Source organism: Falco rusticolus, chromosome 9 (assembly GCF_015220075.1).
Source record: "Falco rusticolus isolate bFalRus1 chromosome 9, bFalRus1.pri, whole genome shotgun sequence".
NCBI lineage: Eukaryota > Metazoa > Chordata > Aves > Falconiformes > Falconidae > Falco > Falco rusticolus.
This window is the reverse complement of record NC_051195.1, coordinates 10,436,760-10,508,848: the sequence shown is the minus strand read 5'-3', so window position 1 is coordinate 10,508,848 and position 72,089 is coordinate 10,436,760. Positions and strand designations below refer to the sequence as shown.

At 39.9% G+C, this 72,089-nt stretch overlaps 1 protein-coding gene across 1 annotated transcript; it reads right to left on the bottom strand.

The window, feature by feature from the left end:
- Nucleotides 1–47,658: 47,658 nt before the first annotated feature.
- Nucleotides 47,659–70,551, bottom strand: BMS1 (BMS1 ribosome biogenesis factor). The gene is made up of 23 exons (XM_037400021.1): nt 70,505–70,551; nt 69,927–70,168; nt 68,762–68,952; nt 68,137–68,216; nt 66,435–66,623; nt 65,686–65,828; nt 64,265–64,386; nt 63,361–63,554; nt 62,521–62,657; nt 61,133–61,962; nt 60,199–60,300; nt 58,921–59,078; nt 58,291–58,372; nt 57,267–57,343; nt 56,061–56,243; nt 54,186–54,374; nt 53,388–53,568; nt 52,794–52,852; nt 51,629–51,751; nt 50,472–50,619; nt 49,371–49,546; nt 48,883–49,044; nt 47,659–48,181 (listed from the first exon to the last, which is right to left on the bottom strand). The coding sequence occupies exons 2-23, from the start codon at nt 70,100–70,102 to the stop codon at nt 47,945–47,947; spliced, it is 3,939 nt and encodes a 1,312-aa protein (XP_037255918.1). The 5' UTR covers nt 70,103–70,168; nt 70,505–70,551; the 3' UTR covers nt 47,659–47,944.
- Between the last annotated feature and the right edge of the window lie 1,538 nt (nt 70,552–72,089).

Below are 72,089 nucleotides of genomic sequence, written 5' to 3'. Positions count from 1 at the left end.
GCAAATCCCTTCAGTGATGTATTTTAAAAATATTTAAAAATTTATTTCTGAGCCACAATGTTTATCTTCCTAAGTAATAACCAGTGACCCAACTGATACTTTTGCTTGGCCATACCCCTAATGAAAAAAAAAAGGCCACAAAGTCATTTGAATAATAATATTCCTCTCCCCTTTCCTTAGATTGTTATTTTCCTCTCCTGGAAAAATCCAGATAGCCTGCCACACAACACTGGCCTTGAGAAAACGGCACAAGTTCAGCCACTTGCGCAACTAATTTCCAACCGGTAAAAAAAGAAACTGTATTAGCACTTTTCAAAGTCCTGCTGAATCTTACCACCATTCAGTCTTATTCAGGAATTTATCCAACAGAATATGTCCCAGCATCTAACAGAAGAGACATTTCACAGATGTTAGTCAATTGATTAACTTACCCAGTTGCAATGTAATAGCTCCATACATGCGATCAGGGAATTGTAACTTGCAGCTCTTCAGCTGTTTGACACTGTTTATTGATTAGAAAACCAGATTGCCATTCTCAGAATTGTAACCTAATATTTTAATTACTGCCATATACAGCATCTGACCTTCAGTGCATTAGGATAAAATTATTCACGTAGTGTCCAAGTCCTCCTCTAGCCCCCAGTTCCTAAAAGCTGTTTTATCAGTGATGCCTAATCAACCATGATTCTGCAAGCCTTTCCCTCCTCCTGAGTAAGTTTCATTTGCTTTTATCTCATTTTGCCATGTGAATACTCAACTGGATGTGTTTATAAGCAGCAGGGTAGTTAACTGCTTTTTATTTCACAGAATTATACAGAATGTTATAGAAAACGGAGCAAAAGACCTATAACAAATACTTTAAAGCCAGTAACCCCTACATCTCTAGATTATCTCTCTTTTGTGTTATCTACAAGCACCTACATGGAATCTGGCAACGCTGTTTATCCCACAGTATCTGATCCCCTTTGCTACAAAAACTAGAAATTATTAATCTGCCAGTAGATTTCAACAGTTACTATCAATTCAGCCCACTAAAGACTCCGCGGAAAGCAGGGTTTGGACTTTGCTTGTTTTCATGTTTTATTGACTCTTTCTCTCGCCCCAGGACTGCCTCTGAACAATCCTTTTCCAGGATTGTTTAACAATGTGTGGGGAGAACTGATAAGAGAAATTTTAACATGGAACACAATGGACCTAATACCTTTGTAAGGAAGTTCTCCATGCCTTAAAAGTGACATTTGTACAGAACCAAATAACCCAGAACAGTCCCAGCCACAGGATTAGTCACTGGATTGTGTTACAAAGGTAGCATTTTAGACACCCTTATACATTATCCATATGTTTCTATAGGAAATGCACATAGAAAAGGACTAGATATAATTCAGACTCACATTTATTTATAATGTTATTATAATGCATTTATTTCTTGCACTTACGTTTCTTTACTGTGACTAATCCTTCTGTTTGAGAAACCAAAGACATCAAATACATATATATATAAAATAGCTCTTTTTCTTCTCTGCATTGCAAAAGCACATGGCAAGTTGAGCTATCAGAAAATAAGTTTTTCTAGAAACAAATACTTAAATGAACCAGCTTATATCACTCAGAAGCAGGAAAGGCTGAGGGAGTAGGGGAAGAAGGCATCAGCACGTGGCAATGGTTTCCAGTGATATAGCCAGTTTCAGCATGTGCGTAATGCCATGTGAAAAACAGAAGTATGCATAGTAACTGTGACAATTCACATCACAAAGGACTTTTAAAATAACTAGGTCTTAACCGAAAACATTTTCCACTGCTGTATTGTACAGTAGTCAAGCAGGAACCAATCTAAAATGTAGTATCTAAACTAAAGGGTGGACAATGACCATTTAATGTCTTAAACTTTGAAAAGAAGATGCTAGCATAAGGACAACCTGTCTGAGGTTTCAAGGCATCACATCTGTACAAGTGCTACAATTGAATATGCTGTGTATGAATAACACATTTAACCCTAAAGCAAATTTAAGCAAAAGAATCTGAAGAGAGTCTCATCTGGATACATTTATTCCAAAATTCTCTCACCCAATCTGCAAAGTCCATCCTTCTACTAGAGAAGTACCATTTAGACTGATACTGCTCTGAGAAATAATCTCATGCGGCACATTCTCTGAATGTGCTCTGTCACCCATCCACCCGTTTGTCCTTTAGATAATCTGCCCAATGCACCGATTGCCCCAGGCTTGGGTGGATATTCTATGGTTTGTTAACTGAGCAGCCAGTCAGTCTACTTTAAGGCAGCATAAAAAGACCGCAGCCTGTATCGCTAACCAGTAATGCTCTGCTGTACACTTGTATTCCCCCCTTCTCATCTCACTACTTGTATCCTTCTGCCTATGTAATCTGTTCTTCAGGACAACACTTGTTGCTCCTACTTTTTCTAATATAATTAAGCTTTGGCCCAAAACTAGGATTTTTCAGTGACGTGTGTAGTTGAAAGGCAATTGTATTATTAAAATAAACAGTATATTCCTCCTGCAACATAATAAGTAAATATCACATATCTACAAACTGCATTCCCACAGCAACCATAATCAGAAAAGATGGGAATCTGGGAACTGAAGTCAAGCAAACCAAGAAATACCTGGTTTGCATTCTGCATAGTGAGGGACATGAGCACAGAACTTTTAAATCCAGGTACCAGACAGGAGGCTTTGCCAATTCCATCTCCCTCAATAACAAAAAAAAAAGAACAAAACCCCAAACTTAACAAAAGCATATTACAACATTTTTACTAACCTCAGTTTCCTACTACATTTCTGCATCAAAAAGGTATTTTATTTTTCCTTTATAATAAACTCCAAAATTGCCTCCCTGCACACTCCTATATGCATAACGCAATTTGTCCTTTTATGAACTCATTAAACCCTTTTACTATAGTACAGGTGTTTGTAGTCTGCGACTCAGAAAGAAAGCCCTCAAAACGAGAATTATCTTTGATGCCACTCCCCATCACCCCAAAAAATAAAACACCAACCAAAAAAAGAGGAGTTGGAGGGTGCTGTTTTGTTTTGTTTCTTTAAGAGTATCAGAAACTTTACCAGTAAAGGATTCTCTGTTAAAAGCTCTTGGATGGAAGCGTACATCCCATGGGTGCACAGAAATCAGAAAGTGGACAATGCTCAATCACCATGGATGAGAACAGCATTTAAGAAGCATGCAAAGGTTATTATATAACCTATTACTTCAATGGCTTTACAGCATTTTCTGCTCTGCTGGGTACAAATGAAAGGAAAAATTACCTAATCCAAACCTATAAAACTTGAAACCCCTAAAAAGGGCTGGCAGAATCTATTCTGGGAGATATTGTTCATGTAAGTAAGAGGGACAGTTACTTTTCTGCTGAAAATTCCAGCTCGAACTGAAACTGAGGAATAACTCTTTTCTTTCTGGAACCAAATTCTGCTCCGCAATGATGAATTTTCAGCCACTCTCTTTGTAAATCTTGCTCACTAGAAAATGAAACCCACCAACAGAAACTCTGCTTTTGTCACTGAGATTGATTTCAGGCTGGACTCTGCTTTAGCAAAGGCAACTGATTCCAATTCTTTGGAGTTCAGGTCTGTCTTCATAGAAGGCAGATGAGAAGTAATGTCAGTGGCAGTTTTATTTCAAGTAAAGGGAAGAAGTTTCTAAATAACTTGATAAATACAGAGCAGAACAAAACTACATATTCTGACCTCAAATGCTGTAATTGGTTGATCACTGAATCTTTCCTCATTAGCACAAGGAAAACCACAGTTTTCACCCATTAGCCAAAAGTTTGGGCTGCAGACTCTAAGTGAAAAAAATATATAGCAGCTAGTAGCAGGGACAACTGCAGAATGGGGGAGAAGCAGATAGAACGGGATATACCAAATATTGCATCACGTTTGTGCAAACCTAAGTAGATTCTGGAAAAAAATATGATACTAGTAGTAAACTGCATTTAGAAGTAGTATATAAAAAGATTTCATTGATACTGTACTAAAGAGAAAGTCTACATAATAGAAAAAATATTTAAAGATTCTTTGTATTGCCAGGCTTGTTCTCTGTTCCATTAATTATAGCATCTGTAGAGAAGAATGCATTTAATTATATATAAACTTTCTTTTGCAAGTATACCTGTAAAGCATCTACTGATGGAAGTTGTAGAACATAAAGTTAACCAGGTATAAATATTTCAACACTGACTAAAGTCCAGGTGATCATGAAAACAAAGCACAAAGTTCACAATAAAATTGTTACTGAATAAACAAATGCAACTCAGAAAAGGCCACTGTCAAATGGCTTCATCAGAGATCATGTGTATAAAGAACAAAACATGGTTTCAACTAGAGGCTATAACTAGCCAATGAGCTCGGGAAGGAGGGGGGGAATGTATACATACGTAAAAATGAATGCCCCCTTGAAAACACATCGATATTATTAGGTGGCATATTTTGCACTTGTTCAGAACAAAACTATTGCAGAATCTCCAGTCTCATACACGAGAATAAGTGCATTAAAAACTTAAGTACTTCAATGAAAATATTCCATAGCTCCCCATGTGTGAGAAGTTTAAATCATTAGGAGGTCCTTCCTATAAAACGCTAATTAACTAAGCAACAGAAATTTCATCACTGGATAACTTTACTTGAAGAAAAGGTGTCTTAAAAAGACATATTAGCATTAGTGATTTGTTAAAACGCACAGCTTTTTAAATAATTACAAACAACAATGAATTGTTGCATTCCGTACTATTTTAACAAAATAATGATATTAATTTGTTTCAGTATTGAGAGCAAAACTTCCTACTTGATTAACTAATGCGTCTAACGATTAATTTAATGCATTTTGTAATCAAAAGGAAATTACTATGCCCTTTTAACATAGACAACAATCTCTGTGCCCTAGCAAGTGTGAGATCACAGCCAATTTATTTATTTATTAATAAGACAACAGCAAAAAAGCCTGATTTATCAACATGTTGATCCCTGTAACATGCTGCATATACAGACACTTTTTCTAGGAGGGCAGGCAAGGTGATGGCTGTCACTCCTGTATTACACAAGGGGAGTTTCGCCATGACTTCAGTATGATTTAAATAACTCCTTTAAAGTTTACAGTAGCACAGAAGCAACAGTCTGCCACTTTCACCAGCTTACATATATTTGCACCTGCTAAGCTAATAAAACACTTCTTGCTTCCCAAACAGGAGTTCACAGATCACATCATGTGAACAGAGATCTCCCCTAGGTGACTGAGTGTACCAGGTACGACAGGAATCATTCCTGCAACAAGCTCCACAGCAGCCCTCAAACAAAAATTGTTACAAAGCATTGTCTAAAGTTACCTTGAAGCCTTCTCAACACTCAGAAAGAACATTACACTATATATACCTACACACATCATCAGGTTAAACATTCTCAGGATCAAGAAAGAGAATTGCAAACCACTGGAAATAAAAACAAAACCAAAACAAAACCAGCAACTGGGGTCCCAGAAGTCTCACATTTTATATATGTGTTACTCTGTTACTGACAACTTGATTCCTGCAATCAGGACGCGCAGAGAGATACAACAGTAGCTGGAAATTCAGAGAAATGTGCCTTTCAAATGCTTTTTCAAGTACGACACATGTTAATACTTGGGGAATTTAATGGCATAGCTAAAATAACAATAAAAGATAATTTTATTTGCTTTCACTTCAACTTTCACTGTGTATTTGTCTGCTCAGGTACCATGTGGGCACACTGGTTAAAAAGAGCATAATTCTTCTTTTCAAGAAGAAATTGCCAACAAGTTCCCCCACTCCATCAGCTAAAGCTCTTCTTTTTTCCAGGCACAATCCCTGCAGTGAAATGGCACACAGATGACAGCATTCAATTAAGTTTAGAATTAATGTAGCATGAAAGCACAGTCTTACCGAGAAGGCTGCGTGAAATTGAACAGGAGAATTGCAGGTATTTTCACCATATTTTACTGCAAACGATCACTCATTTTTCCTGCCATGGAACAGGTCAGTAGGGCAATAGTCAATACAGAGTACCCTTGGAAAACAAGTGGTTACCCCAAACTCTAAGATATTAAATTCAGCTCTAATTCTGAATATTCACCAATAACAGAGTTTATCTATATGTCTGTGTTGTTGTCAAATAAGTTTTTCCTGAGAGGTGCTTTCATTTTTCATCCAACACTGTGGGTTACTGAATAATATTTCAACTTTCTATTTGTGAATAGTTCCCATAAATTTAGTTATTGGAATTAATCTCCTTCATTTCAACTTAGTTGTGTGTATATATATCATAAATATGCTCATCAGTATGAATACGTATGCAGTAAATTACTACTTTTTTGTGGACCAGCTATCTAGAAATGGCTTCAGACACAAATTTTATCAAAGAACTAGTAAATTGGGTTGGCTGAAAATTACTATTTCTATCTCATGAAAACTGAAGAGGGCAGGTGGGGTGGGGCTATGCCTATGATCAAATCAGAAGAGTTAAATTCTGAGAAACTACAAACAAAAATATAAGAACAAAATTAGGTTTTTTCTGGATCATTTAGGTTCAATCTGTTTAAGCCTACCTAGAAGTAATTTATGGTTTGAAACAATTTAATATAAGCCACTAAATATATTTTGTGAATATACAACCAGACACACTTAAAAGTAATTGAATATGGGAAAAAAAATTCAACTATTTAGAAGGGTTTTGAAAAATTTGATGTTCAAACCAATCTTTTTGTTGTGAGAAGTTTCAGGTCTAACTATTCCCTTTCCCAAAACAAAGGCTTCATTCTTTTATTTTCAGTCAGAAAATGAGTGTCTAACAATCATCTGGCAAACCTGCAGGCACACCAGACTTGATAGTCATTATCCCCCTACACACAGTTAAGTAATAAATAGAATAACTACAATTTCAATACAAATTACACCCAATTCTTGTTTCAAATGTACATAAGAAAGTTACAGAATTTGTTAATTAGTACAGCAGCATCTCCAAAAGCCATGAAAAATCCCTCCTCTCACCCTGCAGCATGCTCTGCACAGTCAGTGCACCACTCGTGATTCAAAAGCACAGATCTTCCTCAGGTTCCTCAGCTTCATAAGGAAAAGGCTAAAATCTTCTCAGGGCCCTCTTAAAGTACAGTCTTCACTTTGTTTTCCCTACCACACTCTCTTTTTCCTAAACCGTGGGGTTCTTTGGCATCTGGTATCAGCTCTGTCATCTTCCAGAGGGCATTTCTAGTAGCTTTGAATTTCAAGTGGGACTGGGAACCACTCTTGCTGAAACCATTGCACCATTGTTTGCTTTTGTCCCCAGGGGTAAAAGGAGAGTCAGTGGCACCAAAAGGGAATACAAAAGTTTAAGAGCTCTATTAATATTTTTCAGACAGGAGCTTGTTTATTTCCACTAAAATTTCAGAGGGGAAAGGTAACTCAAAGTTCGATGTGGTGAATCAGAGACTGACAGGTTAAAATAATTGAAAAGGAGCGTGAGTTTTCTTGTTAATTGCACGCTGCAGAAATCCCGTGCTGCAGACTCGCATCAGATCAGCAAACAGAGACCAAATATTTACTATCAATCAACATTACAAGCATTTAATAAAAAGTTTTCATAATGGAAAGGTTGATGGAGTGGAGACGGATCTTTTCCATTAACCAACTCCTCTCCACAAACTACAACTCCATTACCAGAAGCAGCACTCTCCCATTCTTTTACAGCTGTTTCCTTCTAGGGGAAAAAAAACCAACAACAAAACCAGCTTCTGCAGCACATAAGGAAAACACAAAAAGCAATACTTCCCTGCATCTTCACTATGGTACAAGAAGTGAATTTGGGACAAAAGGGTTTCTTTGTTTCAGCAGGGGAGCCTTGGAGAAAAACTGAGAGGGGTACAAGGAAAAGGGTGGGATAAAGCACTTGACTCAGTCAAGCCAGCTGTGAATAAAACAATACATTTTAAAGGAATTTAAGAAAAACTGGTGAACACAGCCCCTACATTCATGTAAAAAGCATATACTTGGCAGAAGAATTTGGCTCTGGATTGTGTGTCTGGCCAAGGAAGTAATAATAGGACTCCTCGTTGTTATATACCTGCTTGTTTTCGGAGTTAGGACTATGTTAAGTTTGCAAATGAAAAGTGAAAGTGAATCATACAACTAAATTTACCCCTTAGTAGAAGCCCTTTAAACTCAGTGGAGGACAAGCAGGAAAACCAGGAAGTCTTCAAAGCAATCTAATGGACAACACAGTCTGAAAATATTAAGTAACTAATAACTTCAGCATTCAAAGCAGACTGCTAATGTCAGGCTCTCAAGTCTGCACTATGCCATGCTCAGTTAGCAGGATATGGAAGTTACCCATGCCCACGTGCTATGGATAACCTGCCCCCATAGTACATAGGTACACATTCATGATACAGAGCTCCTCTCCAGAAATTCACATTTCCTTACTCACATTCACCACTTATTCACAGACATATTAAATACGAAAACAATCAGTAAGTATAAAACAAGTGAAGACTGCTGGAAGGCAAGAACATAATCCAGAGTAAAGAGGAAGAAGGAAGTAAGTGCTTGCAGAAAGCCAAAACACAAGCAACAGCTTACATCCGCAAACAAGATTAACTGTGCATCAGCTGGCCTGTCTGCATTACAAATTAAGTGCTTGTCTAAGCTATCTAGATGACAGAAGTTTTTGAATTATTGTCATCATATATTTTCCACACGTTCTGGCAAGAGAAAAGAAACCTTTGAAGGACTCTGAGAGACTTTAGTCAAAAGGCTGATACTGTCTGTTCTTGGCTAAAGTTTAAACAATGACATTAGAAAGGATTTTTAGAAACATGTCTGGCATTAAGATGAATAATCAAGCAGTTAAATAGACACATATTAAATGGTAGTCTAGTATACAATTTCATTAACACAGATATTTAAAAAAAAGACTAATACAGGTTTATAGAAAATATATTAGCTGAAATTCCATAACCTAACTTCCACATAAGTTTCTAAGGACATCATCACCCCTGAAGTAACATCAATGAGGTGAGCGAGCTACCAATAGATGAAATCGGGCCAGTCTTTATCAAATATTTGTATTTCTTCATTTATTACAGAAGGAAACAGAAGGAGTTCACTCATCTTTTTGAGAAGAAAATAAACAGGGAGAATGATTTTTCAAAATATAAAGGCTTAGGCTATACCGTCTTTTCCATTAGATGTGTCTTTAGGGGAATGAAAAGCAAGACAAATAAGCCTTGTACCAGTCCAGGAGAATCAAAGTGAAATAGACTATCAACATGAAGGAAAATGACAATTCCAGTCACCAGTCCAGCAAGTCTGAATGTACAGCAAATTAATTAGCATTGCTTTTTATTAATTATAAAAACTTATTAATTATACAATAGTCTTTAGCTCTCCTTCTGTGTTAAATTTACTGGTATGTTTACCTTCAGTGTAAACAAATATTGGATATTTGTATAAAATATCCCAAAACCTATAATGAATCAGAGGAAGTGATTGCTTTTGGTAGTTGTATCAAATACCTAATGAAAATTAACATGCTGAAAGAAGGAGGGAGGGGGAGAAGACAAACAAATCATACTAGACACCTGCAAGTGGCTGGGTACTTGTTTACAACTCTTCAGCAATCAGTTTTTCTTATTTCACAGCCATCCGGTGGGGAGCCTGGCCTGGGCATGCTGATGCAGCATGTCACCTGACTGTCAAGCCTTCATTTTACTTGTCAGTAAAATTATTCAGATTAAAATACCATTATTTCCCATACGTGTTATAAGTCAAATTTAAGGAACAATCTAAAGCTTGCACTGATGCAGCATCATCTTTAGAAACAGAACTACATCTACAACTCAAAGACACTAAGAATGAAACAAAAATCAAACACCGGGTATTCACTTGCATTGCTCTTTTCTGTCCTTTGAGGCCAAGAAGACCAAGCAGAAGATCTGGCATAACCCTTCTGGATGGGGGGTTGCCCTCTTATAGACTCTACAGTACATTTTCTAGAGCAGTTTAATGAGTGCAGGAAATTAACTCTGTTCTCAGGACATTTACCCACTTTTTCTGTAACAAGGGTATTTTCAAAGTTAGCAGGCTGCTGCTGGGACAAAGTAAGTCTGAAGCTGCTTCTAGCTCTTTTAATGACAGATGTGAAATATTGTAATTCCTCTCTGTTATTCAGGTTATTATTTTTTTATTGAACTAATAGCTGTGTCCCAAGAAAAACAGGGCTCATCCTAAACCAGGTAAAGGAAATACCCATCTCTAGGAATCCCTGGGCATTAATCTTGACATTAATCAAGGTTTCATACTGCACTGATATTTCTCCTTTAAGCAAAGCAACGCTACGCTTTTGCACACAGGAGCTGTGACTTGTCAAAGGAGACAGTTCATGTTGAAAGATGAAGGGGAGTGGCAGGTGCAAAATAACTGAAGATAGATATTCCAAAATGGTGGTCTCTCTAAAATATTTTTCTTTTAAATACTTACATGTGCATGGGGAGGGTGGGGGTGGCTTTATCATGATTCTCCCTGGACTGCTTCCAGCCCTGGTGTTATTAAGTGCAGCCAGTTACAGCATCTCTTAGAAACAAAACAAAACCAAAGGTTTCTACAATTTCCTCAGCTTTGCTTTGTTACAGAGCACATCTATTCCAGGTCAGGCATAGGCCACTGTGTTCTCAAATACTGTGTGTCCTCAGCTTTAAAATGTGGTACTTTCTTAGGTTTCTAATCAAAAAAGGTCTTTGGCAGCCAAGAATCCCTAAAGATTGTTAAAAAAAAAAAAAAGTGTACTTTTCTACATCAGTCGAGAAAGTTTCACAATTTATTCATCTTTATCACCATATGGTCAACTTTTCCAATGCATTCTAATTAAGACTACATCCTAATTAGATCTGTATCTTTAGCAGTGACTATTGTTCCACGGGTCTGTTCACCAAGACAGTCCTCCCTAGTTTATTTCCAGAGGATCCTCAAAGTGCTGAAGCTGAAAGACAGGTGCTCCATCATTTGAAAGTTTTCAGCATTTTTCTGTTCAATAGCTTGATGAGAAGCCAGATGCAAATCAGGGTAACATGGTACTTGGCTTTCTGAGGGCTTAACACATTACAGGGTGTGATTACAAGTAGTGCAGTAGGATACAAGTTGTGTCTGGAGGTTTCCTCATCTGAAGGCACTGTCCTCCTTTCCTACACACATGAAGATGTGAATTTTCACAGAAAACTAAAAACAAGCCCAGACCTGCCTCTAAGGAAGCATACCCCTCCTGCTGGCTCATTGCCCCAGGTTTTGAATTTATCTGTTAGGCTGGTGGCTAGAAAAAGACAGAAACCAGATGCAAAGAGAAAGAGCAAGAAAGAATAGATGCACAGGAGAATTACAGCACTTTTCACTGTTGCCTAGCTCTGTCTATAACGCTAGTGTGACTGGAGTTCACAAATTCAAGTAGAAAGACAACTTCGTAGCTGCTGAAGCAAGGATGCTTGCACGATAATTGCTAGGGAATGTGTTTGGCTAGTCATTCCAGGTTTTCTAGGATGAATGCAGCACTCCTGCAACAACCCAGCATTTTTTACCTAGTTCTGGAGCATCACCAATACATGACAGAGCATGCCAGCAAAGCCACAGTGCAGACATGCCCCTCAGCTTTCCCCAGGGGCTTCCTTTCTGTAGTAAGCCCACAGTTGTCTCACCATACACCATGCCTGCACTGCTTAAATGAAAACAATGGGTATGGACAGAGGTAAGAGAGAGAGGCTAGTGCTGCCTTTACAGAGCACCCTGGACTGCAGCCCAGCAGACTTTGTGAGCAACATTAGCCTGCAAAGCAAAAGATTTCCCTTGCCGGTCAGTGCCTGGTTTTCTCATGACAGAGATATCATCTACATAATATGTAAAAACATGCATGTATTTTTTGGCAGAACACTGCATAGCACAGTATTTGTAACTCTACTAAACTTATTAGCATTATTAATTACCAATATCATTACTGTTAGATTTTATTGGCAAACACACTTAATTAAAACTGTGTTATAAATGACAGGATGCAGCACAATGTCTCATGGAACAGGCATACAAGTTTGTTTCCTGGGGCTTTTCATTTTATGCAAGTTTTCCAAACAATCTTGAAATATTCATATTTTCGGGGGGGGGGGGGGGGGGCACAGGGGGTGCAGGTGAAGCTTTTAGTTCAGTTTTGGTGGTTGGGGTTTTTTTCAAAATTTATAACATTTCTTTCATTTCCTGCCCCCCAGATCTTTGTCTGAAGTTCATAAGTGCTGTAAAGAGTATATACATGCCTTTAAATGAACTACACATTTCACACTGCAATATTTAATTTTCCATGATATCAAGAAGATGCACTCTTTTCTTTGAAAGTAGCAGTACATATTACATGTTATTACTAGAAAAGGTCATGAAAAGATCAATATATGCCTTATGCTTACATTATCTTACTATAGGAAATTGTCCTTTAGAAGCAATATAAAAAAAAACTCCCTTAGAAGGAAGCAGAATCATAAGGAATAGAAGTGGTGGTAATTAATAGAAGGCAGATGGAATGCTTTGAACTTTCCAGGTTTGATCCTGTGCAGCCTAAGAGAAGATAACATCCACAATCGACTCTTAATAACACCGAGCACAGATACAAGAGGATCTGAGTAACTAGGAAGAGCAAGGCCGGGGGGGAGGGGGGGCGTGTAAGCTGCATGTTTACTTACTAAGAAGTGGATGAGAATATAATCAGTAGACTAAGCAAAATTGCTTCCTCCCAATGACCCACCCACACTTTTTTTTTTTTTTTTTTAAAACAGTGGTGTAATTCCCTGCTCCTTCTGAGCACTGACACTGACTGTATCTGAGAGCCAGTGAAGTTTTTACTTAGTAACTAATTCAAAGGAACCAGATTACAAATATAAAGTCATGGTGCAAGTCACCAGTTAGCCCAAAGCCTGTATTAATGATATGTTGTTACTACTGTTGCTCTATGACTTCATTTTTGGTGTGAGGTGGGTGGGCATAACAGATAGCCAACCTTTCCCCAGTGGTATCAAAGACCTTACAAAGACTTGCTGTTATAGATAACATTTTATATCTGTTCCCTTTCATCATTTAAGCATGAACATTTTGGCTAAAGAATTTTATCGCAGCTTCCTTCATGCATGGCTGTGACCATCAGGAAATCTGCATACTACTCAATCATTCACGTCCTTTTTACACACAGAAAATGAGGCACAAAACAAACCAAGTCCAAGATCCAAGAGATATTTTTGTATTAAAAGTTGGAGTTATTGAAATTTGGAATGTAAGCCAAAATTATAATCTTCAAAACCCATGTTCACTTACCGCCCAAATTCCTCCGATGCATCAGTTTTCAGCAATGAGCACTAACTAGGTGTTAGTTTTCAGGCAGGTGAGGAAGGCTGAGGAATTCAGAACTTCACATCTGTGTCTTGTTAACACACATAAAGCAAAGTACTTCCACATATTTCAGCCAAGGGGGTGGTCCAGCAGGCATTCCCACAGTACACTGAACTAGTCTAAGTCCATAATGAAAGTAAGGTTTATCTATCAACTTCATCCCCAGTGACATGCCTCATTCATTCTTTTATAGGATATCCTATTGATGAGACCACTCAGCCAGGAAAGAAAAAAAGCTCTTGTTCTGAATACTTTAACTTTAGAAGTCATTACCACAAGAACAGATTTTTTTCCTACAGCACATGATATCCCCCCATTCCACTTACTCTATTTGAATCCCTAGGAAACGGGAGAGGTGGATAATACTACACACACACAGCCGCCAGTCAGACAAGGCACAGCTCCAGTAAGGATAGGGGCTAGCCCTTGCCAGACAGAGAGGACGACAGCACTAGTAACCCACATACTGTGGACATCTCTAGTCACTCCTGTTGTTTCATAAAAGAAAACCACTAAATAACTTTGTTGGGGGTGGGGGGCATGTGTGTGTCTTGTTTGGTGTTTAAAAAAAATAATTTAAAAAAATCACTGCAGTATCAGTGAAAGGATTCCCAGTTACAAAATCCAATTGGTTTGGGCAGCTTCTGGCTGGAAATCAGTTTTAATGTACACTTGTGCAGCTTATCTAACTCCCTTCATAGCGTAGCTCAGTAGGCACCCATCTCCATCTGTTGAATTTTGTGTGTCTTGCTGAGAAACCAAGGTCTCTTAAGTTTGCACAGAAAGATCTATAAATTCGCACAGTAGGAGAAAAGGGCCAAAGTAATGTGTTGTTGAACCTCCCATCTCTGGTCTTGGTAACTCACGTAGCTCCTGTCCCAAAGGCACTGGGGCTGTGACCTGTACACCTACATGTAAGACAGGGGCAGATTTTAAAACTGGATAGTCAAGCCTGCATACTGACTTTCAGGCATTTCTTCAGAGTACTATTTTTCTGCTTCTCCTTTGGTAGATTCTTGTACATTTTGTCCCAGTTAAGTGTATCCAGCTAGAATGACCAAGCAAGAGTCTCTTACCAGTTTGGGAATCAGTTCACCATACCCAGCTGTGACAATCCTACTTCAGCTCCTGATGCAGATACTTGTCCAAACAGAGTTAAAACAGCTGCCTCCACCTGGAAGCAGTTTCAGTGTCTGCTTGCAGACCTGCAGTACTACAGAAGTTACAGCCCCAAGCCAGGCTTGTGAAGGTGGCAAATGCCCCAGTCCAAGCTCTGCACCTTTCAAGAGTAAAGAGGATTTTTATCCTCCAATTGTTTCCAAAGGAAAGTCACTCCCCATGCATTGTCTACAATAGATTGTTCTGCCTCGCTTTTTTTATGGCTCATGACATTTAACTAACAAAGTAATAAAGCATTTTCCACAGGGTGTCATTCATATCCTATTGCTACTACCAAATGACCCATTGTTAGCATGTGGCCATGTTTACTTAAGCTGTCACCTAGAAACTACTGTGTTTTTCCATTTGAAGCTCAACCATATTGCAACATAGACAAACAGTGAGATACAAGCATGTCAGCAAATAAGCAGCAGCCTGCCTCTAGTATTTACACCTATTGTTTCACTTCCAATAACCAGTGATTTTCTTTATTGAAATAGTTTTGGCTCAACGTGTCCCGTAGCGCAATTAAAAATCAATCTCTTGGTTTTCAAGACTCTCTTGGAAAACATTATATAACTTCTTTTGTCCTTTGTCTTGGAACCCATAGTCGTGAAAGGTTTTTTTAATATTATTATTATAAGCTTGAGGTTTTGTTGTTCAAGTTTAAAACAAGATTGGTTTTAAGATAGATATGTCTGTCTCTGTTAAGAATGGAAACAGTCAGTTCTCATTTTGTGTTGTTCCTTAACTCTGGAAGGAGTGTAAATGCCTCAAACTATAGGTAACATTTTAGCCTTTTCTAGTAATTAATTACACATGTCAAATCATAAATTAATGCATATGGTATTACTAAATGTGTGTATTGCAATTGCTAACTTCACCTCATACTTATCTATATCAAACACCCAACAAAGACTAATGAGAAAAGTTAAAGTGAGTAAAAACTCCTGGTGAAAGAGAAGTCCTTTCACTCAACTTTGGTGATTCAGAGAAAGTTGGTTGAATTTAATTTAAACAAAATATTGATTTTTAACTTCCATTATTCCTTAATCTTTGTAGCAACTCGATGCACCATAGATGCAGGTTTTCTTCGGCACTGAACAGGCACCAACAATTCCCCTTTTTGTGTTCCTCGCTGCAGCACATCAGACAGTGAAAGCAACAGAAAATCAATAACAGCATGTAACTTTCCCACTTAACACAGGCAACCCCCGTGCATGTGCCTGGGCTGAAGATTGCCTTCCGATCCAAGTGTCAGGCTGAGGCTTTCACCTGCATAGACATATATAACTCTCCAACACTGAAAATGATAGAGAGGTCCCAACAACCACGTCCAAGGCTTGGTTTCCTTATCGAGCCTAGGTAGTCTCCATTTTAATATGTATGGATGTGGACAGATAAAACCGGGCAATTTACTTTGCTGCTAAACCCGATTAAATACATTTTATTACTGGATTACAAACCTCACAGTCTGGATTTTATATGCAATTTCAGGCTGCTGGGAGAGAAGATTCAGCAGCTTCATCAGAGGTGAACTTTCCCTGAATCTGTATTAGGCCTCTCCAGTCACTCAGCAGTTTTTCCATTTGCTTCAGTTACATAACCACTCTTGAAATAACATATGGATTTACTATAGGAATTCAGTTGCTCACACTGATTGTTTCAAAGTAAGCAAAATCATTGACCTTGAAATGTGTCAGTGCTATAATTCCATCTAATTCTCTAAGAGATGAAAATAAATATTCCATCAAGATACGGTCACTAGAACAACTCTGATACCTAAGCATATGTCTTTGCTAAGAATTACGTTGCATGCGAAACTTTGCTTCAGTGTACATGGAAGACTTGTACCTAAAATAAGTCCATACATGCTATTGCACTTTATACAGGTGCCTTAAACTATGCAAGAGGGAGCTTTGGCTTACAAATGAGTTTTCCTTGTTCTCAGAGCAAGTTTAAGCTGTTAAACCAGCACATCTGGTCAATATTTAATTTAAAGCAGATGACAATGCAGAGTAGACTGATTATTTGCCCAGTGGTTGTAGGCAAATTACATACAGAAGAGCACAGAGCAAGGACAGTGAGGAAAAGAAATATACAAATATCAGCTCTTTAAAAACAGGCAGTTTTGTTTCTTGCTTGTTTAGATGAACTAACAAAAAAATAAAAGCAAACTGTGACACATCCCCATTGCTTGATAAATATGTATCCAGCTATGCTAAGCTTGTTTTACTTCCAATTTCAAGTATGTGGAACTCAAAGAAAATGTTCTCTGTGAAAAGATCATCTGAATAACTTTAATTAAGGTACACAGAAGCTATAGAAAATTTTTAAGCTAGTTTGGGTTTGTTTTGGGTTTTGTTTTTACATAAGTAAACTCCAGTTCTGTATGCACCTTGAAAAAAAAATCATGTTGAATGTTCCTGGTATTCCATATGGATTAGTAAAGCAGGCTGAGAATAAACCCAAGAGTAACGTGAATGAGGCACTTTCACGTAAAGTTCAAGAACTACATTAGCCAATATTTTAGTGATAATTTCACTAATGGGCAGGACAACATGGTAACAAGCTAAAATAGCTTTTGAAATAGTCTTCTGATATTCCTTGAAAACATGTTTCTAACCAATCTAACCAAAACAGGTTTGTTTTTTCAAGGTTTGTCCATTAACATTTCTTTCTTCCAGCCCCCCGCCCCCCTTTATCCCCCGTGTTGACTACCTATTCACTTTTTCCCCAGACTAGTCTCCTTAATCTCTATTCATGTACTTTCTCCCCGAGACACACTCTCTTTCTCTCTCCATTTGTCCCGAGACACAAGTAGCCTGCATATTGCCCAAAGATTATTAGCTTATAGCTAATAAGTTCTGACTGGTATAAAAGGCTCCAAGGGAAACAGTTCTGTGAAATGGGAGAGAGTACGCAGACTATTTCATGGTTAAAATACTTAAAATTGGCCCACCAAAGAGATACAGAATAACAAAATCCAGATATTTCAACTTCTAAGGAATCTTCAGCCTCCCATTGTCTTCCATCACACATTTTAAACCCAAAATTCATCAGGTTTAACATGCTCCCCACCCCCAGCACAAGACAACGTTACTTAAGAAACCAATTTGTCTGCCATTCATCAATGCCCTCCACGTGAACCTCATGGCATCACAGAGACATTTCTATCCCCTGCATTCGCAGTGCTGGAGTCTCTTGAGCCAACAAACTGTCAAATTAGTGCCAACTCATGACAGCTTTATGATATGTAATCTTGTTCACCAGCAAATGGTCTGAGACCCCCTGCTTGCTACTGCTGTCAAACAGGAAATGCTTTTTTGTGTCTGATAAATTTATATTTTGAAAGCAGATCCCAGCTGGGAAAGTAACGGTTTTGCCTCACAAAAGTCTTGCATAAGCACACTTAACTGCTTCTCTGTGTGCTACTGGAAGAAGCTTTTAGTTTTTTGCTTCAAAATGACAAGTTAGGGAATAGTAAATTGGCTTAGATTAATTCAAAATGTATATTGTCCTGCTGATTCAAAATACTTATCCACTTAACAAGTAACAAATCCTTACTCCTTCAATATTCAATCACAATTGATGCAGTGCTAAAAATAACCCTGCATGACCTATGTGGACTGTAAAGCCCACGTATCAAAAGCTGAGGTGCAGATAAACCCAGCTTACGCAAACATATTCAGAAAGCAGAAAAGCTGAATTCACAAAGAAACACTTCTTAAGATGTCACGATGATACACGCTGGACAACAGAACAATGTGGAGAAGCTTGGAAAGTAACACACAGGCACCCTTACACAGAGTTTGTTGAGACAGGAAATGAGTCTTTCCTTTACATATCTTTATAACAACTTCATTCTAGTCATTGCAATATAAAACAACAAGAGTATACTAGCTGAATTGTTATATGTATCCTGAAATAATCAGCTTTTACATCCCTCTTTGTCTAAGTGATCTGATAGTAGCTGCCTACAATTGTTTCTTAATTGGTGGCAGTATTAACCACAAGAAGTAGCCAAAGGGAAAATTTACTGTGTGAGAAACACTTAAAAGCAAGAATGCTATTTGCAATTTGCTTCATTTATAATTCAACAGTTACAAAGGGTGCAATTCTGCAAGGTTCCCATACAGAGTACCCTAGGAAAGTCAGTGGAAACATGACTTAGAGGACCAAGCCCTCTAAACAGGGTCAAAAAAACCCCAAAACTCAAGAGCAAGGGGGGAACACCACCACAAAAATGGAGCATTAGGGAAACATCAGCAATGATTTTCATCTCTAAAAATTAGTTATATGGCCTCCCCTTCAAAAAGGTCCAAGTGTAACACAATTGCAATAAAACACAGCCTCTCATTTTCTTCTACTGCCTGTTCCTCTGCTCTACAGAACACCAGAAAACATCAGTGCTTTTGCGAAGAAAGTCTATTCACAGATGCAAGACATATCTGGACTTGAGCGCTCATACATACCTCCATATAAAGTCTGTCAAGTAACATCCCCAAATTAATTACACAAAAAAACACCCGGACAATTAACAGACAAACTTTCCTCACCATCCCATAAATTCAGCTGTGTTAGGACTTGCAGAGACTACAAGGCCATGTGAAACAAGGTATGCAAACGCACTGGATCCCTGGCTGCACAGCCACTCGGCACTGCATTTGTAGCTAGGTAAATCAGAGAGACTGTCGCAGGATTGTGTGAGGCAATCCTGATCTTGGGAACACAGAGCTGCTGGAAAGGAGAGCGTCCCAGGCAGAATCAATAGTGCTGCTACAGATGAGCAAATGGTGTCTCTGGGTAACGATGGCTTCATATGAAAATAAAGTACTATTCCAAATGAAAAACCCAAGGATGATTCCTAAAACTCACCCACCATTTTGGGGGAAAGTTTAGCACACATGGATGCTAAATGAGAGAAAAGCTATTTCCTTAGAACTAATTTAAAAAAAAAAAAAAACAAACAAAAAACATTCTTTATCTTCTGGGTGAGGTTCATTGAAAGCCTGACTCAGGACCTCAAGCACCAGGGTAACCCAAGTACCACGCCTTGTCACAAGATAGTCAGGACTATGAAAAACTGTAAGAAACATTCCTGCCACTCAGCTGTTCATCCTGCATACCCTGGAAAGCCCAGGCCCCCAGGGACTGTCCTCCTCCAAAGTGCACTCAGAAACCCAAGGAAGCAGGTGCTTCTCCCACCACCTGGTTCTGCCGGCTGAGGAGGACGGTGGCCCCTGCTGCACCCACCACACCAGAAAGCCCCACAGCAGCAGCTAGGCAGATGCTGTATGAGATTATCCCAAAGCTATTCCTTTTTTTGGTCAGAAGTTACTACATATTTTTCTCATGGATGAGGATTCTGTAGCATTAAGATCAGAAATCATTGCAGATATTCCACTATGATTTTATAATTGATGCTGAGATACTTTTTTGGGGGGAGGGGGAAGTACTTGGAATGACACAGCTGTTATTAAAGCCTAATAATTAATAGAAGAGAAGAATTTGCAGCTCATCCCATTTCAGCTTTAGTTTATTTGAAAACGGTGCTTGTTCCTGTACTCTGACCAACTAGTGCTGTGTTACATAGCCTAAAATTGGTTAGGTATCAACAGAAAATCTGACAGCGCGGCTAAGCAAGTTTCCATACAACATCGAGCCATACAAACTAACCAATTCAAATGTACAAAGCCCATAGTTCTCCTATCCCTGCCTTTTCTAGAAATGAAAATATTGGTATGAATGATGACAGATTTTGCAAAGTAATTTGTCCCCTGGAGTTTTAGTTAGCGTAAAAATTGCCAGATACTAGTTGGAACAAAGTATAGGAAAGACAGAAGCTGAGAAGATGTTTACATTCCTTTAAAATTAGTCCTTTAGGATAGCATCTTCTGTATTCATATAAGAATTTTTAGATCATGAAGAACAAAACATTATCTCTCCAGTGTAGTTATTCATACTAGTATGACTTAAAATTATTTGAATTTACTTTCTTAAGTAAAATCTCCAAGTCATTTAGGTTCATATAGCCAGGGATTTCAATGTAACTAAAAGCTGCTATATTGCAAGAATCAGAAGCAATATGCCCAAACCCAGACAATCTAGTCAGTAGCTCTGCATATACAACTGCCTACCTACAGGCAGCCAAGATGTGCCACTTGGTCTTCCCTGTCGCACATCAACAATCCATCTTTCTCATTTACCTGCCATCTAATCAGAAACAGAGACGTGACCTTTCCACTTGCAAGTTAACAAGTCAGAATTGCTGCTCACTTCACAGGACAGCTGGAGACTTGAGCAAAAGACGTGATCCACAAATGCATTTCAATAATGCAAGGCATAAAGTCAAGCAGGAACATTTTATTTTTTTAATCAGTTTTATTTTTTTGCAGAGAAGTCTTATATAGTAAATCAGATAAATCCCTGTGGCTCCTTTCTCTGTACTAGCACACAGAAAGGTATTTTTCCTCCTTAGTGCCAGTTTACAGTCTAAACAGATCTGAAGATGAGAGGATGGGAGGCACACAAGCTTCTTGACACAGTAAGAAATGTGTCCTGGTGTTCCTGTGGGGCTGTATCCTTTCACCTTCACTCTGTGTCCAAAACAGACAAAGGCTAGAGGCATTGCAGCATATTCAATATACAGTACAGTTTGTATTTATAAATAATACACACACTCAAGTGTACTTATAAAATATGCTTAATTGTTGTGGTCTAAGATCCTTCCATGGAAGCTGCTGCTACAAAGTTACATAAATCATCACCTGAGTACAGGCTGCAGCAGCTAACATCTCCTCAGTGTACAGCAGAGCTTGAACCTTTCTGTGCATGATCTATGTTGTTAAACTTGTGTTTGTAGTCGAGGGAAAACTGCACAGACCTCAGCATAAAATGTACTCAACCTTTAACGTTCACTATGGTTATAAACAGTCACATTCACAACTGTCACTGTCAACTGACAAGAAAGTCCTAACGCAAAAGGAATGGATCGCTATTGCAGATTTTGAAGAAAAGTACACTATAAATTTTTCAAACCAGTCTGCTACTGAAAAGCAGTAATAACCACAAAATTTTAAGAGACAGAGAGAGAGAGAGCAGGAGATTATGGTGTATTTGTTCTTTGACGCCACCTGAGAAAGACTCCTGAGAACAATCTGTATTTGTCATGACTGCCAGACTCAATTAAACTTCAGTGTATATGCCTTGGGTCCTGAGAGCAGGTAGATAGCTTTTATGGAGAAATCAGTTCTGTAGGGGAATTGGATCAATAAAGCCCTCAAAATGTGCCACAGTTTCTTGCTAATTTTCCATTGCTTACCACTCAATAGATGAACATTAGCCAGCCTGCCTTTCCTTGATCAAGCACATAGTTAACTCCCCCTAAAAGAACTGATCTGCCATACCACACCAGACATGCTTTCCTCTAGGGGATCAGAAAGAGCCAGTGTTTCAGGCATCGCTTCTCCCCTTAGAATTGAATTTATGTTCAGACTTCAGATAAAGCAAAAAATGAAAAGCTTACTTCTAAATCAAAGAAAAGCATGACTCTCGATTCATACTCTCTTTCATGGAAAAGCACTAAAATTATTTCTCATCACCGTGCTAATGCTTCGCATTTGTTTTCAAAAAGCACTGCTCAGTATTAATAACAGATGCTCCGTCCAACTAATCCTTCACATATCCTGTCGTTTGTTTTGGCTTTCAAGCTTGCTTTTCTTAATGGATTCTCTTCCAAGTAATGCACATCATCCAAGATGCTGTATCACTGCAACAGACGGAGGTGCCTCTCGTCTATACTTCCTCCCCCTTACATGAACATTTTCTGATGTGTCTTTCCCAAACTATTACCATACAATGTTAAAAAACAATACACACACACACAAATAAATCTTACTTGACAACAATATGTTGTACCTGTAGGTGAACAGTGAGTTTAAGTAAGCATGGTTTCATAGTTGTGTGTCCTGTTCTAACATCTTAAGGCAGACCTGCACTGAATTCCAGACTCAGCCAGGATCCTCATACAACCTTAGGTAAAATTCATAATCCTTCAGCTACAGCTTTCTTAGCTATAAAATTATACTAATGACATTGTCTATATGGTTATTTTATTTTAGAGCAATTTTGAAGCTTAGAGTGTTCTGCATTTGCTGATGTCTAATATTTAACACCTCAGAATACAGACTGGCAGGGGTCTCTAAACAGTTCAAGGAAGAAGAAGCAGCAGCAGAAAAGAATCCTTCTAAATCAGCCTGTTTCTTTTTTAATTGATACGTATTCATAGAAAACCTAACAGTTTTCATTCTTTCATTGCCAAAAAATAAATGGGATGCAAACTCTTTGACACAATTAGGCAGGAAGAATCAAGAGTGACTGACAGTTCCCTTCATTAAAAGATTAGAGCCATGGTTGGAGGCAGGATCATCTCACTGGCTCCTTTTCTCTGACAAGATCTGTGACACATTGCTATATATTGCTATGTGCAAGTAATTGTACAGGTAACATTTGATTTTCTGTATCTATCTAGAGATAGACAGGTGTCTATATAGCTGTATAAAAATCACACACAAGCAAAACGTGGCAGCAATATGTATCTTGACAGCCTATGTGAAGATGACCTTTTAAAGGAATATCCTTTTGTAAAATCAAAATGCCATTTGGTTTCATAAGACAAATTTTAAAGGAAAAATAGTGAAGCAGTATTCAGTTAATATAGAAATAAAAAATATATATAATGTTCTCATATATATGTATAGACACATACATGCTTATACTAACACACACAGGATATATACATATATAGAGAAAAATGTGTTTAAAAGTCCAGAGAAGGACTTCTTATTCACTAGGTAATACCACTGTTAAATTCAATCATTGCCATCTTAAAATAAGTTGGTAAAAATGCAGATAGGATGCACAAGAAAAGGAAAACTGGCCGCCATCAGAAGTTACAGTCAATGCAACAGGATTATCACTGTCCTACACACATTATTTGCCTTATCAATTCCTTTGACTAACACCGTCCCAGGAAGCTAGCATACAATCTTTGTGTTGTATTGCAATCATCAATAAACCAGCAGTTTTGTAGTATGTATACACTTACACACACGTGTGCTCAACAGAATTTACTCTGGCACCATTCTTGTATGGTTCCAGTTCAGAATACGTGCAAAGCACGCGCTTAGTTTAAATCCTATGCTTGAAGTTAAACACAGGTTTGTGTCCTTCATCTAGGCAGCTTAAATAACCATCAGAGGGAAACATGCATTAAGTTGATCCTGATTTGGGCTGGATTTCTACAGATACCATGCAAGGCCCATCACATACCGTGAACTCTGTTACCCTCATAAAAATTAGGTATGAGATTTAAAGTTACAATTTAAAAAAAATCCAACAAAACAAAAATAACCCCCCCACACACCAGTCACTAGCAAGGGCACACCAGTGGCCGAGGGGGGAGCGGGAAGAGGTAAATGACATAGGTATTTCTGGCAATTGTATGACATTTTCTGTGCATTTCACAGTCTCCAAGCAAAAGGCAACTGGAAACGACAGGCTTTAAGCTTTTGATAGCTCCTTTAGTTAGCCTTTTACATCACTATTGACATTTTACATCATAAAATGTGGAATGCTTTAAGGAAAAGCAGCAGCAAGAGACATACAAATACACATTGCTCTACCTCAAAAAAATTTCTAGGGCACCCAGAGTCCCTCAGTCCTGAGAAGCTCCCCCATTCTGCTGCTCTTTGAGGTAGGGGAGACTAAGTTCAGGAGACACAGCACACTAATAAAGAGAGACATCTGCAACTGCCAAGTTTCCTGTTCCTGCAAGCGCTGGCATTGCTCCTGGAACAGAGGGGGAGAAAAGTCTGTTAAAGTACTGTTGTCTCAAACAGCTCAAACATCTGCAGGAATGAGGGGATTTACTCTTCTTTCCCCTTTCCTTTCTTCCACTTCTTGGCCACTTGCAGCTACAAGCGCTTGTGGTGGTTGTGTATATGCCATACTGCAGCATTGACTTAAACCTAACAACAGAAATCCCCTGTTATTTGGTTAATTTTAGCTTATAACACTAAGTTTCTGTAGCAGCTTTACAAAGCATTATACTGAGAACTCATAGAAAATAGAACACTTAAAAACCTTCAAAAAAACCTGAAACTATTTGATCCCAAGGACTGAAAAAAAAAAGCTTCCACATAAGATTTTATTACATGTAACTGGCCATTTTTCACTTGAAATGAAAGTTTCGGAGAAGGCTACAGAATACAAAACCTAAGTCAGCTTTCCAATGTGGTTTAAGATGATCAGAGTCAAGCCGAATACATGAATATATCTAACACCAATTTCCATTATAAGTTTTGTTTTATGTAATTGAAAACACTAACACAGAGTTGTTTCTATAGTTCTATTGCTAATATGTCACACTAGTAAGAGGATTTAAACCATTATTTTTAACACATACCTAGGGCCTCATCCAGAAACATGTGATTCATCTTTTGTGAACAACAGCATATGCTGAAGCAACTTCAATAGCCTCAACTCTCCTCAAAATGATTTTTTTAAAGCATTGCAAGCACAGAAATAATGTCGTGGAACTCTAAACAGTTTTGAACTGGTATTATCTGAAGCAAGATATAAGTATAATCCAGTTTGTTACCAAACGGCATGCTAGTTCATGTTCTGAGCATCCTGGTTGTATGAAGTATGTTTGCTCTTTTCTGAAAGTACATGCATCTCCATTTCTCAGCCATTAGCATTAAAACTAATATTTAAGTATTGAAACAACTTGGCATGTGAAAAGGTGAGTTAGTCCTCATATGGACTAATTTAAATAGATCAAGAATAGGTATCTACCTAAAAAATATGCTCAACCACATATTAAAGGCTCAAAGAAGAAATCACAAGATGAAGTTCTTTATCACTGTCTTTTACAGATGATTAGACCATAGTGGTTCCCTGATGTTCTCAAAAAAACCTGTTCCTAAACAACAACAAAAAGAACCCAAAACACACCACACACCCCAAAACCCCATCAAACAACAAAACCACCACACCACAAAAACAAGATACAAACAAACAGAACAAAAATACCACCAAACCCGCACACACCACACCTGACTCATTTTCCCATTCTGTAGTTCTATATAAGTTTAGCTGGCTTAGGAGAGGGAGTGAGCATCTTCCTTGTTACGATAAATTAAGTTTTCATCTTGGAGAACTTTTCAAACATGTTATCTGCAGCATTCAGACATGAAAAGTGTCTAGCACACATGCCCTGACTGCATTAGATGCCTTTCCAAGCTTGTATCTAAGAAAAGTTCGGGTCAGCTCTCACTTCCCAGGTCAGGAAGGGCTAACAGTACTTCAAAAGTTAGCACATACTCTCAGCTGGCCAAGTTCTTTCACTGTGGGGGAATTGTGGCCCCAAAGGAAGCTCCTTCCCTCTATTAAAAAAGAGAATTTTTGGCTGCTGAGGGAGGAAGAGCTGTGGGAGAAGATTTTTAACAAACTCAGGTATAAATTGCATGAATTAACAGCTGTGACACTGGACTGGGAGTCAGGAGAGATGTGCTCTATTCCTGGCTTTGTGACCTCCGGCAGATCGGTTTTACTTAATAATTACTGCACTACAAGTAATTGGTAGCCAAAAGATCTTGTAACGCAATACTCACATAGTACCATTAGCCATTTTATGTTGCTTTCAGTTTAGTAGCAAATGAGACAGATGATGTCTCAGCCTTTCTGAAAAGATAAAGTGCAAAGAGAAGACAAAACCCAGGACCCGGTTTTCTGGGTGCCGCACGGGTGTACAGTGAGGAGCAAGAAGTGAACAGGCAGACAGCAAGTGAGAAAGAAGTCCAAGAAGCCAAATTGCTCTAGGCATACTAACCAAGGAAGGAGTAGCATACAGATCATCCTATTGCCAAGCATTTCTCCCTTTCACTGGGCCTTCTTCACCTGGTGCTGTTCCAGTGGCCTCATGGCTGATGCCTGAGGTTGTTCACTTTTTGTTTAATTCTTTACAAAGAAAAATGACAAGCAGCAACCACCATCTCCTCCTACTCAGTCTTTCCAAAAGACCCAAGGTGCCTCTTACATCCTTTCAAAGAACAATTCAAAGCAAGCAACACAAAATATCCATTGGTCAGTACTGCAGAACAAACTGGAATAGTGATTTTTTTTAAAATAGGAAAAAATAGAAATGAACCTAGAAATCATCAAGCATTTTAAACACCGCAAGCCTTATATATAAAGCCACAGAACTGTCTAGGACTTTGCTGGTCACAATGTCAAGCATATTTAAGGAAACCAGTGAAGCACAACAATCTGTATGTGCACCGCGTGCTATCACGACTTCTGAAAGCAATATAGACACCTTAAAGTTTGAAAGGGAGAGAGGATTATTAATCCTCTATAATACCCACTTATTACAAGACTATTAATCACTTTGCTGTATATTATAAAATGGAGACTACATCCCCAAAGCCTAATAAAATTTAGAAAAACATTCTGCATCCTCTTCCCTTCTGGTTTTGCAGGGTCTTTCCCCAGCGGGTATTAACCCAGACAACCTGCCTCTTTGCATTAGCCTGAAGCTGCTGCTAAATTCTCAGTGCACCCTGGGTAAGAAATTTCTGTTCTCATCCTGCACCTTAACCAGTAAAGTTTATAGTTCTAATGTCAATATTTTCTCTAGGTCAGGCAATATTTGATGTCTTGGCTTTCTTCATAAATGAAATTAATTCTGCAGCAAGAAAAAGCCCTCTGAGTTTTATCAGTTTTGAAACATAAGCTCAAACTTTCAGGTGCCTTTTGAAAATGGAAGGAAAATATTCCTGCTGTGAACTTTAGACAATGCCCATAATTTTTTGTATCTACCGAAAACTACAATTCAAAAACTATTGTATCTAATATTTATCAGAAACCTGTCCCAAAGTATTAGGATACATTAACCTTATTTGCTGTAAATGAAGGGGAAAAAAAAAGCTGGAGAAAGCAATGACCAGGTTCCTACTGTGCTGCATCATGAAGCCAGGTTGTACAGAATAAGAACCGTAGGATATTTGCAATAACCCCAGCCATGGAGAATTCAGCTGAAAAGAAGTTTCTCTTTATTATCACTCTGCAAATTGGCAGGCTAGATATATGACATATAATGTTTGTTCGCTTGCTCTCTCCCTTCTACATATATTCATGGGGCAAAAGAATTCAATAATCAAAAAGTTTGTTACAGCATAAATTCTTCATCAGAATTACCTGATGCCAGCATTCCCTGTTGTACCTGACAGCTGGCTGAATTAGCAGGTGTTTACCCCAGTTACCGTGTGTAGTGTCCAGTTTGCCATAGTGAAAACAAAAAGGTAAAGCAAAACAAAAAACACACAGCATTTTTCGGCTACAACTTTGCTATGCAGAAAAAGGCAAGATGTCCTGTTGTGGGGTAACAGAGGTACACAGCATGCCCTCAGTGGACAGGAATGGCCTCAGACAGTGATGAGCTATGACTCGGCAAGCACGACTCAAAGTTGTGTATCTCACCACTGTGACAGCACATGTACTCCATACAGGTTAACTCCGTGCTTTCTAAGTCAAAGGCAAAAACCTTGTGGTCTGAAGCCCTCCTCTCTAGAAACACAGCCCCTTCAACACCTACAAAGCATTAGTTTAATTCCAGCAGCATGAGGATGATACCTTTGTAAAAGGCTTCTCAGCTCCAGCCCAATAAAATCAGATTGCTGAGCTAAATTAAAAGCTTTTCTATTTTATACCATTCAGGAACAATTAAACCTATTATGTATTCAAACTATGAATTTGCAGAAATCTCATATTTAATTGCCAGTATAAAGCACTTTTTCTTTCCATTCCTTTTATAATATTCATCACCAACATACAATCATACTCCATGCAAAACTATTGAAAGTGTGAGAACAGAGAATATGTTCAGAAAATATGCCTGCTATTTGATTGCAGAAATAAAGTTATAGTGGAGCTTCTTGAGACTAAAATATTTCTATTATTTTTGTGGGGATTAATTTGAAGTGGTTTGTGCTTTTCCTACCCTTCCTGTCTACACTTGCATGAACTTTGTTGAAAGAAATCAGTCTTGGATGTTCTAACAAACCAGAAAAGTTAAACCCCCTTCCACAATAAGAAAATAAACGAATTAAGAAAATGCTAGAACTGAATGGATCACAAGCACTTTCTACTATCTTCAGTGCGAACACCACCCCGTTTTAGACGATGGAAATCCTCCAGTTCTATTTTGCTTCAACAGTATGTGAAAGAATTAAGTAAATCCCTACCACTTCTCCAGTACCATGATAAATATGAATCATGTCCCATAACCAGTAAAGCACGTAGCATCTTGGTGCAGCGATGGAAGCCAGGAAAAGCAAACATCCTGCGGTGAAAACCAGGCAGCCAGGAGAGTCCCATGCCTGAGGGCTTGCCTGTGGCATAAGCCAGGCTCAGCTACCCTTCCTGCCTTTGGCCATTCTTCATGCCTACCATATGTTCTTTTGTACTGTGAGTTTCCTTCCCAGAGCACAGGATAAAAAGATTACTTCAGCCAGCCCCTTTTGCACTTTAATCCAACTGACCAGGTATATGCTTCAGCGGGTAGATGCTCTGGTTTCACGCTTCACAGGGAAGCAAAACAAAGAGCAGCAACAAGCTCAGCATGTGAAGTTAGACATCACAGAATAAAAACACCTGGCTCATGTGGCCACTCAAGAACAGCTAGTATTAGCCAAAATACAGATTGCTAGCATATGTAACTGCTGCAAAGAGAATTTCTAGTTCTACTTCTCTGTGTCCAGCAGATCACAAGAAATAAATCACAAGGAAATAAACCTGACTTCCCTCGTTGTCCAGAGGAGGGCTGGCTCACAGCACCGGGAAACAGGAGCTACAAAAAGACCCGCGACAGTCTTTCTGCTGCAGGCAAGAGCTCTGCACATCCTGCGGACTGCAGAGCAGAAGGTAGCCTCTCTTAGCACTGCCCCACATGCGGCAGTAGCCAAGAAGCCTCTGAGCATCCTGGGCTGCCAGTAGCCCCTGTTGTGGGATGGGCAGCAACCACCCGACACCTCCCTGCGCACTAGAGAGGGGAATTTCACCTAACAGAAGCATCTGGGGAAAGAAGTAGCCTGTTTAAGCATGTACAAACCTGCATTTCTTCCCAGTGTCCTCCCCTCCCTTCAATAAGGCACCACTTTATTATGTTACTTGGCAAAGAGCAGCTTGTTCAAGACAAGGGCAATTAGCTTAAGTTTTTCTGGGTAGGAGCTTAAGCCAGCATTTGCTAGTGACCTCTAAAATTCAAGCTGAATCCTTGTTACTGTCAGCTGTGTCCTGACAGGAGGTTAGAGAATCGGTGCAGTAACAAGCAGAACAGTGCTGCCTTCTTACTATGTATGCAGCCAGCCAGCCTACTGCTCCCATTTGCAGGGTAGCAGGGGAACAGACATTCAGGACTTCAGCTACCAATACAAGACAAAGTTGAAAAACTGAAATCTATCAAGATTTCCCCCTTTCGTAACACAGAAGGAAGAATGGGACTTAACTGAAGCAGCATGCTTGCCTTGTCATAGCACCTCCTCTTCTCTGCCCTCAGATCACAGTTCAAGAAAGCAGCCTGGGATTCCACTAAGACTGTGGCAATTACTGAACTGCCACTTTGCAAAATATGGTCCCTTTGCCTTTTGTGGCACTTTTCCTGTGCTTCCAACAGGAGAGGAGACCCAACATCTTCATTTCTTTTCATTCATGGAAAAACTCCTGAGGGTAAACACTTTTAACTGCAATTACATGTTATTACCAGTATAGCTGAATATCATAGACAATGCCTGTGTCCTGGAACAAGCCATGGATTATAAGCTGCATCTCATCTATTTGTGCTAACATTTGTAATTGAAATAATTGAGGAAGACGGAGAGGATTTAAAACAGTTTGCACAAAAATCTAGCAAACTAACAATCAGTAGTAAACCACCTGCAATCCAGTTCGCAAGCTCTTTTTAGGGAATGCGCAAAACTCGTCAAGGCTTTCTGCCCGTTACACAGAAGCAGCCTTCCCAGGCAAGCCCAGCAGGCACTTACCCAGAGCTTTGCTCAAAGGCCAGAGAGCAGAATGGGAGCTGGCTGAAGCCTGGGACACAAGGAAGCAAACTGCTTCAATGTCCAAATTAAAAAGCTATATAGACAATGGAAGGGTGTTGACGTTAAAACAATCCTTTTTAACAGAGACCAGTTAAAATAAATATTTTAGCAACTCTGTGCTGCCCAGGTGAATACAAAAAGATGACCCTTCAAGCAGGGATAGCACGTAGCGTGACTGAGCTTGGCAACATCAACCCACTCAGCCAAAATCCACCACTGAAGTCAGTCATTTCTCAAACTATTTGACACAACAACGTCTCTTCCACTCTGCTGAGCAGGCAGCTTACTCCAGAATCCCTGACCTGCTTTCATTCATAGCTCTGCTTTCACACCTCTTAACCTGCTCTGGTTTGGCTGCACACCCTGGTCACAGCAAGACATGTATACATACATACATACATACACACATGTGCTTCTTGCCAGTCAGGATGTACAGCTGCCTAGGTATTACACCTCTCACCAAACAGGGCTGAATCCCAACAAAATGCCAGATGGGTTTACGGGTCTAAAGACTGAAAATACAGTTATTACAATAAAATCTTGAACTTTTCCTGAAGAGGTTCAGGCTGATGGTGAGCGCCTCCAAACCAGCCATCACTCTGCAAACACCCTTTCCCATGAGGCAGCAGATGAGCATACTTTGGCCTGTTTCCACCTCAGATTTATTACACCCTAGGGAGAATAAATCTTAATATCCGAGGGAGGGAGGGGGCAGGGGTTTGGCGGTGGAATTCAACGTGAACTTACTACAAATGCATGGTTTATGAACTTATTTTTTAGAAGCTGGTCAAATATCAGGGATTTTTCTTGGTTAAGTTTTATTTCCTTTTTTCACCCCAGATATGCCAGTGATTTGACTAACAGGAAGTCAGAGAAGACTGTTAAAGTTAGTCAGAAAGGTACTTCCTTCCTGACACAAAAGCTTTCGTAAGGCAATTTCCTGAATATTGAGGAAAAAAAGAATTATTATTATTATTATATACTGAGACAAAAGAATTCTATTTGCCTGCTGTTTACTAGTTACAACATTTATTCTAAATTTTCATGGACTTGGACACACAGCTGAAGGTACAACACAGGTACCGATGGAGGAAAAGGCATAAGCCACAGCTTTTCCTTACTACCTTACTTGCCACATCAGGCATCATTCCTGCCCCAACACTCGGGCAAGAGGCATCATCCACCCCATACTGCTGCTCAGGTATCACCAAAGGTTTGGTGTGGGGAAGGGGACCTCAACCAGAGAAAGCAGAAAGGAGAAGGACCTGGAGATCCAAGGTCTGCCTGCTCTCCCAGCTCCAGGTCTGCCAAGACACCTCTTCCCATTTCCCCTCTCAGTACAGTAACTGCTCCTGCAGCCAAATTTCTAGCTTTTCTTCCTAACAGGAATCCCTTTGCCATCCATTCACCTAAGGAAAAATCAGCGAGTTATGCACCAGAAATTGCTTCAGATCTGCATTGTATTTGTAAAACAAACCTTCAGAAGGAGGAGAAAAAAAATATAAAATAAATTCTCATCTTTGATTCTTACAATGTATTTTCACACTGTATTATACCAAACGAAGGGGTGTGGGTGTGTTGGAATGCATTCTGTTTGTACAATTTATTTTATCCAGCACACAGCATTTTCTACAGTTGCAGCACCATAATCTGCATGAAGAAATGCAGCATAACTATTCTTAACCTCCAGGAAAGCTCAGGTTAAAGAACCCTCTACCAAAATGTGTATTTTCTCACAAGTTTGCTACACTTCATAATCTTACTTTCTCCTCCAGGTATCTCAGAACAGTAGCATTGATTATGCAAGCCATACAATATCATAATCTCCCTCCATAGTTAATCCTGTCAAATAGTCAAATCCTGGAGATAGTCACTGTTTGACAGTAACAGCACTCACTACACCCGAACTCTTAATTGCCCAATACAATCAGAGAAGAGTCTTCAAGGCCTACATTTAGTTAACTAAGCGTACAGATTTGCATGCACCTAGGTGTTCTTCAGGCAAAGAAGAATATGCAGTTCTTTTTCCAAAAATTTTACAGCACATGCAATTCCAGTCACTTGGTAGGGGGTGGGGGGTAGGGTGGAAATTAAAAATAAATTATGGAGTAGAAGAGTATGGATGGTTCAAAATTCAACTAATATAAATTACAATCCTTTTCAGTACAGTGTAAAAAAGATGAGAAATGAAAAAAGTAAAATTGCCTGCAAACTTTCCATGGATGGCAACTGAAGAATAAAACACAGTGTTATCTGACACAGAGAAGGTTAAGAGAACAAAAGAACGAATTGGGTGAACATGAAAAATTGAAGGAAAGACAAATTTGGAACTGATGTCAGGCCACACATTTTAATTGCGGAACTGCATGCCAGACATTAACACAGAGCCAGGGTCATTCAGAGAACGATCAAAGGGCACTTGGGGGACACTGGGCACTGGGGTGCAGCAACTTTCTACAGAAGATCTTACTAGTCCTTACTTACTTTTACTACTGCTGTGTTATTTGAAATAGCTAGCATGAACTGTGGTGCTCCTTTGGGGCGGGGGGAGGGGGGGGAAGCACAGAAAAAGAAAATAATCATACCATTGAGGCTGTCAATCATAAGCAAGAAAAACTACAGGCATTCAAAATAAACTGCCCCTTCGCAGCCAAGGTCACTTTGTCAATATCAATCTTCTCATTTTGATGCGCATTAAGAGCCACTGGAGTGTCCCCTTTTATCCTATGACTGTGAATTGACCTTACTGACACTACCGAATACAATATGGTCATTTAAGGCTGCGGTAATTATTGGTAACTGCACTAACTAACTTAGTAGCACACAGGGAATCATTGCTCTGGCTTGTATTGCCACCTGGCCTTTATTTTAAGAGATTTCTTCTAATTTCATATGCCTTGACTCAAACTACATTCACATCAGTCCCTTATTTTCCCTTGGACTCCCATGACAACTTACACTAGAAAGGAGTATTTTTCATGCTAGAAAAGCTGTTGCTTTACAAATTTTAATTAAGCCTGTAAAAGCTTATACTAAGCAAACACAAACACTTTTAGTCTTCCAACCATGTCGTAGGAGCATTCAGCATTCTCTAGCTTTAAACATTACATCAAGACACTGATGGAAAAAATGCTGTGCTAGTACTACCTTGCCATCTGTGAAAAAGAAGAGCTTATTGGAGAAAGGCACATCTGTGAAGCATTATTGACAGTACAATACACACACCACTATGCCATGATGCAACACACTTGGTAAACTTCAGTCCTTAAACAGAATCACCAAGATCGCCTGCATGCAGAGTAGCACTGGTTTAATGACCTTAATTTAGTTAAAACAGTGTGTGTATGATCCACTTATCCATCTAAAGTACAAAAAGAAGTCTATTCAATAACAATTTAGATATGATCCATGCACAAAAGTATGACTTCATTAAGACAGGCTTAAAACCTGATAAGAACACTGTATCAAAACAACTCACTGTGACTGTGGTTGCTTTGTTGAAACTTCTTGATTACAAGTGGCAATTCTCAAAAGGGAATACTTTGCGCACACTAGTACTTTCAGCACAGTATTAAAATGCTCTTTGTCACCTCACATGTACTCCTTCAAAAACACTTGCAAGTGAATCAAAACTTTTGCCAAAACACAGAAAAGGAATAACCACAGCTGGGTCAAGAATGAGACCTCTTACCGCACGTGCTGCAGCCCATCACTACAGAGGTGACACAACATGCACCAACTCATCAGAAGCAAAACCCACCAAATTGCAGTGCCCTGCTTCCATGATTATAATCCAATTCCAAAGCGAATCACAAGGTGAAAACCACCAGTCTCCAAGACTCAAGACTAGGAAGGACAGGTGCTTAAGATATGTATACATGCTCCTTTTTGCATGACTTCCAAGCAGCTGCAGCCTTGTGAGCCCAAGATGTGGCCTGGCCAGGACACTGGTCAGCCCGGGCACACGCACCAGCTGCTGCACCACTGCTAGACACAACCCACCATGCTTCCTCCTGTGGAAGCTTCCTTCGGTCTGAAATTGGCTTTACTGATTTACTGCCAAGGATATATAATGTAATCACCATAGGGATGACTTTTTGTTAAAAGGAAAAAGAAATAATCAATAGTAGCTTGGGCTGGAAAGAGACCTTGGAATTGATTTGGAAATGACATGCTGGGCTTGGGCCCAAAGCAGAGATCCTGGCCAAACTGAGTCTAATGCTTTTAGAGTTCATTTAAAGATGACCCCAAATTAGATTTCCAATTGTAGGGACCTAATTCACTCCAGATTGTTTAGAAACACTGCTAAGAAAAAAAAAAAAAAAATCCCATACAAATATCCTTCTGAGGTTTTGGAGTTCAAAGTTAATAAATTTTTAACCAACCAGACCTTGTATATTCTTCCATGCTTGTTCACTTTTGTTGCTATAGGTTGTCACAATCTGCTAACCCACAGGATCAGTAAGGAGGCAAGCTTCTCCGACAGCTTGCAAACACTACTGTTTTCTTCACACTGTTTCTATTCAGCGCTACTTCTGCCGTATACACACCCACATTTTTAAAGCTATTTATTTTCCCCCAAAATAAACACAAAAATGCTGCAGCAAGGAGAAGGCACGATACTCCACCTATTTAAACTAAGCACCCAAAAATATCTCACCTTGTTTTGCCATATCACAAGCCAGACTTGAGAAGTCACCTGGCTTTAGAGATTGCCATACATTCATCCCTCCAGATTACAGCAGCCCCATCACATCAGATCCATCTGCAGTGCAGTCTTACCTGCAAACTCTGCCAGCAGCGTTTGCTTCACAAGTGCGCGAGAAGTGAGAATACGCCACATACTGATGACCCATCAAAAGGTCACCGAACTTGGCCCCACTGTGAATGCTGCTATATACATTTAGGAAAAGATCCTGAGCACCAGAAATGCAGCTGTGATGGAAAACCTGTCCTCTGCTACTCTGAGTACTTCAGTAGCTCCAGCAGCCTGAACAGTACCTTTGCACAGTTCTCAGTGCCAAAGTCCTGGTGCTTACCTAAGTTGTCACTGTACAAAGACAAGGGCAATAGGATGTGCAGGGCGTGAGGAGAAGGGGAAATAAAGGTGAAAAACATTTCTTCAAAGCGAGTCATAGTCACTTTGTGGCTTCAACTGTGTCTTGACAAACAATTAACGCTAGATTTTCACACTACCACTCATTTGGCAGAACATATTTAAGCCAATACAAAACACAGAGCGGATTTCAAATTACCAAGATCACCAATGACTTATACGATGAGAATGATAGCAATTCTGTGCTGGCACCAGGCTTCAGCAGGCCACCTGGTATTCCAGATTGCACTGATCCCAGCCTGTGCTGATCCCCACCACCTGGTGCATTGCAAAATGCCTCTTCTGCAATACTGCAAGGCTTTCTGAGCAGCCCTCTTGGAAGGAGGGCCCTTCTGTTTCCAAGGTCACCCACATTTCCAAGAAACAGCATTGCAGAAAGGCTGCTCAGCTGAATCAGACCTTTAATTGCATCTTAGCACTGCAAGAACTGTACACCATTTTAGCCTGCTAACTGACCAATGCCTCCAACACTGCACTAATTCTCATTACCAGGACTACTTTTCTCTTACCCATTCTGCTTGTTGAGAGCAGCTATACTCCTCCTGGACACAATCCACAGCAAGCACCCCCACTCCAATACAGCATGCATGCTTCCGCCCAAATCAGCTCTGCTTCAGTAATACTGTAACTTCACCACATACGGCATCAAGCACCAATCCTCCACAATAAAAGAGGTGAAGGTGGTTGTTGTGCCCTCACAGTTCAACAGATAAATAACCATTATGGACCATCTCCTTTTCCCCCCCATTGAGCCAGTTTGCACAACAGCTCATCCCTGTTCCCTGGTCTAGAAGTGCCCAGCATACACCTTAGCAAGCCCGGCTGTTTGCAGAGTTGAGAGCATCTTGTACTCCATCATCTGACCAAGAAAAAGAACTTCTTAAGTGTGAGCAGACACATTTGCTACCCCAAAAACTACCCAGGGGAAGGTCCATTGCTATATTTAGCTGCAGATAATTTTTTAAGTCCAAACAATAATTAACTGATCAACTGTATAGTGGAAGAGGTCAGATGCCTGGGGAATCATGCAAGGGTCCAGCCCAGCTTCCCCACAGAAGCCTCACTTTTAGTAAGAACTAGTCACCACTGTTGTTGCACACAGGCAGCTCTGCACTGCTATTTGTCTTACTAAAAACTGACAGCAAAAAGCTCCAGGGGTGAGGGCTGGAAAAAAACCAATAAACAAACAGAGGCTGCAAGCCTTGACCAGGGCCCTCTGCAGGAGTGCTCCAGCCCTTGCCACCCCTAGCAGCAACGTGCAGCCAGCTGGAGCCCACGCTACACCACAAGGCTCAGCAAGCAGCACCATCCACAAAATCAGCCCAGACCACCCATCCCCTGGCTCTGCACATAGCAAGTACCAGAACTGATGCAAAATTCGTAACAGCAGCAACATACTTAGCTTAGAAAGCCTTTTTCTTATATTAGCCAGTAGCACCTAAGGAAGCTTCCAGCAATACCAGGGAATCAGTAACACAAAGGCTCTTTCTTATCTCATTTCACTGCCATCCTCCAAATACAGCAGCTTTCACAACCATGCTCAACCTTTATACGGACCAATTCCAGCCACCTGGCAATGAACAGCTTTGATGCTGAAACACCTGCAAAACAAGGTGTAGCAGATCAGTGATCACTCACCTTAATCAGAAAAGCACACGTCTCACCTGTTAGACTACAGAACCCTAGCAAATTTTCGGGGCTTTAGCTAGCATAACAGTGGGGAGGGGAGCCAGGGGCACACAGAGCCTGCCTGGGTGCTGGTGCACCAGCTGAGCTCGTGGGGCAAAACAAACACAAAAGAGACAGCGGTGACTTGTAGAAAGATTGGTGAAACGTCTGGTTGTATACTGGAAAACAGAAATAAAACCTGTCAAAATGAAATTAAATCTTTACAATTTTTTACAAAAAATCACACACATTTTAACCAATAGGTTAGAGATATATGGAATTACTGCTTTGTACCTCACAGCTGTAATGTTCTAAATCCAGTACCGGGATCACTAAAGCACATTGTCATGCCATTGCTCTGTTTCCCGCCTTGGCAAAAGGAGATAATTTATGATCTCTCTGCTATCAGGGTAGCTTAGAGGCTACTTACACTAAGATGAGTAAAAACTGTCAAGACTCTTAGAATGGAGGTAGAATAAAAATGTAAAATATATTAACTCTCCACATTAGCTATGGATAGAAGAAAAATAGGAGGCTCAGCAGAGTAATTGCTTTACTTAGTGTGGCAAATTATCCATTCCAGAAGGCAACTAGTAGCATGAAAATAGCAAGTGAATGTTAGAGGGCGTTAGCAGGGGTGCAAGAATTCCCTACCATTAACAGTGACAGTTTATGCTTTCAAGTTTACAGCAAATTAACCATACCTTTCTAGAACTTATCAACACTTCTCTCACTAGAAATTAAAACTTGAACCCTAAAATATTGGCATCTCTGCCTTATAATAATAACAATCCTTAGGTTTGGTTGGTTGGTTAGGAAAAAACACTGATTAAAATCACGCAACAGTAGCTTCAAAGGCAAAAGTCCACATATCCTTGCCTCTCCTAATATATGCTCATTTGCTTCAACAAGAACATTAACATTCAAGAGCAGCCAGGTCTGCTTCACCTGCTCCAGTTTACCAGAGAGGCTGCTTTGGAGTCACAGGTGAAACCCCACTGGCACAGGCTGCCCTCAGTGGGACACGCTGTCCCAGCATGGCCAGTATACACTCCAGCCCAAGGCACGAATGTGTGTTCAGGAGCCCAGTTCACATCAGTGAGGTGAAGGAGCAAGGAAGGCTCTCAGGGGAGGTGTCATGGGTTTGAATGGACTAAGTTACTCGATACTGTGAAACAGTCGAAGAGAAATCACTTCTGGGCTGGGGATGTGAAAGGCTGGGGAGGGTTCTGCTTTACACAATTAGGCACAGTTAAATGAAGGGCACGTTTCCCTAATAAGCCTTTTTACCCCTATAACAACAGGATGAATTATGTCCAATATATATTCCAATTCACTACTTGAGAAGATTAAAGAGGCATCTTTTAGTTTTCCAGAAGTCAAAAGCTGGATCGCTATCTTTCCCACTTGCAAAGCCTCTGGGACTAACAGGCATCAATCCATCTGGGAGACAAAAATCTGCCCTTCCAGCTGAGACTACAACCCATGAGTATTGATCAAACGTCCACCTCCCTTCCACATAATAGAATTTCCCGGTGAGCTAATTGTTTTTACTTCTTTCATCTCCGTAAATGAGGTCAATGGCAAGGACAAAGAAAAGAGAATTAGCTTTAAGTGTTCTTGGCTTCAAAGAAAGAGACAGAGCTTCCAGATTTTGGAAAGTGCCACACAGGGTTTATAAAACACCATGGGACCTTCCAAAATCTGAACTTGGAGTTGCTTCAGCTTAGGACGACGCTTGCCTCCACAGCCCAAGGTTTTATGCTTTCTACATCTGCCATTACAGTTTGGCAGCGCCACTTGTGGGTCAATGATGACCTTAATTCGTGCTGTCCCTCCAACAGTGACCAGCTCTCGTGCACAGCTCCTAAAGCACTTTACAATAATGCATGAAATTTCACAACAGATGTGGAGGCAGGCAGGTACCACAGTCCATATCAGTGCCTCATCCTCATTACCATCCACCTGCGGCGAGACAGCTGAACGGCACATAAGCAAGGCAAGGCGGAATTGTAACAACATGGAGTTGTGCATGTGGATATACACCAACACCAGGTTTACAGAAAGGAAAACTGAGCCACCAGCAAAGATGCGAAAGGCAGAATTAAAACCTAGCTCTCGGCAAAGAAAGTGGGTGCTTTGGCTTTCTCTCCCAAAGCAGCAATGATTCCCTGAGGTCTGGCCTTTAGCCCCCTCACTTGCCCTGGGCACGCACATGTCCTAAATCAAGGTTTTCTCTTGCACAATACTGCAGTTTTCTGCAATATCAAAACCTTATAGGCCCTGTCCTATTAGTGTCTCACCAAAATAATATTTTATAGCATAGGTATCACAGGCAGAACTATTAACAAGGATCAGGAATGATGGCCTGAGATAGACACCTGCAGACTTCTCCTTGTACAGATGGGGAAGCAATTAATTTGCTGCTGAACTCTTCGCAGAGTTATTTCCCATATTTTGGGATCAGCTAGAACTGGAAAGAAATCGTGCTGCTAGTATAAGCAGCAAGAGCAAAACTTTAGTTCTCCAACAGAAAGGTTTTAAAAAAAGAAAACAAACCACCTCGACTTTGTACAGAGCACAACGAGCACATCCCGTATTTTTTCATCTCTGAGTCCCAGCCCTGTGAGACTCACAGCCTGAATGCCAGTTGCATGTAGTGAAGCCTCTGGCACACTCAGGGCTAATGCAGCATCTGCTTTACAGCCCTCAGGTTATAACCGGTTCTTAACTGGCTGAGTGCAAGACAAGGTGGAGAAGTGAGAGCAGGGCTGAGGTTTCCAGATGAGAGCAGGGCTGAGGTTTCCAGAGGTGTCAGGTCAGTTATGGCCTCACCACACCTTGCTCCTGCCAGTCTGTGAGGAGGACACCGGGGCCAGTCACCGCCCCTGCAGCCCAGGTGGGAGGAGGGCTCTCATCCACACAGGCAGCCAAACAGCCAACAGGCAGAAACACTTCTACTGTCTCCCAGTCGGGCCGAGACAAAACTCCGTGCTGGAAGTCTCAGCAGTTTGCTGTTCCTCCCAAAACACTGATGCTAAAGCTGCACAAATCAGTTTTGCATTCTGGAGAGATGCTTTTTAAGCCAAACTATGATTTTTTGTGGAGTTTGCAGAGACCGCCTCTCAAGAACCAGAAGAGACCTAGCAGACAGTATTGCTCTCAAAATACATGTGGTACCCTATCTTCAGGGACCAGCCCCCATTAACCAAAAGCTACAATACAAGTAAGGTCAATAGTAGCACAATGCCCAACAATTTTTAAGTGGATTCTGCAAAGCAGAATTGTTATGGGAATCTTCCTAACACATCTACATATGCTTTCACTGCATTATTGCCAGAAAGAACACCTTATAGAATATAAAACTACCCAAAAACAGATGCAGCTCAACTCTGGGAGTAATTTTTGAAAGGCTGTTCCTTCCTGGATGTGAGTAAAGGTTATTATGTGTCTAGAATAGATAGTCTAGACAGATGGAACATCATGGGGGGAGGAGGACTGAACTCATGATCTGTTTGTTTCCTGAAGAGCCTTTTGTAATGAACTTTGTAAAAAGCCTTTTTGTAAATCCAAGTGAATTAAATTGCTTTATACAGCACTGAGATAAACAACTTATTGACAATTAGATTTTTTTAAATTACTTAAATGACGTATGTTGGAAACAGATGAACAAGCAGGAAAATTTGGATAAAATAATGTAAAAATACACACATTCCAGTAGACTGAAAATTAATTCTCTTTCAAAAAATGTGGGTTTCATTTAAAACATACAAGTAATCCCATCAAAGACAGGGTTTTAATATTTTCAGGAATAAAGATCTCAATCTTTCTTTTCAAGCTATAACCAGTGTCAGATCACAGAATCATCTATCAAGATCCTCAACAATCCATCTCTTTTCCTGCGTTGATTACTGTCTGTAATGAACAATGTGTCCTAGAAACTACTGCATAATCTGAAGACCTCTGAATCTTCAGCAGTCTGCAACCTTGGAAGATTTATAGTCTCTCTTGATAATTTTTGAAAGCTCGTACACCGCTACGAACACCTGCTGAAAACTTGCACATAAAGGAGAATTCCTATAATGTAGTTCTGTTTTTGTCTGGCATCAGATATATATCAAAACAACAAAAACAAACCCACAAAAACAAACTAACAAAAAGAACCACCACAAACCAGGCAAGGAACTTACGATCTTACAGCCAATCCAGAGACCAAGAAGACCCAAGACAATCTTAGCACACCTGATCGGACTGAAGTGACTTTCAGCTGCACATAATGTTATTTTAACCTATCTTTCTTTGTATCACTTAACCCTGTTGTGGCACAAAAGCCATTTCCTCCTCCTACACTGAAATGCTAGATTTGGTGCAAAAACCAGAGGGAAAATATGAGCACGATTCTGTTCAGTCCCAGCTATATCTACTCACGAGCTTGCTTTGTCTCTGGCACAATGGTTTTCCTCCTTCCCCCATTCACATGGAAGGAGCTCCAGTAAGGCAGAGCAACGGTTTCATGATCGTTCTTTTAGCTCATTCCCACAACACAGTGGTGGGACTTGTTTTCTCAAGGTCTTACTGACTGCTCTTCTCGTGGGGAAACAAGAAAAATATTTGTTCACACAATTCAAAGTCAAAAAGCTGCTGCAGACACACAATTTGTGTTTGAGTTAACTTTTGAGTTAGCCAGTCTTCACCTTGTTTTGCTTACATTCAAGCTATAATCTTCTCCTACATGAAAAAAGCTCAGGAACTCCTTCACAGATATTATCCACAGATAATTTAAAATGAAGCTTAAATGGCAACCTATTTATACCACAAAAGGTGAAATTAGTAAATGGATGATACTGTAAAAAATTCAACTAGCTTTTAATATTTAATTTCTATGGCTCATAAGTTTGCTTCACAGTTCCTGTGAAACCTGCCCTTAAGAGTAAGTAAAAACTAATTACAATAGCATTCTTCAAACATCTGTGTCTGAACAGTGATTGCTCTGAACACAAGGGGCTGTGGCCACAGTTTAATGGGTTAGTAAAAGCAAAAACTGGCTTGATGAATTTGCCCCCTCCTCTGCCTCCCCCATGAGTTCTTGCTGAAGCAGGTGACACACCAAGACGTGCCACACGGCAAACTGGAGCAGAGAATTGATCTGAGTCAAAAGCACCTCCCCTATATTTTCCTTCAGACACCACTGATAAAGGAAACTGGCAGCATTCACTTGGGATTACTATCCAAATGCCTGTGTCCTTAGGCTGTAGTCTGAAACCCTGATTTTGCACCTAGGAAACCTGGCATTTAACAATAGCAATTCAAAGCCAAAGAGCCAGTCGCTCCAGACCGCATCTTCACAGATGACCTGTCTCGGGTTCACTGCTAAGTTATCTTGCTGCCAAGAAAGTTTTCAGTACAACAGTCTTGCAGTATAGGAATTTAAGCACCTCCAATATAGGGAAACATAACCCAGAGGGGAAAAAAATGTAAAGACAAAAGAAATCCAACTATAGCCAGCAATAGATATAGCAAAAATTGGGGAAAAAGTACTGGATGAAGGAAAAAGTTGCTGATAGCTCTTTATCTGGTTTTATACATTCAACGTAGAAATGTTTTATCATCCCCTACAATACAAGCAAGCCAGCATTTTTTGTACTATATAAAAGCAAATATCTTTTTTGTACTAAAGAGAATTAGTTTTAATCTATTTCCTCTGTTTCCTCCATTCAGGCAACTGCTTAATACATTGATCTTCCATGCATTTCCATTTTCTCCACCAATACATTTCTTATAATTGGAATGAGCTGCTCTATTAAGCTTCTTAATAGATTCTGTGTTCTCAAAACCCAATAACTTCAGGACAATATATTAAAGTAGACAACAAATTAAGCTTGGTGTTTGTGAATGTGAAGCTCCATCAACAGTGACCTTTAAAGTTACAGCAAGGATGCTGCTTAAAATTGGTTGCAAAGAAGCCAGTGTCTAATACGTCTAATTGCATTAGTTTGTGTCAATGCTACAACACTGTGAGACTCTTTGAAAACAGTTTGTTAGTGGCCAGGAACAAATTACAGTCCTGATGTGAAGCAGCAATGGACATGTGCAGATGTCAATGAATTTACTTAGAGCTGTGGGTCCCTGGCAGTTGTGAAAAGAGCAGGACCTCTGTAGCTGCATCATCTAGCACAGACAGGGCCTAGTTAGAGCGATGAAGACTGACCTTAGCTTTGTATATGCAAGCAACACTGAGCATTACAAACAGCACAGAAGTATTTCGAGAGTCTAAAAAAGTTATTTTAATTTTATCAATTGAATCCAATAACTATGCCACAATATCACATTAGCTCAGTTTGAAATACAATGTGAATGGAGATTTTATTTGCAAACCATTACAAAGATGTAACTCCATTTTAAAATAGCAAACAACATAAAATAATTCTCTCAAAGCTAGCTAGCCTTGGTATGACTCCTACCTCCTCCCATAGCTACACAGCCAACTACCTTCGTGTGTATTTTATACTGCTTAAATCAGTCAGAGAGCAGTTTTCCACCACAAGTAAAAAATGAGGTGACCTGACAATGTGTAAGGCAAAGTCTCAAACACACGATGAGCAACTGAAGCCAGTGAGTGGTGACTCCTCAACAGACACTTTGCAAACAGATCGAGTGACTATTTGCCAAATACCTGCCCCACAAACCAGCCTCTAGGACAGGGCACAAGACTGCATCTGCTCCAGTACTTACATCACCAATTCCCACTTAAAATCATACTGAAGCAACACCGAGAATTCAGAGGAATGAGGTCTAATCCTTGTAAAATGAATCTAGGTAGTTAACCCAAAACGAATACTATTCTTCATCTAGTTGTATGGTTCCTAGGAAAGATTTTATTTAAAAAGCCAGCTTCTAGCTGCTCTTCACCTGGCATTAGCCTCTGTGAACCATTTGCAAGGATCTCACTGTGGGTAACAGACCCCCATCAGCAACAGAACTGCCCTCTTGATGGCGCCCCATCACCCCCTCACATCTCATCTATTCTTAATTCAAATTCAAAATCACATACAGCCTGTTTCTTCACAGTCTCGGTTCCTCTCCTCTCCCAAGTTATACATTTCTGCATTTTCGTAGGCTGAACCATTGCTGAGGAAATCCCCTTGCTCACAGGCAGTTAGCATCCTCTCCTAGGTGAAATACTTTGGGATACAGCTCAGTTTGCATTATCCCACCTGGAAAACCTGTATGATGCCTTGTACCAGCAAATTACTCTCCCCCCCGGCCCCGCCTTTAACATGGAAATCATCGCGCAAAAGACTGATTTTGTTACAGGCTTTTGTGTTTGCCTAGGGCTTCATCAGGAATGAGACCGCTAATTATTTAATTATTTGTACCTACCGCAGCACTGACTAGGTGTATCCAAGATAAGAACGTTTCAGTCCTTCGTCCTGCCACCTGCCAGCACAAGACTGTTGCCAGCAATTCCCTCCAATAACTCAGGCTCTTTTTGGCAGCTGATGAGGAGGAGTAAACATTGGTACTGTTTTCCTAGCAGGCAGGTTTACCTGGTGGCTGCAGTAAGGGGCACAGCCTGCAGAGCGGCCTTTGGCCTCCTCTCCACCTCAGACCCAGGTGAGAGGGGGCCACAGGCCCAGCCCAGTGGCAAGAAACAGGTTTCTGAGGGCAGGAGACAGGCATTTGGGGATTTAAGTAACTCTGGGTGTTACTTAACAGCATGAGGCCCTTGGTTTCCCCCAAGCCGGCAGCTTTCAGTGGCTCTCCCGAGCCAGCCTCCCTCAGGTGGGGTGAGGGCGCCGGCACCCAGCCCAGCACGCTCACCTCAGCGCCAGCCATGGCTCGTACCCATCCTAGGGGGCAAAGCCAGAACATCCAGCCTTAAAAACAGGCCAAAAGCACTCTTAGGGGTCACTGTTACTACAAACACCAAGGTTTTCTTTGGTCTTGCTTGATGAAAATCAAATACCTTTGCTCTGAGAGCTCTGGCAGCTCTCCTCACGCGCAGCACTCCCAGCTATGCAAAGGCTGTAGCACAGTTATTTTCAGGCACATACAGCAACAACTTCAACCTGTATGTTGGGCAGCGCTCCCCTCACGCTGGGCAGAGGATTTACAGCAGCTTTCCCCACAGCAGCATAGATCAGAGCCCAGGAACAACCAGCAGCCGTACAGCCCCGGCCGGGCAACCCATCACGGCGCCTGGGCGGCACCAGGCCTCCCTGCGCCAGAGCCCAGCCAGGCCCTGCCACCACACTCCTCGCCTCCCCTCAGCTTCCAAACTGAGGTAGTGTTGCAAGAGACTTAAGTTTTTTCTGGTTTTTGTTTTTAAATAAAAAGTTTCATATGCAGTGCGTTGAAGATAGGAGCTAGTGTTTTGTGAGCCCTGCTACAAGAAAGGCAGAGGCTTTGCAAATTCTCTCCCTTTGAAAAGGGCCACCTGAAGAGTCAAAAAACCCAAAACAGAACAAACCAAAAACAACCGTATGTAATCCAGAACAAGTATCCTGCATAGTCTTCACAAGTGGTACATCTTCACGTTCATTTGGCTCTCCACATGGTTCTCTCCACAACGAAAACAAGACTGAAGTCCACCGCTTCCACATTTTTGTCTTTGGCAGAGCTCTCATGAACAAACCAGAATAAAGTTATTTTTTATTACATATAAATAGCAGATGTGAAACCTTAAGTGTTGCAGTGATAACTTCTCAGGCGCCCAAAAGAACTCCAGCTACTTGTCACACATGTACACATGGAAGATACAAACAGCACATAAGATGGAAGTTTGCTCACAACAGCATAAAAATGGGATTGATGGGAAAGACTTCTGTGATGGTTTAGTTTAGACCTCGCCTTGCTAGGTATGACAAAAGGAGAAACAACCCTGCAGAACAAAGCCGTGGTGGACCACCCCATGCCACTCTGGGACAGAAAAAGCCAACAGCTTTGTTGAAAAACTCTGAAGGCAGTGGTTGTCTATTCAGTAGAGAATCTTCAATTATTTAAGCATAAACCATGTTTTCATAGTTACATGACCTCAGCTGAATCTCACAGGGTGCGTGTGTGTGTAAAAAATTACCAACAAATTAGTTTGAGTCAGGCTTCAGCCTAACATCACACAGGCAAAGATGGGTGCACTAGAATTTCAGCACCAGTACACCGAACGTTGTAAGATTAAGAAAAACCTGAAATGCTAAACGTTCAGAAAAAAATTATTCAGCAGAAAGCTTGTGTGTGAGGCAGCCTGATCCCACACAGGATCTCCCATCTGAAACAGCACATACTATTACAGCGTAATAGAAATAATAATGAATTTTGGATTGATGAAGAAGAGTAGGAAGGAGACCAAGAAATTACCGATGTTATCTGACCCACTGCCTGTTTGAGGATGAAGCATTAAAAATACATGTATCACAGTAACTATTTGATACCACATATGGCATAAAAAAATAAATTGCTCTGCTTTTCCAAGAGAATGATTGTTCAAAGCCTCTTGCCATGCGAGAAAGACTTCAACTCTCAGTTAATTTAACAGAATTGCAACCATCTACTGCCACTCTGCTCCATTCATCTTAAGAAAGTCTGACACTGTACCACCAAAACAAACTGGCTGGATGTAGGAAAGTGTTCCCAAAGAAGCAAGTTATTCTGTCTGCACTTACCTCACACAGAATCACCAAGTAGTTAAACACATTTGGGAAAGGTCTAATACTGCCTGCCTGGAAAGCTGCAGTGACTGAGGGATCTACTGACAGCCTCAGTGTGCCAAAACTGGTTAAGTAACAGAAGATCTGGACGGAACATTATTTGAAGATCTGCTTGATGTCTAGTGAGAAGTGGAATAAACTGAGATACTTTCCTCCAGGACCAAATGATCTAAGCACAGGAGCGAGCTACTCTGGTGCCATCTGCCAGCACATCAAAGCTAGAGAATCCAAAACTTCTGCCCAGTAACAGCTGATCTTCACGTCTTTTAATGGAAGATCTGCCAAGGGCAAAAATTAGGCAACGGCTCAAAGTACTGCCAACACAGGAACACATTTGGAGACATCCAGAGTTCTTTCCCCAAAGCAGTCCACTAGTACTAAGACAAAACACAAAAAATATTCTGTAATTGACATTAAAATACTTTATTGGCTAGACAGAATGTGCAGTATGGATAGAAATATACTGAAATACAAAGTCCTCCAGAATACCATGTAGAAAAACCAAAATCCATACTTCTTATGTATATACATTGCCAAATGTATTCAAGAGTGTGAATAAGGTCATATTTGCATTTTTTTTTCCTTCTCTTGAAAGCATATCTAGTGCAGTCCAAGGCCTTTTTGTTTCTTAAAAAGAAAATTGCACAGCTACCCTATTTCATCATTTGTCTGGAAATCTGATGAAGTTTTACATACTTTTCTCTGCCTTGCTAGATCCTTTCAAGCTTGACTTCTGCCTCTTTTTTTCCCTCTGTCCCAGTATGCGATAGATTTTTTTCTTAGCCTCCTTTTGCCTCTGGAATTTCTGTTCATCCTCCTTCTGCTTAACTTTGAGATATTCTTTAAGTTGTTCCCGACGTTTCACTTTGGCTTTCCTGATCTTATAATTATTCACTGTACTTAAAGCATTGAGTAAGGCTGATATCTAAAACAGAAAATAGAGCATCAGTACACAAACAGTTCAGTTTTGGTGAGCAAGAAACAGTTTAACCCCAGCAGAGAGAATCAGAGATTCAAAGCAAGTTCCTAATTATTTCTGCACCTGCCACCCAATTTCTAAAATGGTTTAATTATTTGTCTTGTTAGGAAGTTAATCAAAGGTTTCATTTTTGCAAAACCCGATTTTGGCTAGATACTATTTAAAAGGCTATGCCTACTTGCTACTATAGAACACTTATACTGCAGTTTGGAACTTCCTGCCTTTGCAAACACACATAATTCTCAATTTTTGAAGCCAAGTATTTGCTTCAAGTCCTGTCTCTATTAATAATGCATAGCAATGACAAGTCCAATAAGAGACCACAGCTGCCAATTTAAGTTGCCCATAACATAAAAGTACTACATCCAACTGAAATACCTTGCAAGTGCTGTGACAAGGACAAAAGTCGTATTTAGTCTTCAGGTGACCTACTAGTTTAAAAAATACACACTGTACACTCAGTGACAGTTCCAGATACATACTGCATGCCAAACAGGAACAAAACAAACTGCAGGTGAGGATTTTTCACTAGGAGCATGTATGTCTTCAACACTAGCAGTAGATTCAAGTGCTAAAAAAATAGTTAGAAATGGTCCAAGCAACATTTACCCTTCAGGAGTCCTTGTTTCAGAGTAAGTGATAATTACCTTCTTTTCATGAGGCTCCCTGATAACAGCTGGTCTCCACTGGTCTTTTGGAGTCTTGCCTTTCTTCTCAAGATTCTTAGGCTTGTTCTTAAAAGGCAGAGCCTTCTGCAGTGCTTTAGGAATGTGGAGCTTATTGAAATGCCTCTTCTCCCTCACAATAGGCTAAAAGAATGATATAGAACATATATAAGATTCATGATCTTAAAAGCTTTTATTTTGTTTTCCATCTTTCAGGGGAAAAAAACCTAAACCACCACAAATCAAGAAAAAAAGCAAACACCCACCACCACCACCCCTGACATCCAACTGTGAATGGTAAGTTCACCCCAATTTTCCTACAGCAAAAGTCTCAGCAAGCTTCTGGAGAAAACTTCTGCCACGTGCATTGCTTTTCTCGGTTTGCACCGGTCTGAGGCAGAGTACAAATCTGACTGTGATCACTGGTTAAATAAAAAGGGGGCTGGGGGGAGAGGATGTGTCCAATATACCTTATACAGAGAATCTTTGTTTTGTTTCAGTTTAATGCCTCGCTCATGCCTCAGCTGGCCTGTTGTCTTCATTCCACTCCAACTGTCTTTCTCACCCACTGGCTTCAGCAAGGATGTTACAGGGTTATAGAATGTCGGGATGGAAACAGGATACCAAGTCCTCACAAAGACAATATCTGAAAGAAAAGGAAATGTTATTTGGCTCTATAACAACAGTTCATCACATCCACAGTCTATGCAAAGATTGCCTGAATATAATAGGTAACTAATATCTAGACCACGTGCTAATACTGTGTTTGGTATATATATAAAATCTCTTCAACATGAGGCAAAAGCAACATAACTATTTGTACACTTGGATTCTGCAAAACCCCATAAAGTCATAAACAGTACATGTTCCTGAGGAGCAGCCAGCTGAACAGCACCCTATTCATTACTCATATTCAATTGAAGAACTAGCAATGGCGTTCATATATGTACCTGTGCCTCCACTATTACTAAAAAAATCAATTTACTTTCCTCTGACTACTTTAATAAAAGAATTTGCTTGCTTTTATTTTGCACTAGCTGTAATTTCAATGGGTTTAGGAAAACAGAGGCCATATAACCCCAAATAAGCATGAACTCGTTTTCTCAACATCACAGTGACACTCAGCAAATATACAAGCTCACTTACCCCCATCCCCTGCATAATTTCCCCAAAAGGTTAGGGAACACAGTGAACTAGAGTTACAATGCCACTCTTTGGAGGTCTCAGAAAAAAAGTCTTTCTAGCACTTGTACCACTAAATACAATTCATCTTCATGTTCAAGGAGAAAAGCACACCTTGCTGTGTAAAACACTTCAAAACACTCCGAGAAACAGGTCTCCAAGACAAACCTTTTCATCTGCATACAATACGACTTCCGAGTATAACTGAAAGAAACCCAATATAAAATATACTTTATTTTTTTAAATTTCACTCTGCATCTCACCAGGTATTTCATGCTCTTTGAATTTACATCTCAATTATCAGATTCCAGAGATTCTGACACACGGCTTTTCAACCTGTGAAGCGGGATGAAAGTTGTGCGATAACTTACACAGAAAGTGCAACTTACCACTCATCAGCAACTTGTCTTCAAATGTTGCTCTGAAAGCTCCTACTGGAGTTCGAAGGGCCTTTTTGATCTGTCCCCGGATACCACTCACAGTACGAATTGCTGCACCTTCAAATTTAGCCACTTCCAACTGAGAGTTAAACATTCCCTGAAAGTGTGAATTACCTACCATTATTCAAGATGCTAAGTCTCTCTCTGTGACCCAGGTAGGCCACAAAAACATAAGTAATTCCCACAAGTATATCTTACAAAGAAATAGGAAGAACATAACCTTGCCTTTAAATGCTAAGTGTGGACCACACCACAAACCTACCACGCCAACTTTAAGATAACTTACTTAGAATCACATACTACAAGCCAGGCTTCTTAGCATTAAATATAACTAAAATTTCTAAAACATAACATATTTAGAAGAGAACTAGGCAGATTCTCTTAAAGTCACATGCTGGAACACAGCACACCTTAAAAGCAACTCAGCTGCCTTAAGTTGCTAGCTGTGAGGCTCTAATGCAATACAGCTCTCCAAGGTTTGTGCTTCTTTCATACATCACAAGTAAGTCAGGAAAAATTCTGTGTATGCTTAGTCTGAATACTTAAGTGCTTCACTGTTGGGATCAGTGCTTCATTGCTTACTGCCCCAAAAGCAGAATAAACCTGACCTCTTCCTGAGCCGGAAAGTACAACTAGGGACAGCTGGAACGTCAGTGAAAATTCACTTCTGCAATGCTTCCTGCCCCAAACACTTTTGTAATTGTCCTAATCACTGCTAAAAGTCATCCCAGAGCTGAAATTCAGTGGGCTCAAACTGCCTGAATGACACCAGAGACAGGTTCACATTCTCCAGAGGTGTCTGCCACTGTGGGAAGCTAATCAGTGGGTTTGAGTAAGGATGGGCAGGGGGAAACCACATTGAATGTGAGCCAGAAGACTGTTCCAGAATTTTTGTCTCATTAAAAATAATTCATATTCATTGGCTAATGATTAGCACCTTTAGAAAGGACAATGAAGCGAGCTCAAAAAAACCCCAAGCAGCTACTGAGATCCAGAACAGTATGCAACAATTACAGGGATCTTCTGCCTCAGGCAAGACAGATGTAGTCCCAGGTTGCATTCCTTCCTAACACCGGTACATGTGGTTTTACAGTACACATACCTACCTTAATAAAACAAGTGTTCTTAAAAATTTTGAATGGAAAACCAGTTAGCTTTAATTTCTTTACAATAGTTATAGATTTATCTAAATCGAGCACAACTCCTGTCGCAGCAATCCGGAAATCAGGCTGAAACATACAGAAATGAAAGACATTGCTGAATGTATATTTGCCACATAGCAAAGAAACCATTTCAATGATACAATTTCACTGCTTTTTACAGGTGGAGTTCAGAATTTATAACCTTTACAGGGGTACAGCAGCTGACAAAATGCAAATTGACTTTGTACAGACTAGTTGACTTGCCGCTGACATAACATTCCTACCATTCACTAACGAGATTTTCAAAACTGCCATTCTAATTACCTTGGAAGCAATCTAAGAGCCCTTGTTATCTACCTCCGCTGTGTTCTCTTTAGGAAACAGAATCTTACTCAGACAGGAAGTCTCAAAGGAGAAGTGCTTTGTGCACTGCTGTAAGTCACTATATTATGCTAGGGACACATGACAAAAATAGCTTTTTAATACATGTAACAAGATGACTGGGTAAAAGGACTTGAAGGGTATTTTAGGAAGGAGATAATCATCACCACTCCAATTACCGTTGTGGCTCATTACAATGTCATGCAAGGCTTTTGTTACATATAAACATAAATCTACCTTTTGGTAATACGTATGCAAAGGCCATAGTTGATAAATACTGCTTTAACATTATTTAAATTAATTCAGATACTCATAAACATCCTAACAAGACATGGAAAAGTCACACCGAGAGCAAACTATAACAGGAACATCAGTATCTCATCCTGTAAGAAGGTTCAAAAAGTTATCTAAATACTTAGTACCTGAAAACCAAGTAGGTATAGATCCTTTCACAGAAAACCACAAAGTAGTATTTGTCATTTTCAGTGTTGCAGATTTTATTTTTGTTAAATATCGTTATATTTTAAAATTGTTAAATTGATTAAAAAAAAAGGAAACAAAACCACAAAGCCTCCATCCAGTTTCCCATCTAATCATAATACACCTTTCAAAAATTTGAGCCCACCTACCTTCTCAGTTCCTACAACATCAACACTTTATCGTATGTAAACCTTCTTCCCTAAATCTATACATTTCATCCAAAGACCCATGGAAAGCAGTAATCAACATTTTGTGATAACAAACCTACCGTTGCACCACTGACAGACTGAACTGCCAAAAATCCTGTCCCCTGAGGAGTGATGGGCCCTATAAGGAAACAAAACATTTACGAAAAGCTTTACTACACAAAATCTAGCCTCTACTTAAAAGTCAGAACACTTTGAAATACCTGCCAAATATTCTCAGTGAATATAAAAAAAAGTTTACAGCATTCAAGTCATTACTCATGTATATAGCCCCGTGACAGTTAAAGGAATGGTTAACAAGAAATTATTCACATACGGAAGCATTTGCATGGCTGGGCCCACCATGTGTCCAAGTGTCTCTCTGCACCAAGCCAACAAATCAGGTTCTTCTTTGATACAATACAGTCTAACAAAATGCTCAAAATTTGTTAAAAAGACAAATACTTCATAAAATTCATTCAAAGAATTCACAAATAATAGGCAACTGCCTATCTTCCCATACTATTTGGTGTTATTTTATATTCCACAGTGAACACAACTTTTCAAGGTCTTCTAATTCCAAAAGCTACTGGCTGAATTTCTTGATACATCCTGTAAAACTTGAGAATTTTGTAACAATTAAGTGATACAGGATAGTAACTCTAGAACATTCTCACCCCAAAAAGCTGCTCCACAATGCATATGTTGTGGTGTGTACTTTAGAAGCCTATGACGCCCATTATGATCTTCAATGTAGAACATCGGGATAGTCTGAAATCGCCTCCACCCTAATGAGAGGATTAAAGGATCACGTGTCTTAAGTATCTTCTTATACCATCGGTGCTTCTTCAGGCGCAACTAATTAGAAGAAAAGATGAACAATGCTATTACAGCATAACAGCATTAATTGTGAAATTCAAGCTTTAATTTTCAGGAATGATTGAAAGCAACTTCCATCTACACCAGAATTTTTTATTCAGTAAGCCTTCTGTCTTCAAATATTCTCATTAACACTAGGTTGACTGGAAAGACAAAGCTAATCAGTATTTTGCTCACTTTAGAGTCATGCTTGCATGCATACAAGCTATTATATCTAAAATATATATATATACACACATAGATGCTAGTAACTTTTCAATAGCCACTTGTTCATAGACCACGAACCCCACAGTACAATTTACATTTGCAATTTAGCAATCACAGTATCAGACCTTAGTCCCGAGACATCTCTGCAGATGAACATTAAACAGTAACTTCTTCCATTTCTCCCGTTAAGCCTGTAAAAATCCAGTGTCTGCTACCATAGAGTTAATTGTGTCAAAAGCCAATCCCCTATTCAAGAGGCAAAGATGAAGGTATCTCTCTGTGCTTACTGTAGCTTTGATAAACAGAAAATAAATAGTAACTCCAGAAACTATCAACTCCAGAAAGCATACCTGTCCCGACAAAGTGCACTCGCAGCTTTGGCTACCTACCTGTACATAGCCGACGTTTCCTTCACTGTTGCCTAAACCACCCAGAATAATAGGATAATGAGGGTCAAAATTCAGGACAAATTCACATGGGACATTCTCAATCTCTATTCGAACATACATCCCAGGCCGGTAGCCCTCATACTGCACTCTGGTCTCATCATCTTGATCTTCAAATTCCGCTCGATTAAGCTACGTGACAAAGAGAAAGTCACCACATGTTTTACAAAACTGAAGTATTAACAACTTGTTCATGAGGTGCCAGTTCTATTTAAAACATGCTAACATTTATATAAATCTTCTGGGAAATATCTGATAGGTTTTGTGACTTTTTATTCTGAACAAGATCTCTGCCACCATGAATTCCTTCCAATTTGAAATCCCAAGTGGGCCTGTTAGTCTGCTTGAAAGACAGTACCCAAGAGAAGCAAATGACTGAGTGACTTCTGATGTATCTTTCATAATGGTGACTTTGGATTTTAAAGATATAACTGTCAAAAGCACATTTTTGATTTAGAAGCCTGAGTAACTTTTAAAGTGAACGTCCTGATCTTTAAGGTGTCACTTTATGAGGAGGCTGGGCTCCTATCTTACTCAGCAGCCTAAAAACACTTCTGTGCATCCTCACACTGCAGACCATCAAAAGGGTCTTTTCAAAGCTCTTCTGTACCATATGAATGTAGATATTGTGTAAATATTCAATAAGATAGCGTTGTGAATAACAGAAGTATCACCCTCCTGTTCTAGCTCCTGACATTCAGCTACCTATAAGATGCCACATTTAAGCAAATTCATTATTAATTTTTCTTCTCAAAAAAATTTTGATTCAGATTGAGATATGGCACAAATCTTCTCATCCAAGTTTGTTTGGGGTTTTTTTTCCAGAAGCTTTTACACATCCCCACTTTGAGATCCTTGCCCTTCCATCCTGCAGTAGAATCACTGCTGATACGTATTTCTGCAACAGGCCTTAAGTGAAACTGTTCTGAATTATCTTCTATTATTTTACTGGAATGTCCTTCTTTACACTTTAAGCTCTCTTAGCAAGCACATCAGTATACCAGAGTTCATATGATCACTTAAGACAGAGGCTAATGCAAGAGGGTAATGATTAATTTAATAACTATTTAGGACAAGATTTTTTCAGAAGAGAAGGCAAAGTTATGAGCAATATAAGGCAACGTTCTTCCAAGTCATCTAAAGAAAGCAGCTGCTTTCAAGCTTACAAGATTTCATCTAAAAAACTGAGGCCTGGAAACAAAACCAACACCTCCAATTCTGGATACAGTTACCCTGAAGCAATGGTCATCGATTATTTTTTCCTCAAAATAACCTGACAGTTTGATGAAAAAGACTGCCACATAGAACTTACTTATCCATTAATAACATAGCAAAAATCACACTAAAAATAACATCAGGAAAATATTGGACGCAAATTATCATGAGAAAGATTTTGACCTTCCTACACATAAAAGGATGCCTTTCCCCACCACCCATCCCACCTCCTCCTCCTGAGGGGTACCTTCTCTCATGGGTTTTTTTGAGATCTCTCACGCTAGTTCCACCACTAAGGGACAAATGAATAACTGTTAAAAATTTTAAGCAGATGAAGTTATGACTTATCCAGTGATTTAGAATATAGTTTAACTACTTAATTAAAATCAAGCTTTCAGTTGTTTGGACTGTTTGTCTTTCCAGCTAATGGAATCAAAGAGTTAAACCATAAAAAAAAACTACAAGCCTGTATTTCTTTGCATGTACTTTCTGAAGTAGCTCCTAAATGTCATGCGTGTTTCCAGGAAAAAAACCTTTGGCAAACACTGCGGGGTGTTTCTGAAGATGTACAGCCAGATAAACCGCCCGGTTAACAGTTTGTACCTGTGCTTGTTTATGCATTTCTTCTTTAAGATCATCAAAGTATGTGGCATCCCCTTCATCATACTCTGCATCAAACATTTCTTTCAGTTTCCGTTTCTTGTCCATGCGCTCCTTTTTCTTTTCCTCCTCCTCAGGTTCTGGTTTGGACGTTTTTCCATCTTCCTCCTCTTCTTCACTTCCAGACTAATCAACAGCAAGTTATCAAACACATAAAACAGTTCACAGAAAACCACCCATTCTGATTAACAGTTAAAGATATATAATCAAGTAACATTTTGTCATAATGCAAACTATTAGACCCTTCAAAGATGATAACTTCTGTCTAAAACTGAAGTCATTCAAACAAGAAGATGTAACTTCAGCAGTGACCAAAACATTTAATGATCTAATCATATCCCTTTTCACTGAGAAAACCTCCTGACTTAATACTTACTTTAATGACAGGGAGCAGACCTAGCACTGCCCTGTCTGTTATTCTGCAGCTAAAAGAAGCCCACATAATAAAAGAATAAAAAAAGGAATTGTTGATTGCACTGAGTAGTAGCATGCTGGAAGGCAGCACTCTAAAGGCCAGAAAGGAGGAAGTTTGTTCACGACCCATTTGAAAACTGCCAAAATGATGCCATTGCATTTCATTATAAAATTGAGGGTAAAGCCATCAAGTTGCTCAGTCTGAAAAAAAAAAAATGATTTTTCTATCTGTAGTCACAGACAACTACAGTTCTGTTCTTGGAAGCTATCCAAGCCATAGCATAAAATTGCTTCCACCAGCTTCTTTTATGCAGATATGAGAAACAACTAGGAAACTGTCAGTTTCCACAATTTGTTGTGTTTAAACAGAGCGCTGTAATCTTCTGCATCAGATAAAATGACACAGTACAAACAGTTACGATCACATTTGGTTTTAAAATACTTCTCTCATAGCTCCACCTCTTGATTAAGCCTGACACCTACTGTTAAATAAGTGAGGTGACTTCTCCCACATAATTAACTTTAAGCAACAATGTAGTTTGAGACTAAAAACATGCCATTCCAGACATTTATATGTTCCAAAGTCCATAATACATATACCTTTTCCTCCTCATACCCATTGATTTCTTTCCTATTGATTTGTGAAAACTAAACTTATTACACAGGACACCTATCTCTTAATCAGAAACTCATATACATGTATGTTGCTAAAGAGCATAAAAACACAGGTCAGACCTCATCTCCTTCAGCGGCATGCTTTCCTTTGTGCACAACACCGGTTTCAAGATCTTCAAAATCTCCATAAAGTTCTTCTGCAACAATAAGCACCCAAGAGACCTGACAATTAACCATTCTGTTATATTGTTCCATACAATTTCTCTTGTTTTCAGTATTGTGTATTTCTCTGTACTGCTTTTAGGTTAGTTTCAGCCCAAATATTTTCTCTTCCCATCAACAGTTTTGTAAGTCTGTTCTGCCCTCTCTACAGTTTCAGGTGAAAATTCTCAGCTGAACATCAGTGGCTTCTCCTTTTCCTTTCAATCACTTCAATGTTCTGATTTTAAAAATGTAAATAAAGTCCAGATAATTCCAAAGGATCATGCAGCACACCAGTCAGCACTCTAATGACACCAGCAGAGCAAATGAGCTATCTTTGAAATTACCTGCTATATTTTAATTTTTAAAAATTAATAAAAGTTTAAGTTCAAAACAAATGCTTATAGAAGCCTGTCAAACCAAAATCATTTTGCATATAAGACACAGACATCTTATTAGTATTTTCTAAATATTTCACAATTAAGGAAAAAAAAAAACAAACCAAAACACACCACACAAACCACCACCTCCACAACATCTGAGGACAGATCTCACTTTTCAGTCAGATCTGAACGACCACTTTGTCTTCCCACTAAAGAAGAATTTCTGTTTATTTCTACCAAGACTATCCAAAAGAAACCATGCGAAGGGGATGAACAGCTGACTGATACGTAACTCAAAGCTGGCATGGCCAAGTGTTGACTAAGGACTACTTCCTAATTTAAATTATATAGCCTATTTTCAGAATGCGCTACTTGCCTGCTGTTTGTACAGCTATTTACAGCAATGTTTAATTATATTACCATCTGTATAATACTTTATGCAATAGTTTGAAAAAAATTTGCAAGTATATTGCTAAAGCAAAACGTTCTACATACATAACTACAAAGTCATACTTCTCTTAAAAATCCTGTATAATCATTTTTAGAAGTCTTACACATACCATCTTCCTCCAACAGTTTTGCTGCATCTTTATCATCTTCCCACTTCCCAGTAACAAAGCAGTCTCGAATACTGCTCATAACCTGCAAAATAACAGTATCGTTGCCTTGTCCAGTTACAGCTTGTCATCAATAGAAACATCCTCCAATATGCTCCCCACTCCTCCATCAGAGATATGACCTCAGAGATAATCTGATATTCTCACACACAGCTCCACATCGAGACATCATTACCAACTACACAATGCCTCAGCAAAAGCAGGACGTGAAACCAAATACAACTCTTGCCCAAAGGTCTTTACACTAAAAATGTCTCTACGCTACATCGTATTTTCACTTGGGGTTCCCTTGCTTTTTACTTTTCAGTAAATAAATAGCACACTATGATCCACCAAACAGTCAAGACAGCCAAGCATTAAACTGACCTACTCTAACATTCCATTCCTGTAAAAACAGACCTTGGAGCCCGTTTGCTTGTAAATACTTATAAGGACAGCAAGTAGCAGAAGATGGGACGTTCCGGCCGTAGCTCCCATAGGTCTGTTTCAATTACAACTCAGTAGTATTTCAAGAGAAACAGCCAGGACATAACCACTATAATATACGCAGCAGCAATTATCCAATGGTATTACCTCTTCTAAATCCCAGTCTTGTGGCCTTTCTATCAGAAATTTGGAGCAGTCAAGAGCATTAGCCTTCTGTTTGGATGCTTTGTCTGGACGGCTGACATGAAACAAACCTCCAAGTTCATCACCTCCATCCTCACTCTCGTGGTCCTCATCCTCGACAGCTAAAGGAAACACAGAAGCTGTGATTATTTCCCCCAAAGTACATGGATTACATTAACAACCTCTCTTCTGCCTTATGTTCCACAATACCTGCAGTAGCTTGGGGGGGGCGGGGGGAGGGGCAGAAAGATGCAAACTAAAAACAGTGTTAAAAACAAAAGACTGAAGAAAGGTATATTGATCCAGTGTAAGAGTTAAATTAATACCCTCACAGGGACAAAATAAGGAGAGCAGCAATCAGGGAGATACTATACACCGGGATCATCGTGAACTTCAGTTGTGCAGTTGGTTCCACATGGAAACACGTAATTCATTTCACAGATTCCACATAGTTCAAACTTCTTTGAACAACCTGAAATCTGGTTCTATTTCCATACCTGGAATAATTGAAAAAAAAAAAATAGTAACTGCCCAATAAACAAACACATGATGTTTGTTGTAGAAACAATGCCAAAACAATCTGTATTTCAGAATCTGTCAGCAAACCTTCCTGCTCCTGCACTATGGAAGGTTTACAAAACCCAAATTCTCATAGTGTTCTACAGAGGTTCTGCATGATGAGGTTTGTACACTCAGACAACTACTGGAAAAGTTGTGAATTAAACAGGACAAATAACATAAATAGCAAATTTTCTCTTCCTTTTAAGCCAGCTAGCTTTTCTTTTTCCTTGACAAACACCCTTATTACAGACAAAACAGTAAGTCACATCTAAGAGAATATTCCACTCTCAGTCACTGTGAAACAGAAATTCCGGAGAACAGCCAATAAATTATATTCCTTTATGAAACACAATTACCACAATGGATTTGCATAGTATCTACCAGATAGTTCTATAAATAACTGAACCTTAAATGTTTCGGGGAAAATAGTTGTATCGGAAAACATGAGTAACAATCAAGTAGTCTGCAAAATGAGCTCAAAATGCTTTTTATTGGAGAAGTAAAAACAGTCTTTTATTACAATTATTAGTGAAAATTAGTATCAGCAATGAAAAAAAGTCAATTAACTCTCTGAAACCTCCCAGTAAAAGACAGTGCTCAAAGATGCAGACTTGCAAACTTGGTAACAGCTAAAAAGCTACCATATATGAAGACAGCACAAGTTTCCAAACAGATTTGTACCTGTTCCATAGACGAGTTTACGAAGATTGGGGGTTGAACGTTGCTGTCTTAGAAAGGCCTGAGCTGCCTTCTGTGCAAGGTCCTCTTTCCACTTAAGTGCACCTGAAAAGGGAAAAAATTTGCATTCTACTTCCAAAAGAGAACAAGAATTAGGAGCTACACACAAATAATTTAAATAAGGACATGACAACAGGCTTAAGAAGTGTAGGCACAACCCAGCTTCTTTTTCTCATGCTCCATATATAGACCAAAACTAAATTGTGGCTAAAAAATCCTACCACTGATTTTTTTTTCCTGACAAGTCCTAATTTTAGGACAAAAGTTTAAGACATAACTAGCAATAATAACAGATTTGATCATTTTCATGGTGGTACGTGTCTTCTTCAGAGACCTGCAGAATGGCTGAGGTTGGAAGAGACTTCTGGAGGTCATCCTGTCCAGCCCGGTCACACCTACAGCAGGTTGCCCAACACCACGTTCAGATGGCTTTTGGGTATCTCCAAGGCTGGAGGTTCCACAACTTCTCTGGGCAACCTGCTCCAGTGCTCAATGAGTAGTTAATACATTTTCGCAACATTCCTCCAAGAATGTTTTATTCTTTCTAAATTTAATAAAAGCATCATCATTTGTTTTACACACACAGCCACAAAGATTAAAGTTAAGAGAAATATATGCAGAATCAATGACATTTATAAACTTAATCACCTCCATTTTAGGGAAAGGAAACCTGAGACCTGCATACCACACTGCAAATTAAAGGCTTAATAAAAAAGCAGATAATCCCAGGTTTCCCAACTTAAGTTTGCCACTTAACAACTACATATATAAATATATTTGAGGGGCAACATTATATAATATTTACTAATTATAATATCCTTTAACAATAAACCCAATTAAAAAGGGGCAGTAAAAAATGTTAACATTTACAGTCTACCTGCCGTGTCAGCAGAAAAATCTTTTTTTTCTTCATACTCCTCTTCCCCTCGCAGTAGATTCTCTACATCGTCATCCTCAGCTTCTACAGCTTTAAGTTTCGTCTGTCTAGTACTACCAGCTTTCTTAGCTTGAGTGTGCTGAAATCCCTTCCTATTTGACTCTTCAACTTCTAAGTCATCACGCGATCCTTCTTCACCATCACCCTCGACAGAAGAGTTTTCAACCTCAGATTCTGATGCTTCTTCTGCTGTACAGTTTCCTGAATCTGTAGTGAGCACTGCTTTTCTTTTCAGACTGTGATCTGAGATTTGTGATCTCATTTCTGTATCTTCACTATTTATTTCATACTGCTTAGATTCAGCTGCTCTTTTGGTTGCAGTCTCAAATTCACTCTCCGAGCTTTCATTTTCGTAAGTCCTTTGCTGCTCCTCCTCTTCCTCATCATCATATTCTTCTTCCATTTCACTCTCTTCAGGGCCAGTTTTTCCTCCTTCCTCTTCAGAACTCATCTCAAGATCATCATCACTGTCTGCAAATGCTGGCAGTTCATTCACAGCTTCTTCTTTAGCCACATCTGTTTTCAGACGTTTGGCTCTCCCAACAGCCATCTCTTCCCCTAATAGCTCTCTATCACTTTCCTCCTCAGCATCATCTTCATCATCGCCATCACTTCCATCCTCAGACATTGCTTCTGCTTCTTCTTCTTGGTCGTCTTCTTCATCACTTACTGCATCATCATTTTCTTTCTCCTCTTCTTCAAATAATGCCTTCCGACGTACTCTTCCAGTCTTCAAATCAACCTGTCTCTCTTCTTTTGGCATCACAAACCTGGTTTTCCGAAGATCATATATGGGGTAAGATGGTAAAGCACAAGAAAATTTTAATGAAACAATGAAGCTTTATGTTAACATTATTTTCATTTTATCCTTTTTTAAACACAGCAAGGTTATGGAGAACATAACAAAGGCAATGGAATTCTTTTAAGTATGCAATGCTTAACTCAAGAATACACCCTATGTTATAGCCATAAATAATTCCAAGAAATATCTTTGTTTTCCCTGGAATGAAAACAAGTTATACAATGAATTTTCCTGGAGATTATACCTGCCATCCTCCAGAACTGTGAAAAACAACAGAACTGTTACCTAGGGCTGTACCAGCAAGGAACTCCTGGAAGGCAGGACTATACTGCCCGCAAAGCAAAACTCTTCTAATATCCATTATTCCTACCTCAAAATGCACGTGGCATAGAAGTAGTTTCAGAAGAGGAAGAATCAGGCAATAATCCATTCTACTAACTGTGCTCTATTGAATTTTTTTCCTAAATTAAAGCCTGACATTAAAGATTCATTCATGCTCAAACAAGGCTCAGCACTCAAAACTTACTCTTGTCCTACGTCTTCTGAACCTAAGGGTCTGGAGTCCATGAAGAGAGAGACCTTGCTTGACGCCATCTTAACATCAATGGCTGAATGTGTGGAGATGAGGCTCTGAACTAGTTCATGATTTGGTCTCACTTCCTCCTGGAAAGCCAAGATTTTTTTACTTTTCAGTTAGAGTGAATAAACAAGTGTCTAATAAGCAGCTTACAGTCATTAATATGCCTAAAACAAAATATGCATACACAAGAAAAAAATCCAAAGCATTTTAAAGAAACATTTTCTCACAATAGTAAGTTCTCCCCCTTCCCGTCTTCACACTTCAAGAAAGCATACAACATTAACACAAGGAAAATTCAAGAGGGCCTCCCTCACAGCACATAACCACTACAGTAAGTACCAGCAAGCATACATTATCACAGACCAAACGTATTTAACATTTAGCACAACACAGGGGAAACCACTGAATTCAATCTGTATGCAAACATTTTCCACCTCTTCCTCTGACCAGTCAAATCCTTCCACAGTCACCCTACCCTGCAAAATACACGTGATAATATCCCAGTACCAGAAGTTTTTATAAATCTTAAATCGATGTCTGGAAAGTTAATGAAACTAACTTTAGGTACATAATATTAACCAACCCTTCAAATGTTTTGCACAGTATTTTACACAGAGACAATAAAATACCCCTCCTCTGAAATCACTAGAGAAAACAAAATTACCTACTACAGATACAGAAGGACTGATTATTTTAAATAAGCTTACTTTTAAACACTCATTTTGATTCTAAGGATAAAAACTATGTTTTGCAAGAGAACTCGAATTATCAACAGCATTCTCTTACCTCTTCTTTTAAAGCGTGGCTTCCACCAAGGTCAATATAAACAGCATCTTTATCATACACGATGCCCCCAACTCCTGAAAGAGGGGCATAGACTAGTTTCTCTTTCTCATTTAAGGAACGCTTCTTCTGCTGTTCAGGTAGAGCACAGGGGTCTGGTAGGAAACTCACATCGCTCACAGTAAAGTCTCCTACACCTGGGGCAACAGACAAGGGAAGCAATAAGGTTTTTATGAAGTTTTGATTCTGAAATTTGTGCAATTCCCCATGAAGAGATACGAGGGAAAAAATCTAAACCATCACAGCATTCAGTAATTCATCAACAGCAAAGTCTGTATCAAACATCCAGTTCTTCTGCCTTACCCCTGAACTTAGAAAAGCATACATAAGTTCACTGGCATACTGCAGAGCCCTGGGTTTGTCTGCTTGCTTTTAAATGAGAAAACCAGCAACTCTCTTTTCTAAGTAGGTCTGTAAATCTATTATTAAAATATTTCTGAATTTAAGCTTTTAAATCATTCACTTAAAATATTAAATATATTCAATGATTACGAGAAGTTTTACACAAGCCAAATTTACTTTCTACTATTAGGGCAGGTATGTTTTGCACTTCAAGCACCTTTTAAAGCAAAACACCTTTGAAAAACTTCAGACATTGCCAATACTGTGTTTAACACTGCACCAAAAATGCATAATTAAAAGCAAAACTATATAAATTAATCATTTTTACAAAAAAAGGTATTATGAAAAGTAATTTCCAAAAGCATAACGTGTATTTAGAAAGGTGAAAAATCTATTTTACAACATACAGTTTAAAGACACAAATCATTCCGCAATAAAAATAGCAACAGCTATGTTGTTATTCATACATCAGCACAAAAACAGTTTTAAGAATCTGACAAATTACCTGGCATATGAATTTGACTTCTGTTTTTTAGGTGTGCTCCTCTCAAGTACCCATAAAGTGATATCTTCCTGTCACATTTAGGATTGACTCGAACATCTTCTGGGTTTGTCAACTCTTCCATTCTACTCAACATTAATTAAAAAAAAAAGTTAGAATATCCAGCAGTTCTCCAACAGTAACTTTTGAAAAAATGTAATTTAACAAGGGAACTGCAGCATCACTTGCAGCCACTGCATGTTCTGCAGACTAATAATCAAAATCGAATGATCTTAAGAAAAAAAATTAATGGAAAAAAAGATCTTTCAAAAATACTTTTAAATTGTATTTTAAAACTCCTATAATCGTGTTCAACAATGTATTTCCAAAAGACTTACTGACATTTCACTAAACACATACTGCTTTCCTAGGACATAAGATTTTATACACTTTTCACACACAACCCTCCTTAAATCACTTTTGCCATTAGAGGGAAAACAACTGAAAGTCACATTCCCTGCAGCCATACAACACTTTATTTTCCCTAATAATAGGAGTGAGCAATACCAAAACTACCACAGGGAAGGGGAGAGGGACAGACTGGCTGTTTTGAGGCATAGCAGTGGGGAGAAACTCCTTCCAGAGCTCCTTTCTACACTGCACAAGGGAGGCCAAACAACCACACAGCCCAGGACGAAAGGCACACATTCTGGCTGCAAATCAGCTTAAAACCGACCTACCAACCAACCTAACTGTAACAGTTATAGCAACATAAAACAATGTTACTGAAAGACAAAAAAATATTTTTTTCTCACTTTCCCCTCTCTGTGTACTTTGCAGGACTTCGCATAATGCTTATCTACTTCTCTGACAATTTTTTCCAAAGAAGTGAAGCTTTGAAAAAGCTTTGTTCTAGGCACCTCGGACACTTGGTGGGAGTTTAGTCCTAACTGTAAGCATTCTGGCAATAAAATATGAAAGATGAGGTAATTTCTCAGGTAGGCACAGCCACCATCAAGACTGCTTCCATGTTCCAAAGAGACTGTGAATCAAATGCTGTATGTGGAGATGTAGCAGAAAGGGTGTTTCCAAGAACTCAAGAGGACTAATTCACCAGACATTACTAAATTGCTGGCATGCTGTTTCTTTTCCACAGAAATTAAATAAAATCATCAACAAGCAGGATTATCTTAGTATTTTTTTTCTGTGTTTCAAAAGTATTTACAATATACCAAACGCCTGTCTACATGATCCGATGCAAGTGAAAACTCAATGGCTGAAGTTATTGGCACAAACCTGGTAAGTACGCTTTCATTTCCCCAGAGCCATCTAGGTAACACTAAATACCCATTCACACAGAGCTGACTGGTTCTAGTATCACAGTTTTCTTAAACAGCAAAGTGCTGTCTATGCTGAGATTGAAGAACAGAGAGAAAAGCACACACCTGTCTGCAAGAACATATGGGTGAGACGTTTGCCAAGTAAGAGGTCGGAATTTCATAACTGAGATGAAACGTCCCAAATTGTGAACTTCCTGCTTCTGATACTCTCCGTGAACCATCCCAGACAGATAAAACAGCTTCGCACCCTAAAACACATTAAAAAGACATAAAAACATTAAATATCAATTAAATACCTACAAAACTAAAATAAGGTAATGCAATTCAAATTTGTCTCAAATTTGTTCCAAATAATTGGAAATTGTAGATTACAACTGGTTCCAAAAGATCAAGCTAACTAGTTCACTTGAATGTGAAAACGGCCCCCTGAATCTTAAGGGAAAAAACTCACATCCAGAAAACCTCGTACAAAGGTCAATTTGTCTCTCAGGCTGCAAGCAGCTACTCCTTTTTTATATATATATATATATATATATATATATATATATATATACACACTCCTGCATAACAGACCTTTTAACTAGTATCTCATGTTCAGTGGCTTGTCACACTGGGATACAGAATAATTACACAAGTATTTTAGCAAATAAAAGAAAGATTATACAATCTGACACAACATCAGCATTGCCCATTTATGATTTTAAAAATATATTATGTATAAAAATATGTCTAAATATATATATGTGTATTATTTAAGAAATGTAAGAACATACTAAACACTTCAGTATCACCCCACTTTTAATTTCACTTCCACAATGCAAAATATATAGAAAAAAATAATATTTATGTCATACCGGGTACACTTCAGTCCAGAATCTGTGCTTTAACTTCTTTTTAGTCTTCCTTAATTGTTTGTTGTTCTTGAATGTATCGAGGTGGGTGAGAACTCCCATAATTTTGGGAAAGCCATGTACCTGACAAATGTTCAGGAATTCAAACGTCTCCATCTCAAATCCAAAGCTGGCATCAATAAGCATTAGAACCTGAAAACACAAGTCAGCATTTCATTACACTAATACCACAGTGACCACAGGAGCCGATGTCAAAGACCACACCTTTCAAGTCGTAAGCTTCTTAGGAACCAAAATCTTGGCAAAAAGTTTTGTTCTTTATTTTCGCATAACCTGAAAATCAGCTTTGGCTTTTTAATTAAAGTATGGGTCTTAGCTGCTGTAGAAGTTAGCGGGCCTTAGGAAATCAAATCTCTTCTACCAATCAATCAGATTTCCTTTATATAGGTTTGATTTGCTCCTTGTCTCTGAAAAAACTATAGAAGAGTAAGGCTGCTCTACAAATACAACAACATACAGCATCATAGTAAGGTCTGAATAGGTGTTTACTTGGTGAATTTAAAATAAGCAAACTTGAGTACCTTCCAACATCTGCAGGAATGTCTGAGAAAATTAATAAAAAAATACTTTGTGTCTTGGATGCACTAATGCCTCTAAGGCATTAATAATCTAAAATTAGGCAAACTTAGTTCACACATTGCAATTATTGTTACGCATCACTAAAACACACTGGCACAGGAAAACAACACCCAACAGTCCCATGAGAAAACAAGCAAAGTCGTATTAGGGCCTCAGCAAAACACATGGCAACCGACAACAGAGATCTGCAAGCGATTCTGTCATCTCAGCCTCCTAACAATAAAACCAAGCAGATGCTCAGCACCACCATGTGCAGGCAGAACCTCAAACATCCGTCACTTCTACTAACAAAAAATTTTAGTATTTTTTAATACATCTCCCTTCCTCAAGTAGAAAGCATACAAGTAGAACAGTATCTGGATTAGCACACCCACGTATTTAGATAGTTAATATTTACATAAGGATCCCAAACCCTGATCAGATAATAAACTCTAAATCCACACAGAATATATCTAAACAGGCAAATGGATCATGCATTGGGTCCCCGAGATCCATTGATGCAATAACTGAACCAAAAATTACGAGTACGTTACAATGGTGACCACACTCTGCTGAAATCAATCATAATACTACACAGTGATCTTCAAAGATGGAGACATCAGAGTGCATCACATAAAACCAGCCAGTAAACTAATATGTTACTTCTGCTTCATACATTAGTTGCAAGCTTCTTGACTAAAAACCATTCTCAGATTTTACATTTTGTTTGTAAAAATGTAAATTTTACATTTTTGTTTGACCAAAACACCTCAATGAAAAGTGACTATTACCTTGGCTTGTTGCAAGATCTTCCATTAAAAGTTTACAGTTGTACTTCCCTTCTTCCACATCCTCCCCACCACAATACACACACACTTTAATTCCCCCCACCCCCAGGATAAAGAAAGTCCTAGGAGTTGCTCCAGAACATTAGGTTTATTTTCAAGCTCAGTCCTGTTCTCTGAAACCGAACACAGTTTTTCCTTCCATAGCAACAGGTAGAGAAATCTGACATTGGCGCAGTCAAGTCAGAAGTAGTACTTTCAATATAAACTATACTAGAAATCACATGCCATTGTTAACTTACCAAATCAGCAACTTTAGCCAGGTCAATCATTGTGTTAATGTCACATCCACATTCAATAATAGTTAGCCTGCGTTTTTTACCTGAAATTACAGAATTAAGAATCAAAGACTGAAACAGAGGAAGCAAACTAACCATCCACTGCTTTCTTTTCAGGTCACATTCCTGAAGTTCGTCTAGAGTATGTGGAATTCAAATTCCTGTCTAGCATGCAGATAGACCAACATGCATCATTGCACTGGTGCCCGTTTTCAAATCTTTATAATTCTGCTAAGTTTTAACATTTTTGTTTAAAATTATCAGGTTGAGTACATGTTTTCAAAGGAGTTGTTTGGTCTTTTCAAAAAATACTACTTCCCAAAAGAATGGGAAACGTGTAGAGGTTAGAATGAAACCAGGAAAAGCCAGAATGAGGATCCCCAGCAGGGCAGAAAACAAGTTTAGAGGGGCAAGTCCCCCCAAAGCCTAAATCTCATTTTTCTTCTACTGTTAATAAGCATGCCTGGTAACACATTCAAATGATTTCTTTACAATGACCAAAAATTAAGAGAACATAAACATGTCCTAGCTCTAAAGGCAAGACAAATAAGGAGTGCAAAATAAGCATTTCCATTTCTCCTGTTCTTACCAGAAACAATTGTAACAGGACCCCGGATTTCAACCAGCTTTTGCCTTGTGAAGTTCTTAATGAGACATTTTATTAAGGTGCTCTTCCCCACCTTGGGAGGGCCAACTACAACCACCACCACAGGAGGAGGCTCCAAAGGAGTACGGTCGACCACAGGAATATGATGTTTTTTAGTCTTCAAATCCTGAGTTCTGAGAAGAAATTTGTAATAAATAAATACAAGAACTTAAGAAACAGTAATATATATTCTTTTTATGTGCTCTGCTTTCAGCTTGGATAAGTTAATTTTCCTTTTAGTAGCTGCTACAGTGCTGCGTTTTGGATTTGGTACGAGAATGTCGATAACACACTTCAGTTTCAGTTGATACTAAATAGTGCTTACTCTAAATCAAGGATTTTTCGGTTTCCATGCTCTGCCAGCAAGCGGGTGCACAAGAAGCTGGGAGGGAGCAGAGCCAGGACAGCTGACTCGAACTAACCAAAGGGATATTTCATACCACAGAACATCACGCTCACTACATAAAGCTGGGGAAAGAAGAAGGATGCAGGGAATATTCAGAGTTAATAGCATTTGTCTTCCAAGTGACACATGATGGAACCCTGCTTTCCTGGGGATGGCTGAACCCCTGCCTGGCAACGGGAAGCAGTGAATGAATTCCTTGTTTTCCTTTCCTTGCGCATGCAGTTTTTGCTTTACCTATTAAACTGCCTTTATGTCAACCCACAAATTTTACTTTTGATTTTCCCAATTCTCTCCCCCATTCCACTGTGGGAGGGGATGTGAGCAAGTGGCTGCGTGGTGCTTAGTTGCCGACTTGAGTTAAACCACAACAGAAAGTCTTCAGTATTTGCAAAAGCTTGGACAAAGGTTCACCAAGCGCCTAGATGCTAACACATATGTGAAACTCCCACCAAGTGTAAGGAACTACATATATCTGTTTCCGTTGAGATTAACACGGCTGTACCACAAAACACAGATGCAGAAAGCATCACATTTCTGATACATGCATAAAATACAACACAACCTGGTAAACGATGAAAGCTTTGTGAGCACAGCAGTGAAAATTACACTATGTCTACTTCTACACAACGCAACAAAGAAACTTCATCCAACGCTTCTATCTAGCCAACCCTGTATGCTCTATGGCCAATTCCCATTTCTTACCTGTGGAAAGTTCTGGCCATCCGCACAGCGGACTGGACCGTAAAGGCTTTGGGGTTTCTCTTCCGCGCATTCTCCTCATCTCCTATTCCCAGATCATTGAGATAACGTTTCCTTTTCTTCTCTGCCTTTGGCCCACTATGCTTCACACGATGCTTCTTCTTCTCTTTTTCCTCCATCTTACTCTTCCAACAATTTATTTACAATCGATACGATGGGAAGTGCCTCCTCGTGCTCGCGCACGGCTGACAGGGGAAGCAAACGCGGTCAGCAGACGCACACCGGTAACCAGCGCCCCGCCACCTCCGGGAAAGCAGCTGCTCACTCCCTGCATGGACGCACACGAGAAGCGCCGAGGCCCGCACACCGCTCCGCACCGCTCCTCGCGCTCGCCAGGCGGCCGCAGGGCTAGGCCCAGGCCATGCCCCGCGCCCCGCAGCCCGCGGGTCCCCGGCCCGGCCGGTACTTCTAACCCCGGGCAGAGCGGAGTCCCAAAGCCGCCGCGACGGCGAGCTGCCGGGCAAGCCACCCGCAGGCCCCTGCGGCCCGGGAGAGGGTCCCCCGGCGGCGCCGCCACTCACCTGTCCCGCCGCGCCGCTGCCTCCGCGTGGGCCCGCCCCGCCCGGCCCGTTTCCCTCCGCCGGCCCCCGGGAAACGGCGGCTGCGCTCGGAGTTCCGGGCGAGGCGGCGGCTGCGGCGGAGCGCTATTGCCGGCGCACACGGCAGCGAGGCCCGCCCGCCCGGCGAGGTGAGGCGAGGCGAGGCGAGGCGAGCCCCGCTGGCTGCGCTCCCTTTGGGAGCAAACAAGGGCGGCGGGGGCTGAGGCAGCCTGCGGGCTGCCCCGCCGACGGCCCCTGAGGAGGGCTCGGCTGTCCGGCGGCCGCTCGGGGCTTGCGGGCCTGCCCCGCTGCAAACTGCTTGCTGCGGCGCCAGAATCGGTGTGAAGATCTTTTTCTTAAAAAAGGAATCCTTACCGGGGGACACGGGAGGGCACACAAGTCAGTAAAACCGCGCGAAGGGCTCCCCAGTGCTGTGAACTGGGATGAAGCGCAGTGAGATGGGGGCTTTTCTCACCTGCCAACACCACCACCCGTCAGGCCGTGACTAGGCCTGTGGGCTCTAGGTGAGAAGTGGGTACTGGTTCCTCTCATGTAGGCAAGTCCTCCTGAAGTTACTTACAGGTACAGCCCCTTCCTAATTAAGTGAATAGCCCTCTTCTCCACGGTAATTTGCCTTATGCCAAGAAACTGTGAGGAGCAGGACTGCTAATGAAGTGTCCAGGTTGTGAGCTGCGGCTTCTGTGATCAGAGACCAGATCTTGCTTCCCAGGTGGGCAGCTTCCAGCAGGGCCTCAACGCCAAGGGCTGTGGCTGTCCCTCTGGTCCTGCTGCTAGAGGAGGAGGCCAAGAAGAAAAGAATGGGCCTCACAGGCTCCCATAAAATGAGGAACTCAAGACACCTAGCAGCGCAGTAAGCCCAGGATCACTATAACCACGTTGGTAAATCTGGGTCGTCACTATCTCTCTTTGACAAGCTATGTGAACGAAAACACGGTTTTCAATATTCAGCATGCAAAATCCTTCCTTCTCAATAAACAGGAGCATTTTACAAGCAGTAGAAGAGTAGTCCAACACGGAATGCACTTGGTCCCTGCCCCACCTCTTCCTCAGCATCACCTACTCATATGACAGGAGAGAGGCTTTTGGCGTTAAAGTCCAGGGAAAGCTACTAATATCATTGCTGTGAAAAGTACCTCCTACAAGTTGAATAAGCATGTAATTTGAGTTCTGGCATTCGCCACCTCATAGCAAGAAGCAGAAGTTTACAGAAACGTTGCAAGAGAGCATTGCATCTGATTGCTCTGCACAGATTTTTCTTACTTGTGAAATACATGCTAGGTAGGTCCGTTAAAAGCAATGTGTGACAAAATAAAGAAAACCAGTAACTTACAGAAAAGCTCTACTCTGAGCAGCAGGTAGCTCTGTGATGGGAGAATGATTTATTTTTTTCTTGGACTCGCTCACAAGCAGTATTCAGAGTGTGTTCCACTTCACTGTTGGAAGTGTGGGTTTGCTAATAAGGATGGTGTGTTCCCTAGACCAGATGAAGATGCCCGGTATTATCAGACCAGTCTGGAGTGACAGCTCAACACCAAACACCTGACAC

Coding starts and splice junctions, on each gene's coding strand:
- BMS1 (XM_037400021.1), bottom strand. CDS start 70,102: ATGGAGGAAAAAGAGAAGAAGAAGCATCGTGTGAAGCATAGTGGGCCA. Junction 56,244..57,266: donor ATGCCGCTGAAGGAGATGAG/GTCTGACCTGTG, acceptor GCTGTTGATTAG/TCTGGAAGTGAAGAAGAGGA. Junction 48,182..48,882: donor GGGAGCCTCATGAAAAGAAG/GTAATTATCACT, acceptor TTTCTGTTTTAG/ATATCAGCCTTACTCAATGC.